Here is a 72,089-nt window from a genome sequence, read left to right as displayed (position 1 = left end):
TTTTGTGTATATTTTGTAAATACATGTTCTGTGTCCCGTTTTATGTATTTATGTTGCCTCCTCTGACAGAGCTGTATGCTCTTTGAAACAGGGATTTTTTTTCTAATTATGACTTTGTATCCTTAGTGCTTAGCTTAATAGAAAGTTATTAAAGACTCATTGATATATTGATTGACTCATCCTTCTTTGGGTAGAATACCAACTTTCCCAACTATTCCTATTTGATATCTTCTACATTAGAAGAAATTAAAAAAAAACTTGTGAAATTAAATAGTCACATATGATCTAATCAAGAAGGACATATATTTGAGAGACAGTAGGTTGCAGTGAGAATAATGCTGTCTTTTGAGTCAGAAGATCTGAATTCAACACATCTCTTCAATGTGTTGTTGGTCAAGTTAGTTGGATTATTTGGGTCTCCATTTACTCATTTGGAAAATGAAGGGATTGGATTAGAGGACCTCTAAGATACATTACGATTCTAAATCTATGGTCCTATTTGAAACAAACTCTCCTTGCTCCTTTGCATCATCAATCCAGATTATCAGTTCCCATAACTTGGAGAACTCAAGTAGGTGTTTATGGAAGATGCAACAAAGGGAAGAGCCTCAAGTATAAAGAATTGAGGTCATGATGTAATGGGCATCTCTATTTATATTGTCACATGCATATAGTAAGTGTTTAATAAATGCATTTTAATTCTAAATACTAAATGCTTAATGATAAAATGACAAGTTATAGGCTAATATATAGTTTTATGTGGATGTGGGAGTAATGATAACTCATCTACCGTATCAGCCAATAAACATTTATTAAATACATATTAAGTTCTAGGTACTGTGTTATGTTCTAGGAATAAAAGGAAGGGCAAAAGATCATATCTGCTTACAAAGAAATGGGAGTAGATAACATACACAAGGAAAATGAAAAACTGGGGAGTATGAAGAGACTCAACACAGAGCTATGTTGGAGAAAACCAGAAGAATGCAACCAGGTGAGAAATGAAGATGATAAGATAATGGTCTGTTTTCCAATGTGATAGAGCTGAGGAAATGTTCCTCTTTATGTCTCCAGGACCTAGAGTTCCATAAAACTGAGGACAGACATAGCAGAATGATATTAGTTGCCTGGGATATGGGCTGATATTTGTTACTATATGGTAAATGGTAAAAACCTTATTTTTAGCCATCAGAAAAAATACACTTAAATCCTGCATTGTTGTTGTGTCCAACTATCTGTGACTGCTTTTGGAATTTTCTTGGCGAGGTTATTGGAGTGGTCTTCTATTTCCTTCTTCAATTCATTTTATAAACGTGGGAAATGAAGCAAGCAGGGTTAAGCAAGTTGCCCAGAATAACATAGCTGGTAAGTGTCTGAGGCTGGATTTGAATTCAGGAAAAAGTCTTCCTGACTTCAGACTCAGGGCTTTATCCATAGTATTCCCTAGCTGCCAATTTCAGTCCTAGTTCTGCCATTTACTACTATGGTGTGAAAACTGTGCAATCATCCTACCTCTGTGAACTTAACTTCCTTTATTTGTACACAAAAATCACGAAATAATACCTGTGCTGCTTACCTCATGTTTGAGACTTATTGTGAGGCTTGAATGTTATATGAATGTAAAATGCAACTACATTACTCTTAACTATATTTGAATGTATTAATGAGATCATAGTGTTAAAGTGAGCTGGGGGCTTAGTGCTTATTTGTTCCAATTGCCTTATTTTACAGATGAGGAAATAGATAGATAAATTAAATGATTTGCACTAACACTCCCAATTACCCAGACTTTTAACTTCATTCATATCATTCATTATTTTTTTAAACCCTTACCTTCTGACTTAGAATCAACACTGTGTATTGGTTCCAAGGCAGAAGAGCATGAAGGGCTAGGCAATGGGGGTTAAGTGACTTGCCCAGGTTCACCCAGCTAAGAAATGTCTGAGGTCAGATTTGAACCTAGGACCTCCCATCTCTGGCCTGACTCTCATTCTACTGAGTCACCTAGCTGTCCCCAGCATCCTTTATTCTTCAACATTTCTGACCCCCTATATGGAATCCATTGAGTGTATGGGGTGTTCAGGGAGGACTAGTGCCTCCTGTGGGAGGGCTTGCCAAACACTTTTCAGAGCTGTTCTCCCACTTTTGGTGTTCACCTGTCACACAGCTCTCACCTGTGGCTCCAAGAAATGGTAGCATGCAGAGCAGCTACACCCCATTTAAGCTGTCTTAGTAGATAGGCTAAAGACAAGGTTGAGAGTAACCGACAAACTTCAGATCTATCAGTGAGTTAGGAGGCTATCTACCCTAGGCACGTCAAGACTCCCCCCAGCAGAATCAGCAGATGAGCAAGATTTATTTCAAGAGCCATTGAAGGTAGCTGAAGCAGATGCTGTGAGTACTGAGAGCTTGGTTAGACACTGAAGAAGTCAAGATCACCACTGCATCCTGAGTCAACACCAGTCATCTATAGACTTTTGTCTTGCCACTGGGTTTCAATGTCTCGAGAAAAGAGAATGAGGACAATGACAGTGCAACTCTGCCTCACTTAAATCCAATTTACACGTAAGACCTAAACTTCTGACATCTATGCTCCTCTTTGAAAAAATCCACAACAAATTTTGTTCTTACCTTCGCCATGTTTCTCCTTTATGTCCTTTATTCTTTACTTAGATGACTATCACTTTTGTGACGTTTGCAGTAGTCTCCCTGTCTCAAGTTTCTCCCCAATCTCATCCATCTTCAAGTTGCCAAAGTGATTTTGTTAAAAATAATGTTTAACTAATCAACCCACTACTTTCTCAGGAAACTCCAGTGGCTTCTTATTATCTCAAGGATCAAATATGTTTAGCATCACACATATGACCTGACTCTTTTCTGTATTCACAATCTTTTCACATCTTTGTATTAACTGACAATCTAGGCACCTTGACCTACTTGCAATCCTTGAACACAACACCATACTCCGTCTCTGTGCCTTTGCACTGGTGGTCCCAGTGTACCCCTCTCTGCTGCCTTACTTCCTTGCTTTCCTTCAAGACTCAGCAAAACTCTCCCTTTTGCTTAAAGGTCTTTCTTTATCTCTTTCAGATGCTCATATTCCAAGTCAACAAGCATTTCTTTGCCCTTTCAGATTACTTTCAGCCTTTTTGGACATATCTTATGTGTATCTAATTACTTACATATTTTCTCTCCATTAGAATGTATGCTTCCTGAAGGCAGGGGATATGAGAATTTTTTGCTTCTTTGTATCCACAGAACTTAGCACAATGCCTGGTATATAATAAACTCTTAATTAATGTTTAAATAATAACTCCCTTAAGGTAAAATTATGCTTCAAATCTAGGTCCTTCAATTTCATTGGACTCAACGCTATTTCCATTGCAACTTTTGTATCTATAAATGTAAATAGGAAGGAAACATTCTGTGAACTTGTTTCCCCCATTAAATGTATATCTCTTGAGGGAAGAGATTGTGATTGTTTAATTTTGCTTTTCTTTGTATCCCTAGAACCTACTATAGTAGGCACTAAGTAATGCTTATTTATTTAAGTTTTTGCTAAACTTGTTATGAATCTTACTTAATCTTCACAACAGCATTATCATTATTAGGTGCTATTTTATCACTATTTTATAGTGAAGAAACTGAGGCAGACAGAAGTTAAGTGACCAGTTCAGATTCACATAGTTAGGAAGTATCTAAGGCCAGATTTGGATTCAGGACTTCCTGATTACAGTGTTCAATCTGTTGTGCCACCTACATGTGGTCATTATATGTTTTTCCCATATGCAAATGCCATTTTTTGAACTTGTGATTTCATAAGAGATAAGAAACTACAATAGAATAATTTTCTCCTACCAATAATGTCTACATATATTTAGAAAACTATATAGTCTTAGGCAATTTCCTAGGGCACTGAGAGGTTAAGAGTCTTGCCCAGAATCATAGAGCTCCTGAGTATTAGAAATGAATTTGAATTCAGGTCTCTTGGATTCTGATGCCCACACTTTATCTACTATGCTACATAGCCTCCATATATATATATATATGCCATACTTATATGAAAGAAAACATTCATATTAGTGTAATTTTGAGCAATAGATTCTACTATATATTGGCCTAAGAGTTTATGGGCAGCTAGGTGGCATGGTGGATAGAGCACTAGGTCTGGAATCAGGAAGGCCTGAGCTCAAATCTGGACTCAGACTAGCTATGTGATCCTGGGCTAATCACTTAACCCTGTTTGCTACAGTTTCTTCATTTGTAAAATGAGTTGGAGAAGAAAATAACAAACCACTTCAGTATCTTTGGCAAGAAAAGTCCAATTGGGATCACACGTTTGACAGCACTGAAATGATTAACAACAATAATGTGATCATAAAATAGATTGTTTGGGATCCCAATGTTAAAAGATCCATTTGAATGAATTACCATTATAACCACCACCACTACCATCACCACATTTAGTACTGTAATTTTTTTGGTGTAGGGAACTCTCATTGTGGAAATCCAACTCACCCCACCAATACAGATGAGCATATGTTCTGTTCCTTAGAGTGTCAAGAAAGTAGCTCTGGGGCACTGAGAAGTTAAGCAAATTGCCCAGGGTCACATAACCAGGGTATGTCAGAGGTAGGACTTGAACCCACATCTTCCTAACTCTGAGACTGACTTTCTATCTACTACATCATATAATTCCTAACCTTAATGTTATTATTACCAGGAAAAACACCAGAATGTTCTCAACAAGTTCTGAAGTTCTCAACAAGGAATGTGTTACACGGAGTTCATTAGATTTCCTTTTGGTTCAACCCTCATTCCTAAAAATGTCGCAAACTTGTTGGCAAAATTGTAGCTCCATTAGGAATATAATTTGTTAACTAGCACTCTTTTTGGTTCCATTCCTAGTTTGTCAGAAAGAACTAAGGAAAATGCTCTATGTGTACGTCCTTTTCCTTTAGGCTCAGAAATTGCCTAAAATATAGAGTTTCTAAACTCTCTCTCTCTCTGTCTCAATCTCTCTCTGTCTCAATCTCTCTCTCTCTCTCTCTCTCTCTCTCTCTCTCTCTCTCTCTCTCTCTCTCTCCCTCTCCCTCTCTCCCTCTCTCCCTCTCTCTCTCTCTCTGTCTCAATCTCTCTCTCTCTCTCTCTCTCTCCCGATCTCTCTCTCTGTTTCATGCACACACACACACACACACACACACACACACACACACACACAAATTCATCAGAAGAGTTCTCAAGATATTGTTCCCCACATGCAGCCCATAGATCAACTTAACTATAGTGCACGGCCCTCTGTTTATCATCCCTCCTGAAACCATGTGGAATCCTCATCTTCTCTAAGCCTTGTCTATAGTATTTCCAAAGTACTTTACAAGCCTAGAGTAATGGCCTTTAATGCTTTGCAGCAGCTGGGCTGGTAGCACACATGATATCTTAAATGTAACAATCAAAGGAACATGCAAGATCTTGGTATTTCCGCTGGCTTGCAGATGTACAGGATACAGGTCCAAAACCTATAATGTCAATTTTAGACAAAAGAAGTTTAAAACAAAATAACGTCTCACTGCCCCATGTCAACACTCATCTAAGGTGAAGGAGTGCTCTCTGATAGGGGAGAGAGTGTGTGTGTGTATTATGTATCAGTTATCTGACCCATGCAGTAATTTCTTTTCTGTGCATATGTCCATGAGTAACCTGGCTCAAGATTTATGTAATGGAGGGTATTGTTTTATTAATCTGCACCATGTGGCATTTTCCAGGTGCTAAGCTTTGATCTTCCTGCCCTTGACCACATTCAGTTTTCTAGTACTCAATGACAGTGATGCTTGTGATTTAAGGTCATGTTTTTCTCACTGTGAAAGAAAAAAAGGAGTCAAGTTAACTCTATAATGAGTCGGAGACTCTTTTCTTCTGTTCCTGTTTTGTCTCAATTTAAACTAAAACTCACTCAAATTGTTTGAGTCTCGTTTTCTTGCTAAGGAGAAAAAAGTATTCCTCATTATTATTACTATTCTGGTTTTGTTTTATGGTAGGAATGCTGTTTATACCTGACATTACTTTGGAAATGTTAGGTACTTCTAACTAGAGAAGCTTGGGTACATATTAAAGCAAGGATGGAGTATGAAACATAGAAGGCAAATTTCCATTTCTTCTGGTTAGGAGCAGAGGAGGATATGGAGAGGAGAGCAGAGGGAAAAGACTGATGATGATACAGAAAGCCAAACACAATTTTCTAAACCACTTACCTCCACCCTGACCCTGCTTCCTCCCTGAAAATGCAATATAGATAGCACTAAAAGCCAAGTGAAATTCCGTTGTCAAAATGCAATTCTTAGGGAATACCTTGCAAATGTAAGGAAATAGCAAAATAGACTTGTAGAATAATAGACCTTATTAGCTATAGCAGCTATCACTTTCCCTTTGATCTCATTATATATATATATATATATATATTCCACTATAAATATATATATTTGTCCCTTTTCCCCCTTAAAATATAGATGTTAGATGTCAATCACCAGTTAAGCTGACTAAACTTTCTTGGTAACTATGTACATTTAAATTAATTGAATATATAAAGTACCATAATATTTTTGGATCATTCTCTCTAGGTTCTTAGCATTCTTTCTTTGTCCATTCATTCTCATTTAGCTTTCCTCTTATTTAGTCCTAGGTAATGTTCTATCTTTTTTATTTGGCTTTTTTCACTTTGCATTATTTCATAAAACTCTTTCTGGAGTTCTTTGATCTTTCATACTTGTCATTCTTCATTGAATTACCATACTATAGTTGATTTAACCATTTTCCTACTACTATTGTTGGATATCTACATTCATTCCAAGTTTTTGCATGTATATATAATGCTTATATAACTAACTTTAACAAGATTTTTCTCTTCCCTGTTTTTTCTACCCCTTCTCTTTTTCTTCACATCCCTCCCTCTCTTTTTCCTTCTCTTTTCCCCACTTCTCTCTTTCTCTGTCTCTGTCTGTCTGTCTGTCAGTCTGTCTATGTCAGTCTTTATCTCTCTCATACGCACATACATACACATTCTCTCACTCTCACTCTTGTGCTGAAGCTTGATAATACTCTGAAGGTATATTTATATTGTCCTATAGAATATTGGGGGCTTTTTCCCCCTAGATTCTTTGGAATTGCTTATATCATTTAATTCATCAGAGTAGCCAAGTCTTTTACAGTTTGTCATCTCAACCTGAAAAAATAAGAGGTGTAGGGATGTGAATTACTTTCCTGCTCAATCAAAAACTCTCTTGCCCTTTGAGCCTGGTTGGGAGTACTCCCATGTGCATTTAAATTATCACTCATGCAACAACACTGAGGATGTATATAGCAATGGCTATATGGAACTGAACAAGACTTAAGAACACAAGTCATGAAGCTTTCACTTCAGCTGGACCTAAATCTTGACCCGCAAAGCACGGCTTACTTCTCATTTGCTACGGTGATCATCTGTCTAATGTGGAGAAAATTGGACCTTTTCCTGTAGTTGATGGGAATCATAGAGTTAGAATTATGAGGGATCTTAGAGGTCATCTAGTTGAATACCCTGATTTTACCCATGAGGTAATTGAAGTTGTTAATTATAAGGTAATCATTCATTACAGATGAGATTAATTAATTAATTAGAGAGGTTAATTGTCTAAGTCAGAAGTGTCAAACACCTGGCTAACAAAGGCAGAACTCCAGAGTGCTGGAGGACCCAGATTAAAATGTAATTGGGAAATATTTCACACAATAAATAAAAATACATTGGAAGATAGATGATATTAATATGTGGTTTTCTAAGTTACTATTCATCCTCCAGGGATGAATAATGACCTGTTTCTTTTTAAGTTTTATGCCACTAGTTCAGATTCACATAGGTACTAAATGGCACAGGTAGAATTTGAACCATAGAACTCTGTAAATCTAGCATTTTATTTATTTTTTTCTTGAAATTTTGTTCTTCCAGATTAACTTTGTTATATTTTTTCTAATTCTATAAAAAAGTTTCTTGGTAGTTTGATGGGTATGGCACTGAATAAGTAGATTAATTTGGGTAGGATTGTCATTTTTATTATGCTAGTTTGTCCTACCCAGGAGCAGTTACTGTTTTTCCAATTGTTTAATTCTAGTTTTAATTGTGTGAAAAGTGGTTTGTAGTTGTGTTCATATAATTCCTGTGTTTGTTTTGGCAGATGGATTCCTAAATATTTTATATTGTCTAGAGTGATTTTGTTTTTATTTTTTTCCCATTTGAATTAGTTTATTTAGTCAATTTATAACATTATTCCTTGGTTACAATAATCACATTATTTCCCTCCCTCCCCTCCACCCACCCTTCCCGCAGCCAACTCACAATTTCATTGGGTATTATGTGTCCTTGATCAGAACCTATTTCCATGTCATTGTTTACACTAGGATGCTCATTTAGAGTCTACATTCTCAAACACATCCCTTCGACCCATGTATTCAAGCAGTTGTTTTTCTTTGGTGTTTTTACTCCCACAGTGTTTCCTCTGGATGTGGATAGTGGTTTTTCTCATAAATTCCTCCAGGTTGTTCAGGGTTATTGCATTGCCACTAATGGAGAAGTCCATTACATTCGATTGTACCACAGTATATCAGTCTCTGTGTACAATGTTTTCCTGGTTCTGCTCCTCTCACTCTGCACCAATTCCTGGAGATTGTTCCAGTCTCCATGGAATTCCTCTACTTTATTATTCCTTTTAGCACAATAGTATTCCATCACCAACATATACCACAATTTGTTCAGCCATTCCCCAATTGAAGGGAGTCCCCTCATTTTCCAATTTTTTAACACCACAAAGAGCTCAGCTATAAATATTTTTGTACATATCTTTTTCCTTATTATCTCTTTGGGGTACAAACCCAGCAGTGCTATGGTTGGATCAAACGGCAGAGTCTTTTATCACCCTTTGGGCATAATTCCAAATTGCTCTCCAGAATGGTTGGATCAATTCACAACTCCACCAGCAATGAATTAATGTCCCAACTTTGCCACATCCCCTCCAGCATTCATTACTTTCCTTTGCTGTCATGTTAGCCAATCTACTAGGTGTGAGGTGATACCTCAGAGTTGTTTTGATTTGCATTTCTCTGATTATAAGAGATTTAGAACACTTTTTCATGTGCTTATTAATAGTTTTGATTTCTTTAACTGAAAATTGCTTATTTATGTCCCTTGCCCATTTATCAATTTGAGAATGGCTTGATTTTTTGTACAATTGGTTTAGCTCTTTATAAATTTGAGTACTTAGACCTTTGTCAGAGGTTTTTGTAATGAAGATTGTTTCCCAATTTGCTGCTTCCCTTCTAATTTTGGATGGATTAGTTTTGTTCGTACAAAACCTTTTTAATTTGATGTAATAAAAATTATTGATTTTACATTTTGTGATTTTTTTCTAGCTCTTGCTTGGTTTTAAAGTCTTTCCTTTCCCAAAGATCTGACAAATATTGTATTCTATATTTGCCTAATTTGTTTATAGTTTCCTAAATCTAGCATTTTAAAGCAAAGCACATTGCCCACATTGTTAGTCAGCCATATTGACTCTTTATGACCTCATTTGGGATTTTCTTGGCAAAGATACTGGAATGGTTTGCCATTTTCTTCTCTATCTCATTTTACAGATGAGAAACTGAAGTAAACAGAGTTAAATGACATGATCAACTTCACACAGCTAGTAGGTGTCTCAAGTCATATTTGAACTCTGGAAGATGAGTCCTCCTGACTCCAGGCTGGGAGCTCTCTATCCACTTCAATACCTAGCTGCCTCTAACATATTTCCAGTTCCCAGGTTGGACTTTGTTCAAAGATAGGATTTGCAAGTGCTGTGATTTCCTCCAACTCCTTGGTCTTGCTAATCTGGAGTGAACACCAAAATAACCTTAATATTAAAAAGGTGTTATGCTGGCAGCCAGATCTAATATAAGGAGGCTTTAAATCTTTAAAGCTTATACTTAACACTAGCCTTTTTCCTGCTTTATTTCTAACTTGTGGAGTGGTCAATAGGGACATTCTAGAATGTCATGGAAAGGAATATTCTCACAGAATATCTGGTCTCAATTGGAAGCAGGAAGTATCATTAACCCCAGCCTTCCACCTCAAATCTCTTGGACTGTGTAGGACCAAGTATGGGGATGTCAGGCTGAGTTCAAGCTTTGAAAATGCGGAGATTCATGTATCACTAGCAGAAGTATGTGAATTTTTTTTTTAAAGATTGTCAGTCTTGCAATCTCAGAGCATATAAGGTCAAATCCGTCAATTAATCGGCCTGCATGTTGTAAGAGTGGCCCAAGAAATTGGGAATAATCTGAAAGTCAGTAGCCAAGGCTGCATTTTCAGGGGTAAGGTTCATGTATGAATTTGTTAACAATCAATTAACAAGCATTTATTTAAAATATGCCTACTACATGCCAAACACTTTAAGCCCTTGGGATAAAAAGAAAAGGCAAAACCAATCAAAGAAAAAAACCATTCCTGCTCTAGAGGAGCTCATATTCTAGATGGGTGGGTAAGGGGTAAGGGGACAACATGTACACATACAGGTATTATATACAAAGCATATATAAGGTAACCTTGGAGGGGGGCACTCAAAGGGTAGTTTTGGAGAAGAAATGAGAGGGACCAGAAAAGCCCCATGCAAAAGATGATGGTTGCACTGAGTCTTTTTAAAAAAATATTTACCTTCTGCTTTAGAATCAATATTAATATTAATTCTAAGGCAGAAGAAGGCATAGAAAGGGCAGGCAATTGGGATTAAGTGAATTTCTTGGGGTTACACAGCTAGGAAGTGTCTGAATTCAAATCTGAACTCAGGATCTTCCATCTCCAGGTTATCTATCCACTGAATCACCTAGTTCGACTTCAATCTTAAAGAAATTGCACAAAGAAGATGTGGAGAAACATATCATCCTTGGTCTAGGGGACAGCCAAGGCAAAACCACAGGAGAGGGGAGATGGTGTATTATATGTGAGAACCGATTAGTTTATCAGTTTAACTGGCTCATAGAGTACAGGGAAGACTGAAAAGGTTGGAAGGATTTGTATTGTGAAGGGTTCTAAATGATAAATTGAGTATTTTATATTTGACCCAGGAAGCAATAGGTAGTCCTATATGAATGTGGGGGTGACAGGCTTCTCAGAGAATAACTGGGAATCAGAAGAAAGCTATGGAAAGTAGCCCAGGTAAGAGATTATCACAATAGTTTAGTGAGAGATGATGGAGCCCTGAGCTACGATGGTGAGTATATGTATATAAGAGATACTCTGGAGAGAGAAACAAGATTTGTAGTGATTTGTGAATACAATTTCACCCCTGGTGTGTACAATAATGAGCCAGATTGAACTTGGAAACTTTTCTTCATTTCCCAGCATTTTTTTTGTCTTACTTGTCCAAGGTAAATGCTAAGCTTCCTTCCTATTCTTCACACTATTGCCCAAGCAATCTTTTTAATATGGGGATCTGACCATATATTTCCTCCTGCCAAAACTCTTCAGTGATTTTTCTTTTGCCTGGAAAATAAAGTATACTTATATTGATACACAAGCTGGTTCCAACCTACTTTAAGATCTTACTGTCACTTTTTTTTTCTTAGCAGATGGGCTAAATCAGGTTGAGGGTAAACAACAGGCCTCAAATTCATCAGGGAGTCAGGAGGAAGTCTATCCCAAGTATTTGAAGACTTATTCTGGAGAAATGGGAGGATGAGAACAATCTGTTCCCATGGCCATGAAGATGACTGAAGCAAGCACTATAGAATGCCAAGGGTTTGGTCAGATATTGAAGATTCCATGATCATCTTTGCATCCTAGGTCTTCACCAGTCAACCCAACTTTTGTCTCTGGATGACTCTGGAAAAGAAAGTCAGGTTGAGGACTTTGTGTAATTCTGTTTCACTTATATCCAATTCAGGAACAAGTCAAGACATCACTCATGATGTCACTGGTTCTCTTCGCAAAAGAAGGATTAATAATGCCAACTAGCTTTTCTTGCACAACTTGTTAAAGCCCAACTGGATCCCTGGGATGGCTCTCCTATTAATCTCCTTCCCCATTTTTGGCAGAGGGAAAGGGATTTGAAAATGGAAATCAAGAAAACCAAGTGCAAGTTCTAGCTCTATAATATATTATCTTTGTAAATTTGGACAGGTATCTTCACTTCTAAGGTCCTCTTTCTCCTCATCTGTAAAGTAAGGAAGCTATGTGACTCTAGGCAAGTAACTTAACCATGTTTTTCTCACTTTCCTCCTCTGTAAAATAAGCTGGAGAAGGAAAGGGCAAACTACTCCAGTATGCTTGCCAAGAAAATCCCAAATGGGTTCACAAAGAGTGACATGATCGGACAACAAAAGTAAGTTATCTGTGTGACAGACATATGGCAAAACTCAAATGAATTTGTCATCCCATTGTTTCAGTTGGTCCCACCAGTGATCTAGATGACAGCCCATCCTTTCCTGACCATCTTGTGAGACTCTTGTCCAAACTTTATCTCAGGTTTGTCACATACAGTGCATCCAATGTGATAAGAATCTTCTTAATTTTTCCTGTCATCACAAGGATATGAATGGAGCCAACTGTCCACCCACCAATTATTTCTCTCTTCCTCTTACCACATGACCACCCCATTTTCTTTTTTTTAGTAATCACATTATCCTGATAACATAGGATTCTAGATTTAGAGCTGGTAGGGCAAGGGAATCTTAGAGTGTATCTAGTCTGGAAGAACCAAGACCCAAAGTGATTTAGGATCATGGGATCATAGATTTAGAGCTGGAAGGGGCCATGGAGGTTATTGAGATCAGCCTCCTCATTTTTACAACTGAGGAAATTGTGGCACAGAGGTAAAATAATTTTCTCCAGGTCACATAGGTAGTATGTTGCAGAGTTGGAATGTGAACTCAGGTCTTCTGATTCTGAAGCCGGAATCCTTCTAGCTGAAACTCCAGTTCTCCCTCATGATATTCCTTATTTATGATGTTTCACTCACAGAGAAATATACAGTACTGGACCATTCTACAAAAAAAAGTTACTCAAAACTAACTTTTAAGAACTACCAAATATTCATATAATTTCTGATCAATACCTCCTCCTCTCCCCAGGCAGTTTGTGTTCCTAACATTGAAAGTTAATAAGGAATTTAGGAAAATATGATGCCATTTCATAGTGGAGTCTGCCCCTTTACTCACCCTGCTACAGGCAATGCCCTCTCTTAGCAGTTGTTCTTAAATGTTTTGTGTGTCAAGACCCCTTAGTCAGCCTGGTGATGCCTATAGACCTTTTCCCAGAACAATGTTTTTTAAATACATGAAACAAAATACATAGAATTACAAAAGAAAGCAATTATATTGAAATAAAGTTGTTTTTTCCCCATCCAAATTCACAGACCCCCTGCAATATATCCAAGCATACCTTTGGAGTCTGCAGATCCTAGGTAATGAACCGAGGTAATAACATCTGTCAAGAGAATCTGAATTAATTTCAAAGTGTTCCAACCCTGTATTCTCTAACGTTACAAGGATTGATGTTTTTATTGTTGTTCAGTCATTTCAGTTGTGTCTGATGCTTCGTGACCCCAATGTGGGTTTTCTTGGCAGAGATACTAGAGTGGTTTGCCTTTTTCTTCTCCAGATGGTTTTACACGTGAGGAAAGTGAGGCAAAGATGTTGAAGTGACTTGCCTAGAAGTCATATAACTAGTAAGTATCTGAGGCCAGATTTGAACTTGGGAAGAGGAATCTTCTTGATGAAAAGCCCAGTGTTCTAGTCATTGTGCCACCTATTCACTATAGACTTTCTTTTCATGCTTCTTTCAATGTTCTTTGATAGTTGTAATTCATTCACTTCTAGGAGTCTATACCCTCCTCAAAACAGAAACAAATGCAGTTAAGCAAAATTGACCAAAATATAAAATTCAGTACAATTGAAAGAATATATAACATTTTGCAACTGTCATCTACCACCTCTGACATGTACAAAAGTAGACATAAAGATAAAAAGAGACTTCTGGGTAAGCATGGCAGCAGTATAAACATGGGGCACTTCCCCTCCTCAGACCCACCAATATAGATGACCTAAAAAGACCCCCAAAAGCATTCTCATAAGAACAAAGGGACTCTACAGTAGGGTGCAGCATTGAAGGTACATGGGGTTTGGGCATTTCCACACTATAAGGGAGTGAAAAAGCTCCCACCCAAACTTGAGCTGATCTACCCTCCCCCACCCCATCTACAGAGCCAGAGTTAGAGCCAGGACTTGCCAGAGTCAACGACTGAGCAAGGGGCACCTCTGGAATGAACACCTCTAGGCACCTCTAGGTCTTGAGAGCTGACTAAGACTACCAAGGACCTACCCCTGAGAGCAATTAAATCCCAAACCCTGGTGGGTGGGGGAGTGCAGACCTTGGATGCCCCCATGAAGGTAGCACAGCTGTGGAGATTTGAGAGCTTGCCTCAGACAAAAGCATTGCTCCTTAGATCCAAACACAGAGAGATGTCCCTCCTCACTCAGATTTCTGACTGGAAAAGGAAGGAAAAAAAAAAACATAGTGATGGCAAACAGTGCCCAGGGACAACTTCCAAACACCAAAAAAACCCCAAGAAGATGGGTTGACCTTGGATAATTTTTATGGAGGAAAAATACAGGCTATAGAGGAAATATCAGAAGAGGAAATCCAAATAAATGCTCCAAAACCTTCCAAAAGAAATGGAAATTGTCCACAAGTTCTGGAAGAATTTAAGTTGCAGCTCATCAAAAATATGGAAGCCTTCTGGCAAGATAAGTGGGAAATGGTTCAAAAAGAAAATAAAAAAAATATAGCACAAAACCAAATATTGATAGCTGAAAATCAAAAGGTTAAAGCAGAAAACCAGGCCTTAAGAACCAGAATTGAGCAACTGGAAACCAATGATCTTGCAAAACAGCAAGAATTAATAAAGAAAAGTCAAAAGACTTGAAAAATAGAAGAAAATATAAAATATTTCAAAGACAAGGTGACAGATCAGGAAAATAGAGGAAGGAGAGACAATTTGAGAATCATAGGTCTACCTGAAAAACCAGAAATAAACAGAAATCTTGACACCATACTACAAGAAATCATCCAAGAAAACTGCCCTGATGTTCTTGTACAATGGGGCAAAATCGATATTGAAAGAGTTCATAGAAAACCCTCTATACTAAATCCCCAAAAGACAACTCCCAGGAATGTAATTGCCAAATTCCAGAGCTTTTAAGCTAAGGAGAAAATTCTACAAGAAGTCAGAAAGAGACAATTCAGATACCAAGCAGCACCAATTAGGATCACACAAGACCTGGCAGCATCCACACTAAAGGACTGCAAGGCCTGGAACACAATATTCAGAAAGGAAAGAGAACTGGGTCTTCCACAAAGAATCACTTATCCATCAAAACTGACTATATACTTCCAGGGGAAAGTATGGGCATCCAACAGAATAGAAGCTTTCTAAGTATTTGTAAAGAAAAGACCAGAACTAAGTGGAAAGTTTGATATCCAAACACAAAGAGCAAGAGAAACATGAAAAGGTAAATAAGAAAAAGAGGGAAAAGGAGAAAAATGGTTTTTCTTTGTATTCAAACTTTCTTCTTTAAGGGCTACAATTAGATCAAATTATATATATATATATATATATATATGGGGAAAATGTTATTTGTAACTCTCAAAAACTGTATTCATTATAATAGAAATTAGAAGAATCACTCATATGAAAAGATTGGGGCATTAAGGGACATAAGATGTTATGCAAAAAAAGAAAAAGGGTGGGGGGGATCAAAGATAGTACCAAGAGAAACTTGAAGAAATAAAATAAATAGAATAATCTTTTTCACACAAAGGTACACATGGGAAGGGGAGGGGAAAAATACTCCTATAAGAAGGAGAGGAAGAGAGTGCTAATAGATAATACTTAAACCTTACGTTCAGTGAAATCAACTCTGAGAGGGAAGAGCATCTAGATCCATTGGCATCTTGAATTCTATCTTATCCTACAGGGTAAGGTAAGAGAAGGTAAAACTAAGGGGGGGAAGGGGAGAGGGAGTACAAAAATGGAAGGAAGGAGAGGGGGGAGGGAACTTAACAGACCCCTCCCCCCAAAAAAACAAGAAGGGAACAAATAGGGAGGGACCAGAAAGAGAAGCATATCAAGGGAGGGGATTAGGGATATTGATTAAAAGTAAACCATTGGTTTAAAAGGATATAGCAAAAGAAGAAAGGACAGAACTAGGAGAGGATATCAAAATGCTAGGGAATTCACAAGTGACAATCATAACTTTGAAAGTGAATGTGATGAACTCATCCATAAAAAGTAGACCAATAGGAGAATGGATTAGAATTCTTAACCCTACCATATGTTGTCTACAAGAAATACACATGAGGCAGGTAGATACCCCCAAGGTCAAAATTAAAGGTTGGAGCAAGACCTATTGGGCCTCAACTGATAGAAAGAAGGCAGGAGTTGCAATCATGATATCTGACAAAGCCAAAATAAAAATAGACCTGACTAAAAGGGATAGGGAATGTAAATACATCCTGATAAAAGGGAGTATAGACAATGAGGAAATATCACTAATCAACAGGTATGCACCAAATGGTATAGCACCCAAATTTTTAATGGAAAAACTAGTAGAATTGAAGGAGGAAATAGATAGTAAAACTACACTAGTGGGAGACATGAAACTACCACTATCAAATTTAGATAAATCAAATAAATAAATAAATAAGAAAGAGGTAAAAGAGGTGAATGAAATCTTAGAAAAATTAGAGTTAATAGATATATGAAGAAATATAAATAGGGACAAAAAGGAATACACCTTCTTTTCAGCAGCACATGGTACATTCACAAAGATTGACCATATACTAGGTCATAAAAACATGGCATACAAATGCAGAAAAGCAGAAATAATAAATGCAACCTTTTCAGATCATAAGGCAATAAAAATAATGATCAGTAAGGGTATATGAAGAGCCAAATAAAAAAATTAATGGGAAATTAAATAATATGATTCTGCAAAATCTGTTAGAGAACAAATCATAGAAACAATTAATAATTTCATTGAAGAAAATGACAATGATGAGATACCCTTTCAAAATCTATGGTATGCAGCCAAAGCAGTACTCAGGGGCAAATTTATATCCTTGAGTTCATATATTAACAAATTAGGGAGGTCAGAGGTCAATGATTTGGACATGCAAATCAAAAAACTTGAAACAGTGAACAAATTAAAAATTCCCCAAAGAAAACCAAATTAGAGATCCTACAATTAAGGGAGAAATTAATAACATTGAAAGTGATAGAACTATTGAACTAATAAATAAAACTTGAAGCTGGTATTTTGAAAAAAGTAGACAAAGTACTGGTCAATCTAATAAAAAAAGGAAAGAAGAAAATCAAATTAACAGTATCATAGATGAAAAGGGAGAACTCACCCCCCAATGAAGAGGAAATTAAATGAATCATTAAAAAATATTTTGCCCAATTATATGGCAATAAACATGCCAATCTAGGTGATATAGATGAATATTTACAAAAAATATAAATTGCCTAGATTAGCAGAAGAAGAAATAGAATTCTTAAATAATCCCATATCAGAAAAAGAAATCCAACATGCCATCAAAGAACTCCATAAGAAAAAATCCCCAGGCCCGGATGGATTCACAAGTGAATTCTATTAAACATTCAAAGAACAACAAATCCCAATACTATACAAATTTTTTGACATAATAAGCAAAGAGGGAGTTCTACCAAATTCCTTTTATGACACAAACATGATACTGATTCCAAAGCCAGCCAGGTCAAAAACAGAGAAAGAGAACTATAGAACAATCTCCTTAATGAACAAAGATGCAAAAATCTTAAATAGGATACTAGCAAAAAGACTCCAGCTAGTGATCAGGAGGGTTATTCACTATAAGTAGGTGGGATTTATACTAGAAATGCAAGGATGGTTCAATATCAGAAAAACCAAACACATAATTGATCATATCAACAAGCAAACCAACAAAAATCACATGATTATCTCAATAGATGCAGGAAAAGACTTTGACAAAATACAACACTCATTCCTATTAAAAACACTAGGAAGTATAGGAATAGAAGGGTCTTTCCTAAAAATAATAAACAGTATCTATCTAAAACCATCAGCCAACATCATCTGCAATGGGAATAAACTAGATGCATTCCCAATAAGATCAGGAGTGATCAACAAGCAAACCAACAAAAATCACATGATTATCTCAATAGATGCAGGAAAAGACTTTGACAAAATACAACACTCATTCCTATTAAAAACACTAGGAAGTATAGGAATAGAAGGGTCTTTCCTAAAAATAATAAACAGTATCTATCTAAAACCATCAGCCAACATCATCTGCAATGGGAATAAACTAGATGCATTCCCAATAAGATCAGGAGTGAAACAAGGAAGAGCATTATCACCTTTATTATTTAACATTTTACTAGAAACACTAGAAGGAGCAATTAGAGAAGAAAACAAATTGAAGGTATTAAAATTGGCAGTGAAGAGACCAAGCTATCACTCTTTGCAGATGATATGATGGTCTACTTAAAGAATCCTAGAGAATCAACTAAAAACCTAGTGGAAATAATCAAAACTTTAGCAAAGTAGCAGGATACAGAATAAACCCGCATAAGTCATCAGCATTTCTATTTATCTCCAACACATCTAAGCAGCAGGAATTAGAAAGAGAAATTTCATTCAAAATCACCCTAGACAATATAAAATACTTAGGAATCTATCTGCCGAGACAAACACAGGAACTTTATGAACACAACTACAAAACACTTTCCACACAACTAAAACTAGATCTGAGCAATTGGAAAAACATTAACTGTTCATGGGTAGGAACGAGCTAACCTAATAAAAAATGACCATCCTACCCGAAATTATCTATCTATTTAGTGCCATACCCATTGAACTTCCAAAACACTTTTTTACTTAATTAGAAAAAAACCATAACAAAGTTCATTTGGAAGAACAAAGGATCAAGGATATCCAGGGAAATAATGAGAAAAAATACAAAGGAAGGTGGCCTTGCAGTCCCAGATCTCAAACTATATTACAAAGCAGTGGTCATCAAAACAATTTGGTACTAGCTAAGAGACAGAAATGAGGATAAGTGGAATACACTTGGGGTAAGTGACCTTAACAAGACAGTCTATGACAAGCCAAAAGATCCCAGCTTTTGGGACAAAAATCCACCATTTGATCAAAACTGCGGGAAAAATTGGAAGACAGTGTGGGAGAGATTAGGCTTGGATCATACCCTATGCCAAGATAAACTCAGAATGGGTGAATGACTTGAACATAAAGTAGGAAACTATAAGTAAATTATGTGAACACTGTATACATGTCAGCCCTTTGGGAAGGGAAAAATTTTAAAACAAAGCAAGACTTAGAGTCACGAAATGTAAAATAAATACTTTTGACTACATCAAATTAAAAAGGTTTTGTACAAACAAAGCCAATGTAACCAAAATCAAAAGGGAAATACAAACTGGGAAACAATCTTCATAACAAAAACTTTTGACAAAGATCTAATTACTCATATTTATAAAGAGCTAAATCAATTATACAAAAAAATCAAGCCATTCACCAATCGATAAATGGGCAAGGGACATGAATAGGCAATTTTCAGTCAAAGAAATCAGAACCATTAATAAGCACATGAACAAGTGCTCTAAATCTCTTATAATCAGAGAGATGCAAATCAAAACAACTCTGAGGTATCACCCCATACCTAGCAGATTGGCTAACAGGACAGCAGAGGAAAGTAATGAATGTTAGAGGGGATGCGGCGAAGTTGGGACATTAATTCATTGCTGGTAGAGTTGTGAATTGATCCAACCATTCTGGAGGGCAATTTGCAACTATCCCCAAAGGGCACTAAAAGACTGTCTGCCCTTTGATCCAGCCATAGCACTGCTGGGTTTGTACCCCAAAGAGATAATAAGGAAAAAGACATGTACAAGAATATTCATAGCTGTGCTCTTTGTGGTGGTAAAAAATTGGAAAATGAGGGGACTCCCTTCAATTGGGGAATGGCTGAACAAATTGTGGTATATGTTGGTGATGAAATACTATTGTGCTCAAAGGAATAATAAAGTGGAGGAATTCCATGGAGACTGGAACGACCTCCAGGAAGTGATGCAGTGCAAAAGGAGCAGAACCAGAAGAACATTATACACAGAGACTGCTACACTGTGGTACAATCTAATGTAATGGACTTCCCCATTAGTGGCAATGAAGTGACCCTGAACAACTCAGAAGGATCTATGAGAAAGAACACTATCTACATTCAGAGGGAAAACTGTGGGAGTAAAAACACCAAAGAAAAAACAATTGCTTGGTTACATGGGGGATACGTTTGGGGATGTAGACTCTGAATGAACATCCTAGTGCAAATACCAACAATATGTAAATGGTTTCTGACAAAAGACACATGTAATACCCAGTGGAATTGTGCATCTGCTATGGGAGGGGAGGGAGGAATAGGAAATGATTTTTGTAACCAGGTAATCATGTTCGAAATTGACCAAATTAAAAAAAATAAATTAAAATAAAAAAATAAAGATAGAAAGAGATAGTTATAAAGCTCTTTTCAATTTCAAAACTTCTATATAAGTTTTAGATATTATTATCACCACCACTTCCTATTACTACTACTATCACTGCTACTACTGAGTTTGAGGACTTCTATAAATTCTTTAAAAAAGTCAGATTCCCAAGCAATTTAATTCATTTCCCACTTGAATTTGAGAATTTGTAGAATTTAGTTATAGGCTGGAGACTGGCAGGTGGAAGGAGAATGAATGAAATGGGAGAAGAATACCAGCCCAGCTATCCCATCAAACCTTAACTGCCTCCTGTCTTGGCTCTTCTCCCATTGGTAAATTCTTCAGAATCTCCATTTTGGACAGGGGCCCCAGTTCAGTCATCCTCCCCAGTGCCCGTCAATTGCCTTTTTATATTATTTTTTTCCATTAGAATATAAGTTTCTTGAGTGGAGACTGTCTTTTTTTTTTAGAAAACTTTAATTGATTTAATTGATTTGGAATATTTTTAATGGCTACATGATTCATGTTCTTTCCTCCCCCCCCACCTTCCCCTTCCATAGCCAACATGCAATTCCACTGGGTTTTACATGTGTCATTGATCAAGACCTATTTCCATATTTTTGATATTTGCACTAGGGTTGATCACTTAGGAGACTGTCTTTTTGCTAGTGTTGAATTCATAGTGGACAGCATAGTGCCTGGCACATAGTGATTATTAAACACTTGATGATGGACCAAATGCTCTGAAATCTTTGGTCCTTAGTTTTAAAAGATTTGTCCCTAGCTCTGGTATTGCTTGCTAGCCAGTGTCTTGTTTTCTTAATGTCATAATATATAGAGAATTAGTGACAGCAACCTTTGAGATCATTACAAATAATCATAAGGAATTTCGTAGGCCTTTGACAGTAGAAAGGCCTAAAAACTTTTTACACCGATTCCTGACAATTCCCAATTGGACTTGAGGTGGGCTTTCTTTTCCTAGAGCTTAATAGATTAAGAAGAGAGAGGAAAAAAAAAACCATATTATTTTACCCATTCTGGCCCCAGGCCAGACCATGGAATTCATTCTCCTGCCTCATAAAGAGTTTCCTCTTTCCCCTGATGTTGAAATAGTCTCCTCCCTGGACAGAGACAGATGAGTTTGCCTGAGATACTGTTGAGAAAGTCAGCACTGACAGGTTCAAACTATTGAGCTACTTCAGTTTCATTAAGAAGCAGCCCAAGAGGGTCAGCTGTAATGTCTAGGGCTTGGATCAGGGTTGAATGGCTTTTTATGACTTGCCTAATGTCTTTTTCACTCTGTCTTTTTCAGAAATATATGCTTCCTTTGTTTCAGATGATTGGCTCTGGCATTCACAGTGGCCAACAGAGGAAGCTTGACAAAGGGTATCAAAAACTCAGAAGAGGATCTTTCGTCTTAAGGTATAGCACCTACTCTCTGTTTATTACATGTAGTTAGACTCTGTCCTGTTAAAATATATTCCTTTGGGTGCTACAGTGCATGAGCAAGAGCACAAGAATGCTGGGTCACCACCCTGGCATTTCGGTAGCTGTCTTTCAGTTTTAATTCATAGAATCTTTGAGTTGCAAACTTGTCCTTCCAAACTTTCCTATTCCTATTGAGGGCACCCCTCTTCCCCCAGCCCCCCAGATTTTCTCAGTCGTGGAGCTTCCTTCAATTCTCTTTCTCCGACTTCTCATATTAAAATGCTTGCCTAGCTAGGTTCATCCAAAGGGGGGCACTTTTCGGATCATTATGAACTGGGTCAGTAGAATCTCTTAGTCACATCCAACTTGATATGACACTTGTTTTAGTCATCCTAGTTTTGACCTGTTTTTTAAAAATCATTTTAAGATTCTTCATATGTCCTTTTTTCTACCCTCCATGACTCCCCTACCTCCAACCTCCTCTGCCAAGATGGGAACTTGGTAGCCATAGGAATTGTTCCAGGAGTTTCTATGGAACAGCTGCAAGTCCTTATCTTCACACAGCTGGCAGTGCAATTTCTTTTGATTGGTGGAGATAATACATTTCGTATTGAGGGAGTGCTTTGCAAAGAGTACCTTGTGTTGAGCACTGGCAGTCCAGAGAACTTGTAAACAAACAGCACCAAGCCTCAAACCTTAGAGCCTGCCTTGCTTAAAGAGCCAGGAGGACACCAAGGGACAAGTGCTAAACCTGGAACTAGCAGAACTGGGTTTAAGTCCCAGGTTTGACCCTTTATTTTTGTAACATAGCTAAATGAAAAAAGGCATTAATTTCACTGAACCTCAGTTTCCTCTCCTGTAAAATGAGAATAGTGTTTTGACTCATACTTTTAGAGAGTCACTTGGGTTACTGTAAGGTTAAATGATTTGTCTATGGTGGCACAGATCATACTGGTAGAGAGTTATTACACTGGAGTGGTCTCCCAAAAGATGAAATCACTAGTATACATATTTTATTTTACTTGTATTTTTTAAACCTTTACCTTCTGTCTTAGAATCAATACTCACTATTGGTTCCAAGGCAGAAGAACAATAAAGGTTGGGCATTTGGGGTTAAGTGACTTACCCAGGGTCACACAGCTGAGGTCACATTTGAACTCAGAATCTCCTATCTCCAGGTCTAGCTCTCTATACACTCAGCCACCTACCTGCATCACTAATGTGTGTGTGTATATTTATATGTATATAAACTTATATTTATATATAATATACATTTATTTATATATAAACATATAATTATATAAATTTATTTATAAATGCTTATCCTACTTACATGTGAACAATAGTAATCATCATTTATGTCATTACCATTATCATCATATTTATTATATTATGTAACATTATATGTCATGTAATATCACATTTAATATTTATATATTATATTGTATGTATTATATTTATTATATAATGCCATATCATACATTATACTGCATTATATTATTATACTACACTATGTTGTTATATTATAATTATATTAGTTATTTAGTTATATTATGTTATAGTATGTTCTGTCCAGTCCTGTTATATTCTATTAAATATTATATCATATTGTAACATATTATATTGATTATATCATATCATATTATATTATATTTATTATTGATTAGTGATCCAAAGAACTGTTTATAAAATGGTGTGGAATTTTTAATGGCTGGGTTGTCAATTCCAGGGACAGGGGTTTGGGATGTTAGGACTAAATTGTGCTTTAAGACTATCAAATGAGACTGGAGGTTTCTTCACTTTCAGTCTCAGAATGTTTTCAGTTGTTTTTTTCCCCCAAGGTAATTTTATCTATTTAGAAAATTCTGAAGGGTTTTGCGGGCCAAATTGATTTGTGTTCCAACCAAGGGTATCTCTGAATTTGGGATGGGGGGGGGTTCTTGAGAGAAATATGAGCTGGACGAGGTAAGGAGGGATAAACAGTGATGAGAATTCAGAGGAAGAAGACAACCTTTCCCTCTAAGGTTATCTTCCATGTATTCTGTATATATCTTTAATGTTTCTATTTATTTATAGAGTCTCCTCAACCAGGGGCTGTATAGAAAGTCATCCTCAAAGCCATGAAGATCTGGGTTCTTCTGAGTTCAAATCCTGACTCTGACACATATTGGCTATAAGACCCTGAGCAAATCACTTAAGTTCCTAGTGTTCTAGACAATTTCCCAAGATTAAAAATTGGAGAGAAAGTGCTAACCTGCATTGGTGGAATAAATGTCCTCATGTGGGAGTTCCCCTTACCAATGAAATTACAAGTTTAGTCCCTATCCTCCATTGGAAGGTGAACTTCTGGAGGATAGGGAGTATTTTTACCTTTCATTGTATATTCAGTGGTTGGCATAGTTCCTGGCACATTTATAGTAACCAGTTAATAAATGATGTATTTATTTAAATATTAAATATACATTTAAATAGTTATATTTATAATTATATTTAAGTATTAAAGAAATCTTTAGCTACATAATATGCTTATTTAAAACCAATGCCAAAGAGCATTGTGATTACTGTTAAATGAGACAATTGGTGTCTTTTAAAAACATAAAACACTAGAATTGTGAGTCATTATTACTATTTTCTCAGACAACTAGATGACAGTGAATTAAGTATTGGACATGGAGTCAGGAAGACCTGAATACAAATCTGGCCTCAGACATTTACTTGCTTTGTGACTTTAGACAAGTCACTCAATGTCCAAATCTGTAAAATGAGAATTATTAACACTTGTCTTTCAGAGTCATTATAAAGATCAAATAAGATAATATTTGTTAATTATTTTTCAAACCCTTAAATGCTACATAAATGCTAGCAAACTAATATTATTCAAAATACTTTTGGAACTCCTGTGATGTTTTTCAGGAATACCTGAGCTTCCAAGCTACACAGTGCAATTAATCTCATTACTTTATGGTCATGCTACATTTTAAACCACATATAGGTCAGACTATTATTATTGTTCATGTATCAAATGTCTCCTCATAATAGTAATGCCCCCAAAGAAGTGGCCAATTCACAAAGAACAGGTTCTTGGTAGAGTTGAAGAGGAATATAGACTCTTTCTGGCACTAGAAAAGGATTTCTCTGTGACCAGCTCTGTAATACACGCTCCACTCTAAGTGGACAAATCAAAACAAATATCCAATGGGAAATTCTGGCCCCAGCAGTATAGACCCCATCCTTGTCCATCCCAGATATTTCATTCATATATGAGGAGGCAAACTGAAGGGGAATGAAACTGAGAGCATCATACAAATGAGCAATTATTTAAACCAGGAAATGTTTCCATAGGCCTTTGTCAATAATTTTATCTCTAGATTGAAAGGTACCTTAATAATGAATCCAAGAGGAAGTCCTGACTGCAGTGTATTCAATTCAATGAACATTTATTAAGTATCTACTGTGTGCCAGGCACTCTGCTAAGCTCAGATAAAAATGAAAACAAAAGCAGTGCCTGAAGAGAGCACACAAAAGGAAATTACAAAGGAAGAGGGTTGAGAGATACCCAAAGGTACCAGCTGTTGGAGGTTCCATGGAGTGGAAACTAAAAAGAACTTTTGATGGAAAATGGAGTTATTTGCAAAGGTCTGAGCCCTCTGAAAAGTAGGAGGTTATGGCTCCCACCCTAAGCCCTCCAATCAGAGGGGCAACTGGAGAGGTTGAGAAGGTGTGGAGCATCAAAAAACTGGGTCAATCTGAATGATGATGAGATTTCAGATGATCAACTTATCCTGGAGGAGGCATGATGTTCCATGGAGTGGAAGCTAAGCAGAACTGCATATAGAAAATGGAGAATTGATAATGATTGATATTTAGCAAAACATTTTGTTTTCTTTCTGAGATATCGCAAGTAGCACAAAATGCCCTTTGAGAAATGACATGAAATTTGTCTCAAAATATGGGACACCTGGAGGCCACTTTATATCATGTAAGAAGTGAGGGAAGAATTCACCTGAGTGGGACTGCTTGGCAAGGAGGCCTTTATAATCTCCTCCTATTTTAATTATTCTTAAAAGCAGTGCTAAGAAGCTTTCATTAAACTCTGTTATTTCAAGAGTTATTAGTAGAACCTCTTGATTTCAGCACCCTGAGACAAATCATTAGTTTTCCCACCTTAGTTGTGACTATGAAATCTATTGGTCCCAAAGTAGTGATCTGGCTGTGTCAAAATTAAGATGGACAAAACAATTCGTGGCAAAAAAAAGTCATATTATTTGACATCACAAATTAAAGCAATGTCTCCTACCTCTTGGTGATTAGTAACATTTTTCAGTTTCTCAAGTTTAGAATTTAGAATTATAAGAGACTTTAGAGATCATTCTAATCCAACCCCCCCCTTTTTTTTAATAAATGGGGACAGTGGAGCTCAGAGCAGTGCCATTACTTGATGAAGGTCATATAGCAATAAGAAACAGTCAGAATTTGAGTCTAGCTTGTTTGCCTTCAAATCCAGGATTCTTTTATCACTATACTACATTTCCTGTTCTTATACAAACATCATGAAAACCTAACCCCTCCATGAAGGAAAGAGAGTTTTATTTTGTTTCTTAAAGTTGCAAATTAGAATCATATTTCACTTAAGAGAGTTGGAAAGGTTTGGAAAACAGATCCATCAGTTGGATTGTCCCCCGCTGAGAATCTTAACTTCCCCTTAGCCTAGTCAGAGCGTGAAAAGAAATTAAAGCAGAAACAAACAAAAAAAATGTAATTTGGACCAGAGATTGCCAACATGTCTGAATTTATAGCCTTTGTTGTTTTGTGGCACATTCTCTCCTCCCAGAAGTGATGCATGGCATATGGTTGAGTTTTTTAAATTAAAGGCAATTAAAATTAATTTTGTCCTGAGAAGGGTTTTAGAGAACTTTTGGAAAAAATCCTACACTAAATGGAGACTCCCTGGGATATCTCAGAATCAGGGCTGGGAATCACTATTGTATTCTACTTGGAAAAGTTGCTTCTACAGCTCTTTGCTAATGATTTGAAGCATGTAATCACTGATCAAGAGGTTAGTTATGTAACCTAGGAGCATTGTTACTGGGTAGATTGCATCTCTACTATGGATAGCTAGGCATTCCCAGGACTACTCTTGGAATTTGATTTGTGTATGTATTTCTATGTCTTATAGGGTGGGGTCTATTCTAATAGAATATTGTAATGCTTTCCTCAAAGAATCCATGTTACCAAAATCTTTCTGGTCCTTTATCTGACCTTTGCAGGGTGGCAAAAATACTCAAATCATCTCTAGGTTTTCAGTGATTAGGATGCTATCTCCAATGATGTAAATCCATGACTGCCTTTCCTGTTTCGCCCTTGTCTATCTTCTTCAAAGAGATGGGGACTGCACCTATGCTTTCATTGATGTAGAGGGCTCCCAAATGATGACACTCTCTACCAATGCATATCAATACCTCCTCTGTCACTTAAGAGTCTTAGAGAGTTAGCTAAAATACTAAAGGGTGACTTGGTCAGTATTACACAGGTAGTACAATCAGAGGCAAGACTTGAACCTAGGTCTTCTTGGCTTCAAGGACAGTTGTCTATGCACAATGTCACATTGGTTCATGAAATCTTCTAGGGGCCTTGCCTGCTTTGTTCTGCCCAGGTGAGGAGACCATCATAGCACTGGGATGTCCATCAGTTATCCTTTACTGTCAAAACCTGAGCAGCCATGTTTTTGATCATGCATTTCTTTCATTATATCCTTTAAACTAGTTCTTCTTTGGAGTCCTTAATGTGCTATTTGTTACAGCTGGACTCATTTACTACATGCACCTCTCTATTTTTTTGAATCATACTGAATTTTAACTCATAGGATTATACCACAGCTCTTGAGCTGGAGGGACCTCTGTGGCCATCTAGCCCAACCCTTTCATCCTAGTGATGAGGAAACAGAGATTTAGGAAGTTTCAGAGATGTAGCAAACCTCAAAGATGGGCTTTGAACCCAGGTATTTCATTTTAATACCAATGCCCTTGTGCAGAAGGCTCTGGGTTATTTTCTGAACCCAACTTCCAGAGGGCAGTTCTTCAACCCTGAGTTTTCTAATGTCTATGGGTTTTTTTTTTTTTTTGAGAGGAATTCTTAACCCTCATTGCACTGGGGAAGCAAACTTACTCTTATATCCTATATGTAACACTCTCAGTTACCTCCTCAGCCTTCTTTGAAGGTGTTTCTTTAATAAAACAGGCAAGTTACTACTATGCTGCCGAAAGAAATGATGAGCGCACTAATTTTTACTCGGGATAATGAACAGCGAAATGAGGAGAGCAGAGAGAATGTCATAGACAGCTACAGGATTTATACTGGAAGAATAAATTTTTAATGTTACCTCCAGAGGGTGAACTGAAAGGTGGAAACAAAAAGACTTAATTTGTATGAATATGTTGGGCTCGGAGGGGGAAGGGGCTGGGACACTTGTGAATTTCTATTAATAAAATAAATAGAACACACAAGATCGGGTGACAAGGAGGGAGAAAGGAAGAGTGAAATACTACCATTTCAACCACAAAAACCTTCTGTACTTGTCTAACACCTGTACGCAATGGGGAGGGTGCATGGCGGGGAGGGATGAACTGGCTCTAGCTCCAATGGGCAGCGCGGCGGGGGCGGGGCCTGGGGAGCTGTCCCACCTATTTGTAAAGGATGTCGTAATGTCCAGGTCTGTACAGTAGATACACCTTGGGCTCGGAGCCCTCTGGGAAGACGTGGGAGTTGGTGGAGCGGCCCTCCGCGCGGTCCATGTACTCCACCTGGATGGAGATGCTGAGGGCCTGCGCTAGCGCGATGATGTGGATGTGGTCACTCTCCTTGGACATGGGCTCCACCTCCTGCTGACAAAACTCCTTGACCGTTCGTCCCCCCTCTATGAAGAACTCGAAGAACTCACTTTCACGTTGAAGGTAACCAGAGGTGAGCAGCCGAAGATATGCCACCAGGTAGTCTGAGATGTTCTGGTCGTTGAAGGCAGTCAAGAGTTCGTCCACTGATGTTTGCTTTTCAACTTGCTCGATCAGGTCCATGAGAGTGTTGTGGAAATCTTCAATGGCGAATTCAATGAAGCCCTGAGACACTAGGTCTTCTTTGCTCTTGGCAGAGATGGCTTTGAACCTCTGCAGCTCCTTGCTGTCTTCCAGAAGGGCCTCCAGGTAGGAGAACCCGAAGGCTCGGTAGAAGCAGTTGCCATCCGGCCTAGTCTTTCGGATGTAGGAATATTTTTTGTGTAGGTCCTTGATCTTCTCCTGGTAGATGTTGTCATCTCCCACATACTCCTTATAAAGCACAGACAACTCCAGGCGTTCAGATACCAGTGGATTCTGGAGAGCGATCTCTTGCTGAATTTGATCCTCCTGGGCCATAATGGCTCCATCATAGGCCAAACCGTTAACTTCTTCAGAGTCATTTCCCAGAGGCTCAGAGTTCTGCTGCTGAGGTTTCTCTGCCGCCATCTTTAAACAGTTCCTAGCGTCAGTGTTCTTTTCACTGAATTGTGCTGCCTCCCATTCAGAGAAGTTAGTGTTCTATGACTCTACAGCCACACAATACTGGTAGACACTATAAATGAGCCCAGAATTAAATACAAATGGAAAAGCAGACTGGATTACATATGGAAAATTAGAGAATTCCTTTAATGATTCCAAATCCAGCTTTTTATACTAGTATTCCAAAAGTAATATAATTTCTTCAAAAGTAATCTCTTAAATACACAGGTCCAATGAGATTACACCCCATTCAGAAATTGTCAGTGGTTCCCTAATGTCTATAGATAAAGGTCATGTACCTATTTGACATTTGTGAGTAAAAAAAAATTAAAGCTATCTTCAATCTACCTTTTTTCAGCCTTATTTTACACCCTTCCTCTTTAGGCATTATTATATCCAGTTAAACTAGACAATTACTTTCCTATCTTGTGTTTCCCTCTCATTTCTCTGATATTCCCATATTCTGTTTCCAATTCCTGGAATAAACTCTATCCCCCTACCCCCCACCCTCCCATTTCTGACAGTTGAAAGCCTCTTTCTTCAAGATTCTGATCAGATGCCTCCTCTATGAAGCCTTCCCTGATGCCCCTAACTGAAAGTGAGCTCTCTCTCTCAAATGTGTTTTCAGTACTTGGTTATGTATTTCCCTTTCCCTCAGCCAAGTTCTACCTGTGATATGAATAATATGTGTGCATGCTATATCTTCTCCTCCATAATTGTAAGTCCCCTAAAGACTGGAACTCAATTGTTTGTATGTTTTACATTTGTATTTCCATCATATGGACCAGTGTCTTGTACTTACCCAATGCTAAATGAAATTTAAGACTATTGCCAAGTCTCCTAGATGACTAGAATTGAGAAACTGCCCCAAAGGCAAATTGAGTCCTATATTAATTACAAGGATAAAATAGAAAGGTTATCTGCAAAAGGATGTGTGTGTGTGTGTGTGTGTGTGTGTGTGTGTGTGTGTATGTGTTGAAGGGGAGGGAAAGATGAGTTACTCTTGGGAAGCTTGATGTTGTACCCAGGAAAATGAAGAATCACTATATCTGTCTCAGAGGGCTGAGGGGGTGGCTGAGTGTGACATTATGGGATATAATAATATTTTGCTTACCTAGTGCCATGAGGATTGAGTGAGAATGCCTTTCATAAAAGCCCATAGACATTAGAAAGTTCAGTATTGGCATGAGCTGCCCTCTAAAAGTTGTGTTCAGAAAATAATCCAGAATATTCCAGTAGAAAATATTCATAAGAGCTATTTATGAAGTGAAAAATTACCATTGGCGGCTGAGCCCATTGGGAACAGCAGGCAGAATGATACTGGGGTAATTGCTTTGGATATGGGTTGAACCAGATTACCTCTTGGTTTATTTTCAACTCTTAAAACACTATAATTTTGTTGACTGGAGGCTTCTACTCACCTCCTCCTGTACACAAACAAGTAAGCTTTGAGGGAGAATTTGATGTCAAAAGAAATGTCTAGGTAAAATGCTATGAGGAATGTAAGAAGGGTTATTGCAGCAGAGTAGTCCTTGAAGGTGGACAGCAATTTTCTTTCAAGAATCAGAGGGAGTTGGAAGCTCAGAATTTTTGGATGAGGATTCAGATCAACAAAACTAAAGTTTACTAATATGCCAAATACTGCTTTGAGTGAAAGAGATACAAAGATGAAAAATAAAGCAGTCCTTTCCTTCAAGGAGCTTACAATCTAGTAAGGATAGGAATATATACAAATAGTATATATTTGATATCCTTGACAAGGATAAGGGATGTAAGGGTGCTTACAGACCTGTCAGAAATATAAGAAAATCTACAGAAATCCTAAAGTGTAGCCATACTGTCATATTCCTAGCTATAAGGTTAGACATGTAGGGAAGAGTATTATAATATATGTTGTTAACATACATAGAGTATATATTGTTAACTTCTGATGCTTACTGCATGTATCATATATGTTATAAATTATCATATAAACATTGTTTTTGCAACAATGATGTAGGTAGTAGAAATGAAGTTTTGTTGTTCAGTCATTTCAGTCATATTCATTCTTTGTAATTGCCATTTGAGGTTTTTTTGGTGAAAATACTGGAGTGATTTGCCATTTCTTTCTCCATCTCATTTTACAGTTGAAGAAACTGATGCAAACATGGTAAAATGATTTGCCCAGGGTCACACAGCTAGTAAGTGTATAAGACTGGAATTGAACTTAGGAAGATGACTCTTCTTGATTCAAGATCTAGCATTCTATCCACTCTGCTGCCTAATTATGCACACATGAGGTAGGTAGTACACATATTATTATCTCCATTGTCTTGTAAGGAATTATTAAATGTTTGACTAAAATATATGAAAATTATAAATAACATGATGGTCACTGATTTAAAATATTATAGCTCAAGTCAAAATGACTGTCAATAGTTTTTATTTACAAAATAGATGGAGAGAGTGAAAGTTGAGAAATACAACAAGAGAGTAGAGAAGATATTTAGTCTATCACACTAAATATTGCTCCAGTGCTCAACTCAGCCCAGCATGACTTGTTAACCCTCAACTAGAATTAATTTCTCTCCAGAAGTCAGGAAAGGAAAGTCAGCTATTCACTAACCCAAGTTAGCTCCAAGAGGTAGTTTGAGCTGAAGACAATGACCTGTTGAGGATGGCTATTGAAGCCAACTTCTAGCCCCAGAAATTCAGGACTTTTATAGTGACTTCTTGTCCCTTTCCCTCTTCACAGGAGCCAATCACAGCTTTCAAATTGTCTAGCACTGCCCAGGCAGGTCAGCGTCTTGCAGCATCCACTTCTCATCCTCTGGAAGTGTAAACTCTTATCAAAATGATTCACAATTTCCTGACTAATTGAGTTGTTACCTACTTTAGCAAATGACTTGTGAGCATTCTTAAAGAAAGTTTGGTGAGGTACTAAGTAGGGGTACTAAAAGAAAGTTGGCTTCCCACTTCACAGTCTGGTGAGGTACTAAGTGGGGGTACTTAAGTTAGTGTTAACCAAGTGTTAACTCAAAATAGACAAAGAGAATAAAGAATTACCTTTCACAGTCTAGAAGAGAAAATTGAGGGTCAGAGAAGTTAAATGCCTTACTTGTGAAATACAGAAAAGTTGGGACTCAAAAAAATCAGCCTTGGCTTTTGATCCTGGGTATTTTGAAGAGCAAGACATTTTCTCTCTCTAAGCTTCAATTTCCTCATCTATAAAGTGAGAATTAGACTTCATGAACTTTAAGATCCTTTCTAGTTTTAAATCTATGATTCTATCATCTTCCCTATGGATTATTGACTTTGTGAGTCTGTACCAGTTTAGTTTCATCTCAAATTCGTATTATGTGCTGCTCTTTGAATGGGTTGGCTCCTCAGGGAAGTAACATTAGATAGGGCCTAGAGCAGGGATTCTCAACTTTTTCTGTTGATTTGGACCCCTTTTGGCCAATTGGCAAAGCCTATGGATCCCATCTCAGAATCACGTTTTTAAATGCATAAATTAGAATACATAGGATTAGAAAGGGAATAATGCTAGTTATATATATATATATATATATATATATATATACATATATATAAATGAACATTTTCATAGACTCTCCAGGTTAAGAATAAAAATCCTTGCAGAGGAACTGAGCATGAACTCTTGGAAAATTGGGTTCTTTCCAAAGTGACAGAGATTTAAGATAGGGGCAAAGTCCTAGGTGAAGAGGTGAAGAGGTACACCTAGGTACACCGAGAACCAAAATATCAGGGTTCTGAAAATAAAAGTATAGGAGTGTGTCTTTGGGTAGCCAGGGAGAAAGAGACTGAGAGTCAGAGTAATGGTGAAGATGCTGTAAATCCACATTATAATATGGTATTGGAGTAAGTCCTGAATAACCAACCCCACAGATCAGTCATTGGGTGGGATCATAACAGCAAGGCGATGTAATGACCATCAAAGAAGGTTTGTATTGAAGTTTCAAGGGAAATTTTCTCATTTCTCAGTTCTCTGCCCTTTCTCGTGTCTCATTTTTTTTTTAATTTTCTGGCTTACTTCCCTTTAATACCTATTATAGTCCTGGCCTACTTTTTGCTTCTGCTTGGTGCAGTGGAGAGAATATTGGACTTGGAGTTAAGGAGCTGTAGGTGACCTTGAATAAGTCCCTTCTCTTAGACCTCAGATACTTGAGTCAGATCTGGAAAGCTTTGACAGGTCCAATAAATCTGGAAAGGGCTGAATATGGAACACTTTATTAATGCCCTTTATTTTTGCATCACAGTCATTTTTAGGTCTACCTCTCCCCATCCCCAGTCTTCTCTATCTTGAACCCTCTGTAGTGATAAAAAATTATTCATTTTGGGCATGCAGGGAAACTAAGTCCTCTGTGTAACTTGTTGATATCAAGAGACACAGCTGGGCTTTGTCTAGCATATCTGATAAACCCATTCTTGCTAAAGGGCCAGAGAGAGAAGGTTTAAAGAACTATTTTCAAGTAATATAAGTACATTTTAACAACAGCCCTCTTGAGATATTGTTCTCCACTTTTGTTGTCTACTCCATCAGTGATTCTAATCATGGGAATTTCTGGCCAGTGGATATAATGGTTAGGTAGTCTGTTCCAGGGAGGTCTTATTCACTGTTCTTCACATCCTACTGCATAGACGTGCCATTTATGAGTCTAGATATCCCCAAGTCATTATTAGGGGTCAAATGAATTTCATTCTTTATAAATATACCCCCAATGGAAAACTGGTCACAGAATATATCTCAAGCCTTAACGAGGACTCGTTTCATTTTTATAGTTGGGGAGTACAGTGGAAGTTCCATCTGGTAACTTCTGGAATAATTCAATGATTCCCTACTGTTCTCCTCTCCCCATGAGCCCTGGGTCTCCTGTCCCCTTAGGCTCAGTCTCACCAGTCCTGAGAACAGGAGGGAAGTGGGTGTATAACACCTGGTGAATACATTTTCACTCACAGATAATTGTTTCCATGTTGGTTTTTCATAATTAGCTAAACAGGCTGGAGTTAAGTTTCATGTGTGATAACGTGAGTGGGAATCCTGCCAAAAGATGAAGGGTGGATGAGGAAGTCATCAAGTTTGTAAAAAAAACCCTAAAAAAACCAAACCCCAACAATTTCTCTCCCTGGCTTTTGTTGACTATTTAGTTACTAGAAACTATAACTGTGCCAGCATTTATTTACTTACTTAGTTAAAGGATGGAGGAAAAGTGAATTTATTTTCACAAATCCTGCACAATCTTAGTTGAGGTTCTCACACATCCCTACATGTTTCACTACCGAGTATACATGTAAAAATAGAAATAGCAATGCCAACAGATTGCATTGGTGTTTCCATAATTTGAAAATTACATCTGCAGATGTGTCTGATCTTCAAGAAAAAAATAGAGGCTCAAATAAAAGAATTTGGAAAAATAAATAAATGGGAAGGATGGTGATTGCAGCCCAAAACTTGAACTATAATGGTCAATATTATATTTTTTGGGAGGAGAGAGTGAGGGTGAGAGTGAGTGAGAGAGAGAGAGAGAGAGAGAGAGAGAGAGAGAGAGAGAGAGAGAGAGCGCAAGCACTCATTCTTTTCATTATACCAAAGCAGCTTCTCTAGGATAGAAGGTGGATGTACACGGTTTTTATTTTTATTGTCCTAATTTTTGCAACAAGTTATATGAGTTCAAGTGAAACTTCACAGATTTATGGGTTATATAGTCATATTGCCCACACTTTTGTCTAGGAAAATGCTACTTCTCATGAGTACACCATTGGTGTTCTCATCTATTGAAATACAATTCAATCCACCTAACTATATGCAAAGCCCTATTGTAAGTGCTTGACTTTTTTTCTTTCCCATTTGAATTAGGTGCTTGACTTTTAAAAAGAGAAAAGGAAAATAGTCCCTGCCCTCAAAAAACATTCTTCTGTGATGGGAGGTGCTTTAGCATGTAAATAACAATTTTGACATTTAATTATTGACCTCTTCCATTTTTGTGGATTTCTAAAAAAAAATCTTTTGGAAAATTGGAATGAACAAATTCTTTTGTGTAGAACAAATAATGCTCATGATGTTGTTAGTACTTTTGTTATGGAACATTGGGCACGTGATGATTGATAATATCATCTCACCACAATTTACAAATCACATCAAATCTTAATAAGGTAAATACCGCCTGTGTATGTTAACATTACAATTTCCTAGGATTCCTTGGCATTCTGCGGAGCAAGACAAATTCTAAATCCTTTATTTTTAAGGCCTTTGATGAAATGGGCCCCTGAGACTAAAGGAATTGACTAATAACCTTTGAATAACACATGTTCTCTCTACCTGCTGGTTTTCTTTATGTCTTATCTAGGAGAAGTGGAAGGAATGGTGTATTTCTGTTTGTTAAGAGAGGCACCATGATGCAGTGCAGTGGTGTCAAACTTAAGGAAAAATGAGATCACTAAACTGTACCTAAGGATTCCTGTGGGGGCATATTGCCTTAGAAAAACACATATTTTTTAATTTTTATTTATTTTGTTCAGTATTTCCTATTTACATTTTAATCTGGTTCTGGTGTACTTGGGTATGTTGTGGCAGAGTGTATAGAAAGGGAACTCATTTCAGAATTGGGAAGACATGGGTTCAAATCCAATGTTTGATACCAAGATCACTTGAGCTTTCAGTATCCCAAGGAGGTCTTAAAGACTAAATGGTAATCTAGTTAGTCCACAAAGCATTTAGGAGCTTGCAGTGTGTGTACACAGTAAGAGCAATATTGTAGAATGATCAAATGTGATACTTAGTTACTCTCAGCAATACAATGATCCAGGACAACTCTGAGAGACTTGTGACAAAGAATGCCATCCATTTCCAGAGAAAGAACTGTTGGGAGTCAGAATGTGGGTGAAACCATTTTCTTTTTCACTTGTTTATTTAGGTTTATGTTTGGGGGGTTTGGTTTTATAAGATTATTCACAAAAATGAACAATATAGAAATTAAAAAAATACTTAAAAAAACCTTATAATGTGTTAAGTGCTGGGATACGAGGAAAGCCCCAACTACAAAGAGTTTCTGTTCTGATAGGCAGATAGCATGCATATAACTTCATACTTTTATCCTTTATCTATTCTCTCTTTCATAGATAAATGGCTTGAAAAAGTCATGTATTCATTTTTCTCCACTTCTTTACTTCTTTATATTTTATTTCTCAATTCTTGCTGTCTGTCCTCCATCCCTCCTTCTCAACTAAAACTGTTCTCTTTAAGGTTATCAATGCCAATGTTTTTGGGTTGTGTTTTTGTGACCACATTTGGGGATTTCTTGCCAAAGATACTCGGGTGGTTTGCTATTTTCTCCTCTAATTCTACATCTATAGATGGAGAAACTCAGCCAAATAAGTTTAAGGGTCTTTCTCAGGATCATACAGAGGCCAAGTGTCTGAGGCAAGATTTGAACTCAGGAAGAAGAGTCTTCCCAACTCCTCCTGGATATTTTCTCTTCAGAAGCAGCAATGTGGAGAAGTGGATAAAGTACTGAATATGGAGTCATGAAGGCTTGAATTCAAATCTTGCCTCACACACTTACTGCCTGGGCAAGTCATAACATGGGTATAACAATGGGTATGATGACGGGATTGTTGGGAGGATTAAATGAGATAACAATTTTAAAGCTCTTTGTCAACTTTAAGGCATCATATAAATGCTAGCTACTTTTATTCCATGAAACTGGCTTCTATCATTTTTCTATCTCTTTGATCATACCTTCTCAGTCTCTTTTTATGGATCCATGAGTATTCCTCTAAGCTTTTGCTTTGGGACTTTTCTATCCTTTCTCTATATTTTTTCTTTTGGTGATTTCACTAACTCATGTTTTCAATTTTCATTTCTATACAGATGACTTCCAAATCTACATATCTAACTCTCATGTCTTCTCTGGATTCCAGTCTTGAAGCACCAAGTGACTTCTAGATGTCTTAATTTGGATGACCCATAAGCCTCTCAAAATCAACATGTAGAAAATGAAGTGCATTATATTTTCACCTAAACCCATCTTATGTATTTAGTGCCTATATGTACAAGGTAGTATTCTAGTATCTCTTACTAGTATCCCAGTACATATGGGGAAGAAAAGGTAAGATAAGTTGATCCCTCAAGGAGTTCACATTCTTCTGAGGTAGTAAAGTAACTGTGTATAAAAATAAATTTAATAAAAGGAGTCAGAAGGTACTAAACACATTTGGGGACCAGGCAAAATTCTATGGAGAATAGAGCAGCTGAAATATGTCTTGAAGAAAGACAACGATTCTGAGAAGTAGGGGTGGGTATGCTTGAAGCAGGACATAAAGTAGGGAGCTATGTTAGGGAGCGAGGCGGTTTGTTGGAATGTAGATTTTTTGAAGGAGAGGAGTATAAAATAAGACTAGAGAGGTAGCTGGATTGTGGAATATATCTAAGTGCACTTCTTCCTGTTGAGGGCAATGCCATTCTTCCAGTCAACCATGTTTGTTATTTTGGAGTAATCCACAAATCTTCCTTATCCTTCTTTCCTCAACCCAGCCTCTACCTCCCTAATCTAATCAGTTGCTAAGTTTTGTCAATTTTTCATTCACAACATCTTTTGTATCCATTTATTCCACTTACATGGCCACTAAGTTGGTTCAGAATCTTGTTGACACTCTTCTGGATTATTAATACAGCCTCAGGTTCATCTCCTTGCTTCTAGCACTTCCCTATCTGTTCTATCCTCCATGTAGAAGATAAAAAATGAGGAGAGGAAAGGGTTTTCCAGAACAATCAGCAAAAATACCTGGAGTCAGGAAACGTAATGATTTGTGAGAAGAACAATATGGAGGTCAGTGTCGCTGGATCATAGAGTATGTGGAGGGGAGTAAGATGCTGAAAGTGTACTACTAAAAGGCCAAATGATAGACTTTAAAAACCAAATCGACTAATTTATGTTGGATTCTTGTGATTGTATGGAGTCATACCAGGGTGTTAGCAATGTGAGAATAGAGAAGAGGGCTCTTATGAAAGATGTCATGAAGTAAAAAAACAGGAGTTGGCAACTGATTGAATATGAGGGGAGTAAGAAATAGTGACTTTACAAAACAGTTCATTAATAGGATTCTCTAAACAGCTGCTATCTTGTCCATTTCAACTCTAATTTGATTAAAAACAATCAGGTGGGGTCACAACTTTTTAGAATAATAAATAAATAAATAAAGTTACAGTTTAAGAAATTGTAGTAGCAATAATCTAAAGATGGACAACATTGAGTAGTGATATTTTATTGCCTGACAATTTGCATATCATCACCTATAAAGCTTTATGCTGTGACTTTATTCTCTCCTTTTGGCTCTTGGCTTGCATCCAATGACATTTTCCTCATAGACTTCACCTCTTTTATTGAGTTGAAAGCATTTGTTCCTTCCACTTTGTTATAGTATTTTCCTTGGCATAATTTCAAACCTCTTACAGGAGGGACACAGCTTGGGCAGAGCCATATGCAAAATATTAATCCTTGTATTTAATCACTAAAGCAGATTCCTTCCATTAATAACATGAGCCATAAATATTTTCCAAAAGACTAAGACCTAGTTAAATAGATAGATAGCACACACATATATAATACCTTAAGGTTTACAAAGCACTTAACTTTGCAAGGTCAGAAATGCAAATATTACTTAAAATGAGTGGAACCAAAGCTTAGAAAGTGTAGTTGATTTATCTAAGATCACACAAGTAAGTGCCAGAGCTCAGTGTTGAATTTATATCCTTTAAGTCATAAGCTAGTGCTCTTTTCACTAGATCAGTAGATAAATGATTCTCTCTTTCTGTCTCTCACTCCTGTCTCTGTCGCTCCATCCTCCCACCTTACCCTTCTGCAATTGTCCCCTCCCTCTCTATATATCTTTCTATCTCTGCCACAATGACTGCCATTCTGTAATTAACTTGCTTTTCCCAGTAAGATGCTGGTATCAAGAAATCTTGTGAATTTGCTAGCACTTTTAGAATCCCCTTCACCTTCATCATAATCCATTGAGTAGTATCTTAGCTTTTACATACGGAACTGTAGTGAAGGGGAACTCTACCTCTGGAGGATTCCCATGAGACTTTTGGTTAGCTTTAGGTAAATAGTTTTGACAGCATTTCCTGATCTTTCTTTTGAGTAGCTCCATCACTCCAGTTATTCTAATTGGACTTGTTCTTGATGAAGCCATCATGTTTGTATGTGTGTATGTGTGTGTGCGCGCGCGTGCGCGCGCGCGCACACACACATGCGCACGCACCCGTGTGGTTGTTTCCTTTTCTAGATTTTCATTATCTTTTTAGTAATAATACATTTTTAAATTTCATTAGGAATTGATACCAGGCTCATTGACTAGTAATTTGTACACAACAATCCCTTCCCTTTGGTGAAAATTAGGGCAATATTTACCCCTTTCCTGTTTTGTGGTACTTCTTATTGTTGGAAGTAAGTAGAGGGACTCTGTCTTCATCAGATTCAGATGACTGGGGAGGAGGGTAGAATAATTTTGTATTAGAGTTGGAAGGGAATTTAGAGGCTATCAGGTCTTCCTCTTTCTTTTGTAAATGAGGAAAATAAGGCTTAGAGAGGTTAAATTATTTACCTAAAGTGACTCAGCAATTTATCTAGATTTTTTCAGAGTTTTTTTGTCTTGTCTTTCTCATAGTATGTTCACAATCTTTCCCAGTTTTGTATCATCTGCATATTTAATAAACATGACATAGATAACTTTATCTGCAATATTAATAAAAACTGGAAATGGTTCAGGGCCAAACTCAGATTCCAAATGCTCTCCCTTATGTTTTCCTGTATGGTTCCTGATTTCTTCAAAAGTGCCTATTCAATGTACCAAGCTGTTCTGCCTCCCTTTAATCTATTGTTCATCCACAAAATAAGGGTACTTATAGTACCTACCCCAGAGTTGTTGTGAGGGTAAAAATTGACAATATTTTTAAAGTTCTTCTCAAATCTTAAAAATGATTATTTTTATTCTTATTCTAGAATCACATTCCAGTCATGGACATTATTCCACAGAATCTCAGAAATATATGTGAAATCAGATTTGCCTTTAATTAATATGTCTACTTGATCTTGCTTATTGTTAGCATTTGTCACAATGCCTGGCACATAGTAGGAAATTAATAAATAATTGTTGATTGATTGTGACCATTCTTTGTCTCTATCTATGCAGACACCTGAAGTTTCTATTACTGGTCTTTTTTTTTGGATTTTGGTGTCTCATGAACTTCAGAGTGATTTTAATGATATTCAATTCAAGGAACATTTATTATGTACCTTTTTTTGTACATATGTAGTGAGCTAGCTGCTAGGGATACATTGGGGCTTCACTTTTTGATGATAACTAATTAATTGTAGAGATTTTCCCATTTCATTTGCTTTTCAGATCGAAGAATCTGAAGACTTCTCCTGGTGGAATGGCATGATGAGAACAATTTGTACTGATGGGCAGGAAGGTGGCTGAAACAGATGCTTGGAGCTTTTAGAATTTGGTCAGACATCAAAGATATCTAAGTCTTCCATTGTGTTCTAGGCCATTGCCAGTCATTCTGGCTTTCGTTTTGCACTGGACTTTGATGATTCTGGAAGAAAGAGTGAGTTTGAAGACTTCTTGCAACTCTAAAATCCAATTTACATATAAATCAAGGTATCACCATGTGATGGAATTTATCCTTTTTGAAAGGAATGATAAATGATTTCCAAGACTCCAGGCAGACATGTTTTTAATGGCTCTTGTTAGGAATACTCCTTCCTTTATCAGAGCCATTCTTGAGAATTCTAAACCTCATTCCTATATACTGCCTTTCTGATCAGATGACTTGTCACATCCCTTTATCCATAAGATGAGGCTAAGAATGCCTATCATTTCTAACTTATATGATTTCTTTGGGGATCAAATAATATTACATGTATATATATATAGATATACAAATGTACACATATATGTAATGCTTTGTCAATTTAATAATGACATCTATATGTCAGTTATTATTTATTTGTTTGACATTTCTTGAACACTCTCTAGCATTTAATGCTGTTGAATCCATTCTCCTGGATACTTTCTTTTAATTGAGTTGTCATGAGGCACTGCTATAATGGCTCTTCTCCTACTTCTTTGGCTACTCCTTCTCAGACTCCTTTGAATGACCATTTCATCCATTTCTCATATCCTAAGAAGAGGTATTTCCCTTGAAACTGTGAATTTGGTCTGTCATTTTTCTTCTCTCTCTACACTCTAACTTTTGGTGATTTCTTTAGCTATTTCTTCCTTCCCCTCCTCCCAGAAATATACAAATTAGTTTCTGAGATTTTGGAAGATACATGAATTTTTCAGTACACATAATCTGTCTGTCTAGTGCATCAAGAATCTCCAAAAGGTAAACTTATCAGTAGTCTCATAAAAGGACATATACCTTATCAGAGCTTCATTTAAGAACTTTAAATTCAAATAAAATTCTTGAGTTTCTTAGTTCAGTTAGGTGATATGGGAGATACAAAAATTGGGAAGTTAAAACTAACTGAACAGAATGGAATACTAAATTTCATGTCACCCACAATAGTCTTTGGAGGAAGTTCAGAGGAAAGGGAGATTAATGAGTACTGGAGTTATCAGGAACAAATTGATGGAGGAATACAGTCTTAATCTGAGCCTCAAAAGGTAGAATGGGTGTTAATTGTTCCCTGTTGGGAGCATGAAGATCAAGGTATTCTGTTATTCCATTATTTTGTTCAGTCCTTCATTTAATAAGTCTTTCTTAATTGGCTTCTAGGTACTGTTTTAGGAATTGAATCCTAGGTGGTAGGAGTACAAAGACTCAAAAACATTCCTATTCTCTGCATGTAATTGAAACCATGGAAGCTGAACATATCAATAAAAGATAGAGTGTAGAGGGAGAAATTAAGTGAGTCTAGGAGAAAGCTTTGGGAATTGCCACATTTAGGGGGTAGGTTATAGATGATAATTGTGCAAAGGAAACAGAAGAGTGACCATAGAGGAAGGAGGAGAAACAGGTATATCATCAAAAGGTATATAGAATTTCCAACATTGACCGATACTGGAGAAAAGTCACTAGGTTTTTATTTGCTCTCTGTGTGCACTTGAGTAATTTGCTTGTTCTCTCTGGTATGCAGCTTCCTTGTGTGTAAAATAAAGCAGTTGTACTAGATAGCCTTTAAGATCCCTCTAATCTCTCTAGACCTGTGATCCCATGACAATAAAACTTTGGAAAAAGTCATTTCATTTAAGTGATTGGGTCAGAAAGTAACTTGAAGTGAATTAAGAAGTGAGTGAGAGGAGACCAAGTGTAGGCAATAACTATAGCTTTGTTTGTTTGTTTGTTTGTTTGTTTTTGTTTTGGTAGAAACTTGCCTAAGAAGAGGAAAGGTGGAAAATGAAAGTTTGAGGAGATGGGAGATGCAAGTGATTTTTATTTTTTTACTGATGAGGAAGACTTGGGCATATGTGGAGGTAGTAGGGGAAAAGCCAAGAATTTAATAGGGATTCAAGATTAGAAGGCTAAAGGAAAGGTATTTGAGGTTGTGCTCAGGAGATTTAGGGGGCACAGTTATATACAATTTGAGAATTTAGCCTCAGGGAGTCGCCCTCTTTGTCAGAGAATGACTCAAAGAAGAAGAGAATTGCCTGTTGAGGAATAAAAGGATGGTGAAGAGGGAGTTACATTTATCTCTTTTACCCAATAAAGTAGGAGGCAAGATCCTCCACTGAGAGTGAGAAGCAGGAGACAGAGGACAAAGCTTGGTGAAAGAAAAGCATGTTTGGAACACTCACTACTTAGAGTGTGATAATCAATTAGGGAAAAATAAAAGAATTGCCATGCAGCAGTGTAGGCCCATATAGAAAAAAATTTGTAGTGGACCCAGAAAGCCTAGTTGTGTGATTTCCTCCATTTAACTCCTAGTCTGTTTTCACCTTTGGATTGTGTTATGCTGTATCTTGTAATGATTCTCACTCAAGTAAATGTTCCTCCAAGCAGCCCCGCTACATTTTCTGCCCTCGATAATAGAACGTCTAGACAGAGAGAGTGAGTATTGATTAAGGCTCAATAAAAGTAGTGGAGCATGACACAAAGCTTTTCCTTAAGTGAAAAGAAGTAGATTGTTTTTACAACCATATCTAGTCTTGTTATCAACAGGGAAGCACTGTGTGAGGCTTGGAAAGGAAAGACTCTATCAAAGCAATCTGACTTCTATTATATGTACATAGTGAGGGAAGGATTTGAGAGGAGAGGGATAGACATATAGAAAAATAGTGTTTGAAACATGTAATTAACAAAATGGTTTATAATAACTTATTTAAAAAATCACAAGATCATTTTAGACTTAGATTTAGAGCTGGAAGGTACCATAGCAGTCATCTGGTCCAATCTCGTCATTTTACAGATGGGGAAACTGAGTCCCAGAGGTTGTGACTTGTCCAATATCACATAGGTATCACATAGGTAGTAATAGAGGCAGGACCTGAACCCAGGTCCTCTGATTTCAAAGTTAGTCTCTTTTTTACTGTATCACTGCAGAAATCAGTCAGATGCCAAGTTAAACATTTTCAATTTCAGGAAGTTCTTTAAAATTTTATTCAAAAGCTTTCTCCCTCTTTGCTTTACCACCTTCTATTCCTTTTCTCAGCTATTGACTATAATGTGCCAATAAGAAAGGAAATACAAATTACATTGCTTTTCTCTTAAAATTCTCAAAGAAAACAGGCAGATTAAGTCAAAGCAATATCCTATAATAAAATATTCTCTGCCCTTTTTCCTTTTTCCTGGGCAAATATTTTTATCTTTGTCTATCTAGAGGGAGAGAAAGACACAGAGACAAAGAGATAGGCAGACAGACAGAGACAGACAGACAGACAAAGACAGACAAATAGACAGGGGAGAGAGGAGAGAGAGAGAGAGAGAGATGTCATAGTCCTATAAGGTTCTTGCTAATATCCTTGCTTCTCATGGCCTTGCATGACAATTCTTTTGCTAGCAACAGCAAAACTGCCTCCTTCCTTCCTTCCTTCCTTCCTTCCTTCCTTCTTCCTTCCTTCCTTCCTTCCTTCCTTCCTTCCTTCCTTCCTTCCTTCCTTCCTTCCTTCCTTCCTCCCTCCCTTCCTCCCTTCCCTCTCTTCCTCTCTTCCTCCTTCCCTCCCTCCCTCCCTCCATTCCTTCCTTCCTAACTTCCTTCCTTCCTTCCTTCCTTCCTTCCTTCCTTCCTTCCTTCCTTCCTTCCTTCCTTCCTTCCTTCCTTCCTTCCTTCCTCCTTCCTTCCTTCCTTCCTTCCTTCCTTCCTTCCTTCCTTCCTCCCTTCCTTCTTTCCCTCCCTTCCTCTCTATCTCTCTGTCTCTCTCTTCGTATGTCTCTGTTTCTTTCTATATCTGTGTTTCTATGTCTGTCTGTCTGTCTCTCTCTCTCTCCCTCCCTTCACTTTCTAGGAAGGTTTAAATTAAAAAGATAGCCTAAATGCTCTAACAAGATGTCCCAGAGAGGAAGACTACTAAATAATAGACAATGGATCTCTGTTCAGAGGCCGCAGTTACATGGTAAGACCACATATGACCCTGGATAGTTAAATAATTTAAACACATTAACTGACTCTTGCTTGCATTGAAAATCTAAATGATTCTCCATTGAAATTCAACCTTCATTCATTCATTCATTCATTCATTCATTCATTCATTCATTCATTCAACAATCATTTAACATTCTTCAACTTACATTTAGAGCCTTGTATAATCTGGCCCTTTCCTACTCATTAATGATACTTTCCACTCTTTTTCTAAACAGTATGTCTGATCTACCTAGACAAGTATCTGTTGATTCCTCATCAGGCTGGATTTTCTTCTTCCTACTCATGTTTTATACTTGTAAACCTGGAAAAACACAGAACCACCAAAGCAGTTATAAAGAAAAAGTCTTTAATCAGGACAGGAAAGACAATGCTCTTATGGCCACCACCCAGAGGCACATACACACACTAGACTTAGCTCTGAGGTTCTGTGAACAAGGAGTCCAAGAAAATGAACAATGAATGAGAATTATCTGTGGAACTAAAGAACTTATTGCTCTATTTATACTCGAAGGAATGCAACCACAACTGCTTGGTTACATAGGGGTTTGGGAAAGAGACTTTAACCCAATACTAGAGTAACTGGGAGCAGTCTAAACTAAGAAGACAAAAAGGGTATACTTAAAATTTGATGCCCCTCCTATCCAGGAGGCTTGTGTGCTTATTGTTCAGTCTGGCACAAGGGTCAGTCTGAGAGTTGCTTGAAAGCAAAATCCTGTGGAACAAAGGAAAATTTGGAGTCCCCAAAAGTGAGGCTGTCACTCTCTATCCTTTGTCTTCCTTTTTCTGCTCTGATTTTTATCCACCCATTTTTAAAAGTCTAGGTCCAAATCCGTATTCTTCATGAAACCTTCATGAAGACAGCACTACCCATGACATATATTTGTCGTATAAACACCAGTTATTATTATAATACTTATTGGCAACACCCCACATTTTGACACTTAAGTAATAATGTAAAGCAATTTATGAATAACAGTCCATGTGAGTATGTCCTTTGCCCTCAATTAGATTTGTTACTTTTAGAGTCATTATTATAATGATTTTCTTTCTTTTCTTGACCAGACCCATGATTTCATGAGTGTTGGGAACTTTCCATCTACCCACCAAGTTTTACCAGCCTGAAAAACCTTCACTAGAATCTCTTCCAGACATTGTCTAATGCACCTTTCTTGATCTCTTTCAAGGACCTAGAAAAAATGTCCATGTTTATTACCTCAACTTTCTCTCCTCTTATTTACTCCTCAGCTCATTGTAGTCTGGCTGTTGATCTCACTGCTCAACTAAAACTACTTTCTACAAAGTTAACAATGATCTCTTAGTCATTAGTCAGACAGTCTACATGAATTTATTAAACACTTGCTGTCTTCTAGGACCTGGGTTAAGTGCTGGCCATATAAAGAAAGGCAAAAGATAATCCCTCCCCTTGAGGAGAAGGTAGCTAGGTGGCTCAGGGGATAGAGTGCTGGGTCTGGAGTCAGATAGACTTGAGTTCAAATTTGAACTCAGATACTAGCTGTGTGACCCAAATGTCAAGTTATTCCAGTATCGTTACCAAGAAAACTGCAAATAGAGTCACAAAGAGTAGGATGTGGCTGAAATATCTGGACAACAACAAGATTTGGAGGAAGAGGACTTAGCTCAAATCCTGGCTTGGTCACTAACTCTGTGTATATAAATAACTATTTGCAGATGAGCTAGATGCAAAATAGACAGGAAATAATCAATAGAGGGAAGGTATTTCTGAATCCTTATATCAAAAATCCATTCTTATAGGATTCTCTCCTCATTAATATAAATCATTTCTGTACTTTTGTTAAGGATGGAGTAGGGTTGGTGAGCATTAGAGAGAGAGGAAATCTGCTCTATTTTTGTTTAGAAGTCTTTTTCAGCAATTTGGGACCAGTAGGTGCTTTGGGTATTTCTGGCTTCCAGTTCTGAGAGAGGAGAGGGAAGATGGCAAAACCACTTCAGGTTGCTGAAGGAAAAGATTGGCATATATTATCCCCAGTATACTGCCTCTAATGTCTTGTTTTCTTATTGATTTGAAAAAAAAATGAGTTTTTTTTTTCTTCTCACCATGTGTGTGGATTATGGAACTGGTATTTGATGGGAAATTATTACAAGCCTTGGATATAAAGCTTGGAGTCCTCCTCTACATTTATAAACAGCTATCAGAAGTTAAATTGAAACTGAAAATCTCAACCTCCCCCCCCCCCATTATATTTAAGGGATTTGACAGGTATAATTCTAGTCCTATATATCCCTTCTCTCTGAGGAGAACAGAATGTTAGTCTCTGTCCCTAAACTCTTACTTCCCCTTTTGTCAGGAATTAAAGTCTCCCTTGGAGAAGTATTGGGGGAGAACACATTAGAGATGTTTATTTCACCTCTTTTCTAGCCACACACCAATATCCCTATGCTTCCTGCTATGCTAGAATTAAGAGCTTTTGGAAGCCATTCTGCAAGATAAAAATATGTGTGGTCAAAGGATATAAACAAGCAGTTCCCAAAAGAACTATAAAGAATTCTCCAAATCATTAATAATAAGAAAAATGAAAACCAACAACTCTGAGGTTCAATATCACCTCCTACAAATTGGCAAAAATGACAACAGTCAATGTTGGAAGGGTGGTAGAAGGATAGGAACGCTAACATTATTTTAGAGCTATGAAATGGTACTACCATTTTGGAAAGTAATTTGGAATTATGCAAATAAAGTGACTAAAATGTCAAGTTCCTTTGAACCAGAGAATCCATTACTAACCTATACTCCAAGGATAAAGTCCCTGTATACTCAAAAAAATATTTATAGTAGGACTTTTTGTGATAGCTAAGAATTAGAAACAAAAGAGATATTCATTAATTGGGAAAGAGCTAAACAAATTGGTGTACATGAAGGTAATGTAATATTATACTGTAAGAAAGGATACACAGAAGAAGAATCATGGAAAGATTACTACAAACTGATATAGAATAAAGTAAGTAGAGCCAATAAAACAACCACAATTTCTATAATTTAAATGGAAAGAATAACTACACAACAAAAATCATGACTAAACAAAAATTAAAAAGCTCAAGTAGGATTCAAATAAAGCAATATGAAAAGATACCCCCAACCCACCCCTTCATGGAGATGGGAAAGCCTGAGATGTTGTTATATAATGTACATGTTTTGAACTTTTTTTCATGTAGAAATCAGTTGTGCTGATTGTTTTTCTTTTCTAAAAATTGCCATTTCTCATATGGAATGGCTCTTTAGGAAGAAGGAGAAGAGGGATACTTGGGATACTTATGGTGATATGAGAAAAAGGAACAATTTACTTTAAAAAGATCAAGAAATGTTTCCTCTCTAAAGTAGGATTTTAACTGGGACTTGAAGAAAGCCAAAGAAGTCAGGAGGTAAAGATGAGAAGAGAGAGCATTCTGGGCATGGAGGACAACCCATCTTTGATATCCCATAGCCAGGATATAATGTCTTTTCTTAGTCTTCATCCTTCTTAAGAGGTTATATTTGACTTGTTGACTATTCTTTCCTCTTGATTACTCTCTTCTCTCTGAGTCTGCTCTTGCCTTATTTGTGAAGTTACAGGTATGACTATTTCCAAACTTTGTCCTGGGCCTCTTCTCCTCTCATTCAATACTTTCTCTCTTGGCAATCTCATCAGCCCCAGGCTTTATTACTAGACACTTTAATTGCTACCAAGAAGTAAGATGGCAGAGAGGATAATGAGGGATTCTATCCCACTGTCTAGGAAGTCAGAGAGAATTGAATTAGAATCCTACCTCAGACACCTATTAATTGTGGCACTCTCAGCAAGCCACTTAATCTCCATTTATCTTGGAGATAATAGTAGCACTTACCTCCTAGGGTTGTAGTAAGGATTTGTTGAGATAATATTTGGAAAAGTCTTTACAAATTTAAAAAAATGCTATAAATAATGTATGATGTTCTTATCTATAAAATGTAAGAGATAAAAAAGACCTCCACAACCACCTAATGCAACTTTCTTTTTTTTAATTTAACATTTTCAGTAACATTTTATTTTTTGCTAATGTAAAACTAATTTTTGGCATTTGTTTTAGTCCAACCTTTAAACTTTATAAATGAAACTGATGACCAATAATATTAAATAATCATCTCCAAGGCACATACATAATGAACTTCAGAGATTCAATCTAGGCTTTTATGATTCTATCTCCATAGTACCAGTAGCTCCTGAGATATTAAATGGATAAAATGAAGATCCCTACTAAAGTGGATCATTTTTGGATGCTTTATATTAAATATGGACCAAGAATCACACAAGATGTGAAGGCATGGGAAAGATACAGCCTGTATTGGTAGAGGGAGGACATACCCATGAAATCAAAGATCCATTTAAGTGCATCTAAGTTCCCCCTATAGGCTTACATAAGTGTTACTTACTCTTTGTTTGCTGTTCTTTATGGTATCTCTTAGAGTGCAACCTTTTCAGAGAGTGGGAACAACATAGCACATTTGTACAGCGGGAGCTGAGCAAGGTGCCATGAACTACATCCAGTAAATACTTCTGTTTTCCTGTCTATCTGAAGAAGACAATGAGGATGACATGATGATGACAACATATGCCTGTTGGCAACTAGTATATCTTGCCAGTGTATCAGATACAGATGGTGAGGAAAGGAATGGAAATTATTTGGAATGATTCAGTTCTTTGACATGTAACAACATAGAAGGAGCACCTGGATCTTTATGGAAAAGTGAAAGGGAAATGGTTTCCAGGAAGATATGGCCCTAACTTGCTCCACCTGTACCATCTGAGGTTGATTCTGAGGCACCATCTGCTTAGTCTGCCCATGTGGGGCTTGGTGAATATCAGTGATGAGAGTCAAAATGGCAGCTCAGATTTCAGTATAATTCAGAGGCCAGTAATGAACAACAAAGCTCTTGGCTGCTTGAGATCAAGGTATGGGATTTCTTTTCCTTTTATGGACCACCTTTCCTTTGCAGACCAATATCACCAATTGTGAAACGTAAAAAAGTAAGAACATTATTTAAAATTTTTGTTAATAAAAATAGTTTTTGTCTGCAATTCTCTACTCTTTTGATCTAATAGGACAATTAACAAACCTCTTGGATGGTGCCTAGAAATGTCCTCTAATTGTTTTTTAATTAGACTTCCTTTCAATTTATATTTTTATATAAATGTTAAATGAACTTAGTTCATAGGGTTGCTCGTTCAGAATATTACAACAGCTGGAGACTTATTATAGTGGCTCCATTCAAAGTAGCTAATTTTACTAGGAGAGTGGATGGGTAGCTGCCCGTCTTTGTACCTTGTTCATATGCGACTTCAATTTGATATTTCTTGTCTTTGGGAACTTCTTCTATAGTATGGTGAATAGTATTTGAATTTGGAGTCAGGAATATCTCCCCTCAGACATTTACTAATTGTGTGCCTCTGGGCAAGTTTCAAAAAGTCTTTCAACCTCAGTTCCTCATATAAAATGAAACAGTTGGACTAAATAATGTCTAAGGTCTCTCCAGGAAGAAATCAATGAATCTATGGTTTCTGTCTTGCTAAAATGGACTTAAAAAAAAAAAACAAAAACAAAAAAACCAACCTTGCCTTCCTCCTTTGAATTGATATCAAGTAAAAGTTTCAAAATACAAGAGTGGAAAGAGCTAGGCATTTGGAGTTAGGTAACTTGCTCTGGGTCATACAGGTAGGAAGTATTTGAGGCCACATTTGAACCCAGATTTCTGGGCATGACTCTATCCACTGAGCTACTGAGCTGTTCCTAACATAAAGCTTTTAAAGTTACAGTACCTGGAAGTTAATTTTAAAAAAAATGCAGATTATCTTGCTCCTTTCTATTGAGTATATACTGCCCTGAGTCCCTAGAAGAAAGGTGCACACTACTGTCTACCCCCTCCATTTCCCTAGCATAGACTAGCAATTTTATTTTTCTAATAAATTTTAATATCTTTTTTATATTGCCAAAAATTTCCCCAGTATCCTTTTTCTCTTTCTCTTCCAGAGAGCCATCCCATATAACAAATAATATTTCAAAAGAAAGCCTGAGAAAAAATAGAAAAACTAATCAATGAACCAAAATATCTGAAAATACATGCAATGTATCACATTCATGAGTGTTCTACCTCTACAAAGGGGGTGGGGTAGACGTATTTCCTCATATTTTTTCTTTTTAATTTTTTGCAACATTCAGTTTTGTTTTGTGGTTGTTTTCTCTTTTTGGCTGCCCTCCATGACTAGAACACTCTTCCTCCTCCTCTGCAACTATTTACTGACTTCACTGGCTTCCCTTAAGTCCCAACTCAAATCTTTCCTTAACCCCTCCTTATTCTAGGACTTTCCCTCTTTTAATTCTTTCCTATTTATCCTGTATATATATACATACATATATAACTTATTTGCACATGTTTCTTGGTATGTTCTCTACATTAGTTTATGAACTCCTTGAGGGCTGGACTTTTTTTTTGTCTCTTTTTGTATCCTCAGAACTTAGCATAGTTCCTGGTACAAAGTAGGCTTGATTTATTGCATTATTATAGGGGTGTATACTTTTTTTATAGGCTCTTTATTCTGTCAGTTCATGTAAATCTTCCCATGATCCTCTGCATTCATTATATGTATTTTTTCTTGCAGCACAGTAATATTTTATGTTCATGTTCCATAATTTCGTTAACTATTCTCCAGTTATCAAACACTATTAATTGACCTAAGGATTTCCCTACTCATTGATCCTTTAAAAGAAAGAAACCATAACATTTTTCCTAAAGATTCTTCTCAAATACTGAATATAAATAATTAATGACTCTAATCCATTGGTCTTCAAGAAAATAGAAATATATATATATATATTTCCATCCTTTCTTGGTTTCAAAACTAGCTAATTTCTCATCTCTATCAATAGAAGAGATAATTATACATCCTAGACTGAGGAAAAGGGAAGCAGAGATAATTTTCCTTGCTCTGAATCTGTGTTGCTTTTTAATTTGTCTCAGGAAGACTAGAGTTTCATAAATAATTAACTCTCCCAAAGCTGAGTAACTGATCAAATTTAGTGGCTTCCTCCTGAAAGTTTAGATGATTTAGTTAAAGTAGGTTTTATTTGTAAGTGCAGTGTTCTGTGGAGCATTGGAGTTCTCTGATAATGGTCTTCATGTTTACTTTTTAAAAAAGGATTATCAGAATTTGGGACTATGAGGGCCCCTAGATGGCATAGAAAAAGGAGCTCTGATCTGGAGTTAAGGAGACCTAGGTTCAAATTTGGTCTCAGATAAGACTAGTTCTGTGACCTTGGGCAAGTTATTAATTTTTACATGACTCAATCTCCTTATCTGGGAAATGGAGAGAATAATAGTACCTATCTCTCAGGGTTGTTGTGAGAATCAAATGAATTAATACTTGTAAAGCATTTTGCAAATTTAAAGTATTATATAAATGTTGGTTATTTTATTATTAGAAAATTTCAATTCAAATCTTGATATTGTGTTCTGAATTATAGTCTCTTGGGATCCCATCAAACTCTGACCCCTCTTACAGGAGCTGATCAGTTAATAGCTATGTATATACGTTGAAATTTATATAGCCATTGAAAGAGATAATCACAAGACTATTTTTTCTTTTGTTTTTTGATCAAACAAACTTAAGAATGGTCTCTCCTTTTAAGTTCTCTTTAGCAGATTTGCAGACAGCAAATGGGTTGAGGTACTTATAAGTAAATTGAGTGTGGGAACAGCTGGGTAGCTCAGTGGATTGAGAGCCAGGTCTAGAGATGGGGAGTCCTGGGTTCAAATCTGGCCTCAGACACTTCCCAGCTGTGTGACCCTCGACAAGTCACTTAACCCTCATTTCCTAGCCCTTACTGCTCTTCTGCCTTGGAATCAATACACAATACTGATTCCAAGATGGAAGGTCAGAGTTAAAAAAAAAATAAAACAAGAGTGGCCTCATCAGTGAGATAATGAATGCATCAGAATTGATGAAGTAAGTTATGTGACAAGTTCAAGAGTCAGTTTCTGGACTAATAAATCTTGTCATTAAATGTCAAACCATATTTGAACCATCCCATTATGTGAAACATATTCTTCAGGGTCGATGGAATGGAATTAGGAGAGATGGGTTTGAACTCCAGTTATTGTGTGAACATAGGGGAGCCATATAATTTCACCTCAATTTCCTTATATATAAAATAGGAATAATTCTATACATCACAGAGTTGTTGGTCTGGCAGCCATCAGACAATAAACATTCATTAAGTGCTGTTGGGGATACAGGGAAAAGGAAAAGATAGTTCCTTTCCGCAAAGAGTTCACAAATAAAATTGGGGAGACAGCATGCAAATAACTGTACAAACAAGTCTTATACAGGAAAAATTAGAGGTAATAAGCAGAGGAGACAATAAACTATAATATGGAAAATGGGGAAACAATTCCAATAAAGGTGGGATTTTATCTGGTTCTTGAGGGAAGAAAAGGAAACCAGGAGGTGGACATGAATAAGGAGAACATTCCAGTCATGGAAGTTGGGGTTGTTCTATCAAGCGAGACAATGTATATAAAATGTTTTTGAACCTTAAACTATTACATAAATGTCAACTATTATTATTATTTATTAAATAGAGATAGGAACAAGTAGGTGCTTTCATCAACATAAGGAATTCCTAGATGAAGGATTTCCTTCAACAAATGAAAGTCAACACCTTAGAGAGTTACCAAGATCACTGAGAGTTAAGTGATTTGATTGCCCAATATATGTCAGAGCAGAGGCTCAAACTCATGGCTTGTTGGCTCTAAGGCCAGACTTCTATCTTTTATATCTTTCTATTATGATTTGTAAAATGAACTATTTTTAGAATCAGATATTTTAGATGTAGATATCTGAAATGAACACTTTTAGATAAAAATATGAATGAAATATGAAGAATTTATTTTAACTTCCCACCCTGTAAGTTGGAAAGAATTTTCTCTCTTTGAGAAGTCTGATGGGGATCATGCAAAGAGATTTTATAATAAATTGTTCAGTTTGCTATGAGGTGAGTAAAAATCAACTGGGAGTCTCTCAGCTATTAGAGCACAAAGTTCCCTTTTGAAATAAAGGGTCTTTGGTAGGTTTGACCAGAATATGTGTTAGAGCTGCTGCCTGTAACAAACAACTCAATAATACCTTTATCCCCTGAAACATTTACAAAAATCTAACTCATACACAGATCAGAGTTGTAGAGTTGAATGCTGGAGTGTATTCATTCCTACTATTTAGAACTAGATGATATCAAAGGAGTTTTGAGGGCAACAGGCAAATTTCTTTCTTTTGCTTGTGGTCAGATACCCATGTTATTCTCTACTTATTCTTCCATTTAGCATTTTCTTTGGCATTTCTATGAATGCTAAGCTGACACATTTCATATTATTATCTAAATCTTAAAATTGTCTTGCAAAAATCCAAGAAGGTATCTTAGATTTTCCAATTTTGACCAGAAACTGGATTTTGCTCTAAATGTCTAAATATTCTTAGTTTGTTAACTCTAAGGAATGATAACTGTTCACAGCAGGTACAGAATTAGCCCAAATAAATAGTCTTAGCTTTTCTGTTGTCCATCTCCTCCCCTGCCTTTTCCATTCCATTAAGAATCAAGTCTCTAAATTATTAATTAAATGAAAATTTCAAGTAAAAAAAAAGAATCAAGCTTCTACTTTCTATTTTAATTGGAGTGCATGGTAGTGAGGAGGATCACAGCCTTACTGATAAAGGGAACCAAGAAACAAGGGGAAAATATCCCACTTGTTTTCAGATTGCTGAATAGATTTCCCGAGTCGTCTTTTTTTCTAGTTAGATATATATGGGTTCAGCTGGAAGTGGAAACATCAGTGATCAGTTTTTGGCTTGTTCCTAGACAGGCAGAATGAGAGTCAAGCCCCAGACATATGTATGCTATTAGAGATATAAGGAGATCTCTCAAGAGTCACATGGAGCTTTAGAGGCAAGAGTTGTGGTTCTGGACTCAAAGTGCTCTCAGGAAAACCCTAGAGGGTGGGGAAATGTAAAATGCCACAGGTTTGTCATTTTATTAAAACAAACTACTGGTCAATCTGCCAACAGATCATGGTGCATTGGGGAAAAATCAATGTGAAAAATTTTTTCTAAAGAGCTGTTTATTGGACATAAAGTCTTTATAGTAAAGAGCCATGAGGACACTGGAAGCCAGGTACATCACTGAATATTTCAAATAAAAGTGGGATTTCCTAAATGTTGGCAATGACTTTCTTTGTAAATAGATTTAACCTTTGGCTTTCTGTCATCTTGAATTTTTATACAGGAAATTAATTTTCTTCATCTACTTGGTGTTTGAGAGAAGAGAAAAAGTTGAAAAACTCTCAGGGATTTCAAAAAGCCTCCACGTAAACTTTAAAATTAAACAGATGTTAGATGATCATCCTTAAATCAGAGCTCTGGGATCTCAGGATCATAAACTATACATAATGTTCTGAAGCAAGAGATGAAATGGATTTCCCCCACCCCAATTATTAGAAGTCTCATAGATAAAAAATCAGGATTAAGATGAGTTCTTGGACCCCTGAAGGAATTTGAAGATGGCTAAAGGAGAAATACCTCCCAAAAGTGGGTGAACTGCTACAAGGAGGATTGGAGATACCACCTTGGAGCCAATGTCATTATGGTGAGTTATAGCCCTAATTGGTCTACTTTACTGCAGCATTCTTCCTCCTTGATCAAGAACAACCAATTGATAGAAAAATACTTATTAAGACTTGCTAGATGCCAGATACTCTGCTAGGAGTTAAAGATGATATCAAGGGAAAAATAAGAAATCCCACTCAAAAGGAATTTACCTTGGTAAAGGCAGGTTGTCTTAATTTTCTCTAAACTGATTATGTCAAAGGGACTATGCCCCAGACACTTGTGAAACATCTGCCATATAGAAAATCACATTCCCATTTTGTTTTATGGTATTATTATAGACACACAGATTTGTAGCTGGAAAGAACCTTAGAGGCTCAAAAAACTTGGCCATAGAGCAAGGGAAAAAAAGAGAACTGTCTGCTGGTGGGCAATTCTTCGCCACTAGTGTCCACCAATACTAACTCCACCATCACTACCACCACCAAACCACAAATTAACAACAAAACACAATCAACAAACTACAAACAGAAAGCCACAAACAACTCACATTTATATATACCCCTTTCAAAGTGTTCTCTCTATATATGCATATATTTGTGTAGTATATATATATGCATACATAAATGCATGTGTATGTACATGTATACTATATACATACATACTCATATACATATACACAGCACACATATACACACTTAAGGTAGTTAGGTAGAGTACCAGGAATTCAAATTTAACCCCAGACACTTACTAGCTATGTGACCTTGTGTGAATCACTTAACCCTATTTGCCTCAGTTTCCTTTTCTGTCAAATGAAGTGGGGAAGGAGATTGACTGTAAGCCACTCTAGTGTCTTTACCACGAAAATCCCAAATGGTACCATGAAGAATTGATCATGACTGAACTGGACAAGAAATATACATTTACATAGTCTCATTTGATCGAAGGGGCCACCACAAAACTTGGCCTCAAAGAAGAGTATCTAAAGTTCTTTGACCCTGATATTGCAAGAGAGGTAGGTGGGCAGGATAATCCAAGAGGAAAGTAAGCAGGATAGAAGAGGAAGTTATCAAATGCAGAGAGACACTCATAATTGGGACCAGTTGCTAAAAGAGAATCTTTGAGAGTCCATTGGAGGTGAGGCTAATCCCATGCTGCTCCTGAAAGTTTAAATAATTTAGTGATGAGTTTTATTTGTGAATGTGGAATTTCCTAGAGCATTTAGTTTCTCCGTAAATATTCTTTATTGAATACCAGCTAGAGAAGCAGTGCCAGGAATCCACAGTCCCAGGATGGTGTGAATGAGCCAGAGTTGGGATTTATTCCTATGATCTCTTTTATCTCCTAGCCAAAGAATTTATTCTCCTTTTCTTGTTATTTGTCAAAATAGCCAGGTGCACAAACTTATTTTTTCTTATATTTTACTTTCAATGTAGGTTTTATTTGTTGTTGTTGTTAAGTTGTTTTTTTCAGTCATGTTTGACTCTTTGTAATCCCATCTAGGATTTTCTTGGCAAAGATATTGCAGTGGTTCTCCATTTGTTTCTTCAGCTTGTTTTATATGTGAAAAAAAAATTGAGTTAAATGGGAGAAAGTAACTTACCCAGGGTCCCACAGCTAATAAGTGGTTGAGGTCAGATTTGAACTCAGGAAGATGAGCTTCTTGATTCTGAGTCCAGTGAACTATCCACTTTACTACCCACCTGTTGTAAGATTAAAATCAATATCCAATAACTCCAAGTATTATATTTTATAAGATTTATTAATAATTGCTTGAAGTAAAAGAAATGAAAGGACAAAAGTAAAAGCCTGAGTAAAAGCAGATTTTCCCAGCTGCAGTCAGGGGAAAAGAGAATGTGAGGGCAGAGTTACATAAAACTTATATCCTCCCTACCTTAGCATGTAACATGAGAAGGAATATGGAATGCAGGGAGAGAGAGTCCTGGAGTTCAAAATCCTAATTATATACTGTCCTAGGTTTTATTTGTTTATCAAAGGAATTCTAAGGACTGTAGCCTATTTGGTTTAGAGTTTGTATATTTAAGATGACAGGAAGAGACACAATTCCATTTTGGATAGATGAGATATTTGGTCTATCAGTAGAGGCAACTGGACATGGGGGAATAGCTAGTACAGCAAAGTAGGAACAGGACTAGGACTCCTTAATGCTAGTGCCTTCCTTCAGTTGATGATCCCTAATTTATCTGTCTTATTTGTATAGTTGTTTACAGGCTGTTTCCCTCATTAGATTGTGACGTTTTTGAGAAAAGGGACTGTGCTTTGTCTTACTTTGTATCTTCAGTGCTTGGCACAGTGCCTCATATGGTGATTAATAAATGATTACTGTTGATTGAACACTTTTAGATTGCTATGAGACTGGAAAAAGAAATTAAATTCAATTAGCCAGAAGGATAATACTCCCAAGGCTACCCAAAAGAACGAAAAAGTTCTGGTCCCATTTTGTTTTACTAGCTGTAACCCTATGTCCAATTGCTATTGCTTCTACACCAACTAGCTCATTGATCTGAATTTTTTAAATCTATCTATCTATACATTCTTCCATCCATCCATCCATCCATCTATCTGTCTGTCTATCTATCCATCCATCTATTCTTCCATCCATCCATCTATCTATTTATCTATCTATCCATCCATTCTTCCATCCATCCATCTATCTATTTATCTATCTATCTATCCATCTATCTATCTATCCATCTATCTATCCATCCATCCATCTATCTATCTTTCTATCTCTCTTCAAGAAGGTAGTTGTGTGGTCCCTTAACTCAGGGGGAGATGGAGCTAGGCATCTGAAGGGGAATTAACTTCTAGGGAAGTCTTAATCATGCAAAGGAAGGAGGACTAAATTGTCCAATCATGCCCAAGCAGATTCTCTGACTCAGTGGATGATAGTTCATTCTTGCCTCACTAGTGCCACCTGATAGTTAGAGAGATAGAACATGTATTGAGCATTTACTGGGTGCCAGACAATGTGCTTAGTATTGGGGATAAAAACAACCCCCCCCAAGAAAATAAGGTGATACCTAGTCTCATGGAATTCATATTTTAATAAAAGAAGACAAAACATAAAAAAGTGATAGAGTGGTATGGGGAAGAGAAGAAGGTATCTGAGTAGAGGCAAGGCAAGTTGGGGCAAAAGTAGATGAAGTAAAGTGGTTTTATTAGTCAATCTTTTTCTCCTTCCCATTCCCCATCTTCAAGTAGAGGAACCAAAATGTAGTCTTGCTGAAGGTCATACAGCAAGTAGGTATTTGAGTTGGGAATTGAACTCAGTTCCTCTAATTTCTGACCTGACATTCTTTTCATTATAATATACTGCTTAACTGTGACATCTAGAGATAAAATAAAGGAGATGAAGACAGGGTTTTAGAATTCCGAGTAGTATACTCTATCTTCAAATAGATAGCTTAGAATTTCAGAAAGCTTCGAGAATAAGCTTAACTGATCAACCCAAGTGAGAAACATCAGTTCTTGGCTAAAAGGAAACTAAGGATAGGCACCAGTTGATTGTTCATCTAAACCACAGTGGGGTGTGTGGAGTGTGCCAGGAGGATGAGCGCCTCTAGTGTGAGTACTTGCCGACCCCCCTTCAGAGCTGCTCATATACCTTTGGTGTCTACTTTTCACCCAGCTCTCACCGGGGGCTCTGAGAAGCTTTAGGATGTGAAGCAGTCCCCATTAAGAGGACGTTTACTCCAAGTATGTAAAGACTTCCCAAGGCTGAATGGGTCCATGAGAACAATTTGTTCCCATAGCCATAACAGCTGCTGAAGCAGGCACTGTGGAATACTTAGGAGTTTGGTCAGACACTGAAGATAACCCAAATCATCCACTGAGTCCTGGGCCACCACCAAATTGTCCTGACTTTTGTGTTGCTGTGGAACTCTGGAAGAGTGAGTGAGTCTGAGGGTTTTGTGCAACCCCGACTCTCTCAAGTCCAATTCATGAAAGTTCAGTTCATGAACAAATCAAGGCATCATCTCTGATGTCTTTGCCCCTCTTCAAAAATGAAAGAAGAGCAATAGCAACCACCACCACAATCACCAGAATTTAGAGTGAATCTGTAAAAATCACTTTTGTTTTGATTTTACTACCTAGTTTTTGACTGTTTCTCTTCACATTTCCTCTCATCTGATCTAGCCTATTTTGGTGCTTGTTCATAATGGATTCCTCAGAGGTGGCTCGATTCTTTTCTCTGTTCGTGAATTTCTCTTGAGTAGTATAGACGGCACCCCTAATCTCTAATCTTATGCATCATCCTGGCCTTCAGTTATAGTTTCTGGTCACCAATCTCAGATTTTCAGCCTGTGTCAGACAAATAGCTATTAGTAAAAGGTGCAACAAACCACGAGTCTGAAATTAGAAGATGACTTTCTGTTGATGGTTAGGATTAGAGTTTCTTGTTTCAAAATTAAAATTAACTTCTCTCCTAAAGGGAGCAGAAATATGTGGGGTGTGTGTGTGAGTGTGTGTGAGAGAGAGAGAGACAGACAGACAGACAGAGAGACAGATAGACAGACAGACAGAGACAGGCAATCAGACAGACAGACAGACACACATACAGACAGAGACAGAGAGAGAGAATGAGAATGAGAATGAGAATGAGAGGAGAATCTTCCCTCCATCTTTCTCTGACCAGCTTAGATTGTGGATCTGGAAGAGGGTTCATTTAATGTAATAACCTCGAGGAAGGTTCTGGGTAACAAGGTATAGACTTTAGCGAGAAAGGAGCAACCTGACTAAACTATAAGAAGCAGGAAGGTCCTAAAGATCTAGTTCCCTCCTTCTTGTCCTCTTTCTTCCTTTAACTCTTTTTGGACTAAAGGTTCAAATTGTTTGGCGCTTAGAGAGCTTAGATGCTACCCTTTGTGTGGGGTTCTTGTCAAAATACCTCCAACTGGACTGAGGAGAAGTAATCTATTTCCATCCTATGTACAGGAATATGCATCTGTGCCTTTAGAGGGTAGTTATGAATTATGTGCTCAATTTATAGGATAAATGTTTATGGATTTGCATGCTTTTATGGAGCTAGAAAATTCCACAAAAGCTAATATAATTTAAAATCCCTAATAAAATTCTCTCTTGGTTTATTGAACAGAACTGTAGTTTTAATCAGCAGAATTCAAATAGCCAAACATTATATTGGTAACTTCTTGCATGTTCCAAACGTTACTACCTGGAAAGGAGCTGCTCTGCAGTCTTTTCAAAGTTGGTCTTTCAGGAGGTTCTCTTTGGAAAGGCCCAGCATATTGCCTAGAATATAGTAGGTACTTAATAAATGCTTATTGCTTGAAGAGGAAGATGAGGATTTGCTGAGTGTAATGAATATTTGATAATAACAGAAAATAAAATTGATTATGCCAACAGGTAGACAACAACAGTGGTCATTTCAGAATCAGGTTTTATTTGCAACCAAATTATCCAATGGTTAAAACACAGGTCAAAGTTAGTCATAAGGTAGAAGAAATAATATAAAGATGGGCAAATAAGTAGCATATATTATAAAAATTAACAATTGTTCTAGGAAGTGCCTGAGACCAGATTGGAACCTAGAACCTCCCATCTCTAGACTTGGTTCTTTCCACTGAGCCACCCAGCTACCCTCTGTCAGTAGATTTTTGATATTTTAACTTGTAGGAGATGTCTGGCAGCTGGAAATAATTCCTATTTAGTTTGGAGCAGCTGGGTAGCTTAGTGGATTGAGACCCAGGCCTAGAGATGGGAGGTCCTAGATTCAAATTTTACCTCAGACACTTCCCAGATGTGTGACCCTGAGCAAGTCACTTAACCCCCTTTGCCTAGCCCTTACCACTCTTCTGACTTGGAACCAATGAGCAGTATTGATTCTAAGATGGAAGGTGAGGGTTTATTTTTATAAAAAAAATGAAGTATCAGGTTATTTATAAGACATTATGGACAAGCAAGATGAAAGATTCTCAACACTATTGTGTCATAAAACAATGAAAAGTAGTTGAGGATGAAAAGAGTTTTCAGGGAGATAAAGCTACTTGATATAGATCTCTCTGGGACAACTGATGGGAACATAAGCAGGACCACAAGCATGGTGGCATATAGCCATCAGTTCTGACCAGTAATGGTAGTGGGGCCGCCATGGCTGTCATCTACCACTTCAAGATTTGATATTCTCATGACGTGTCAAAGAAACTTTGGGAGATTAAATTGGGAAGAGTAGTGGAGCCTGACATCCCGAGAAGTCTGATTTGCATATAATGTGATTTAATATAATCAGATATATAATTGTATATTGTAGTGGACAAATGTTGAATTTAGAATCAAGAGAGGCTGGAATTCATCTTTGAACCCTTAACAAGTATGGTACCACGGGCTAGTCATTTCATCATATTTATCCTCATTTTCATCATTTGAAAAAAGGGGATAACAAATACCTGCAATACCTACTTCATACGGTTATTGTAATGGTCAAATGAGTAAGTCTTATAGTGGGAAGTGATATGGTGCAGTCTAGCATCAGGAAAACTGAATTAAAACTAGACCACAAACACTCTGGTTGTTTGCCCTCGGGAAAGTCTATCTAAAAAAACCCTATTTGCCTCAGTATCCTCATTTGTAAAATGAGCTGAAAACCCAAAAATGGTCTCATGGAGAGTCAGACATAACTGAAAAGATTGAACAACAATGCCTTATAGAACCAGATAAATGTAATTTGCTAAACCTCGATGTTTCATATAAATGTAATGAAAAATAGAAAGACACAGATGGGAGATTATTTATTTCAGTAACTATGCTGATAGTATTCTTAATATTGAACCAACTCTTCATTCATGACATAAATACAACTTGGTTGTGGTATATAATTTTTGTGATGTATTTCTGTAGTCTCTTTGCTGATACTCGTATTAAATCATTTTTTTGTCCATAATCATTCTGCCTATTGGTCTAAAGGTTTGCCCCCTCCCTGCATTTTTAATCTCCTTGGTTTAGGTCTCAAGACCACATTTGTACCTAAAAGGAGTTTGTAGAATACCATATTTTGTTATGTTTGAAAATGATTTACTTAATATTTCAATTAAATGTTCCTTGAATATTTAAAAAATTTCCTTGTAAATCTATTTGGTTATGATTGTTTGTGTCTATGTGGGGTCTGATAGCTTATTTAATATTTCTGAGGTTAAAAAATCTTTAAAATTTTTTCTATTTCATATCTGTTCATGTAGGGATTTTATAATTTTGCAAGTGCCTTTTACATTTTATTTTAAAATTTTTTATTGACAAATAGTTGGGCAAGAGAGCTTCTAATAATATTCTACCTTTCTTTAGTTATTTAAAATTTTCCCTATACATTTTTTTGAGTCTACAAATTTGGTTTGCTCTTTAAAAAATGAAATTAGCTAATAGTTTTATTGTTTCTTAAAAAAAAATTCTTAGTTTTTTAATTCAATGAATGTTTTGCTTTATTTATTAATCTCTTCTTTGATTTTCATAATTTCTCCTTTGGGTTTTAAAAGCTTTATTGGTTTCCTAGATTGTTTTAGTTTTGTCCATCTATTCATCTCTCTTTTGTTGATGGTTAGAGATACAAAATTTCTCAAAAGGACTTCTTTGACTACATTTCAAAGTTTTTCATATTCTATCTCATTGTTGTCATATTTAATTAAATTATCTACAGTCCCTAAGATTTGATGTTTGACTATTATTTATAAATTATTTACAAATTATTGACTAGTTAATTTTTAGTAGTTTCTTTTATTATCATGCTTAGATTGTGATTTTTATTGCCTTGTGGTCAATCTATGTATTCATTCATTTATCTATCTATATTTGTTTGTTTATTTGTAATGCAAGAGATAGTGGGAAAAACAACTAATTTGGGGTCAGAGGATATGGATATGTTTCCTATCTCTACCACTTAGTATCTGAGTTAATTTGGCCAAGTTACTTAATCTCCCCCAGCTTAATTTCCATTATTTGTAACTGAAAAGAATCAAACAAGATGACCTCTCAGATTTAAATATATTACCTATTTTAAATTTAGGTCACCAATAGGAACAAAGCAAAAGATAAACTAACAAAAACCCACATTACACCAAAATTTCAAATATACAAAGAATAAAAATGATTGTACATTAAATACTCAACTATTACTTACAGTTTGTTAAAATTACAATATGCTAATTGTAGTAAAATATTAAGACAAGAATCCTGCTTTAATCTTTGTTCCCTTTTGAACTCTTTTATTCTATATGTTTTTATAGATTCTTGTTGCTATTGTCATTAATGTTGTTATAATTAACATGTTTTTATGATTCTTATTTCTTTATTCTTTACCACTTCATATCAATCTTTCAAAACTTATACTCTATATTTTTCTTTTTAAAAATCTCAAAAATGTTTGTATGCCATAATTTTTAGTGATTGCTTAATCATTGAACACCTAGATTATTTCCAGTGTTTGCTATTACAAATAATGTTATGAATATTTGTGCACAGATACATATTTTCTTTTACTTTTATTAAGGCATAATCCTAGTAGATTATTATTGCTGTGTTATTAAAGCTCATCTCTTTACTGCCTATATTCTCTCAGTGATGCCATATGTTGAGAATCATGGAATACCACAGTTTCAGAGGAAATATAATTGCAGGTGACAGAAAGGGCAGTGGAAAATGCAAAATGTGTATAAAGAGGTTGTGGCATATTACTAAGTATAACTTGCATTCAAGATGTGATATAAATTATATCATCAAGGACATGTAAGACAGGCACCAAGTGGGCCAATCACAGAGCAAGAATAAATATATTGGTGGGTAGACAACTTGACTCCTTTATTGGTATCCTGGAGATATTTCACCAACCAGAGGAAGACCTCTGATGTGTTGGATAGATTATTTATAGAGACTATGGAAGAAAATGGCTAAGCATTGCAAAGGATAAGAAACTATAAAGGGAATATTCTAACTGATAATATATAAACCCATTAAAGTATAAATATCATAAAAGAAAGATATATTTATTGAGTATTTTAAAGTGCCAGTCACTGTGTTAAATGCCGGGCAAATATCTCATTTGATCCTCAGAACAACCTTGATGGGTAGGTGCTATTTTTCCACCATTTTATAGTTAAGGAAACTAAGGCACAGTTTAAATTATTTGCTCAGTCACACAGCTAGTCTGTGGCCATATTTGAAACCAGATCTTTCTGACTGTAGGTTCAGTGCTCTATTCATTTTACCACCTAGATATCTCTAATATATGATATCCAAACAATTAAAAAGTGATAACAAATGATTATTTGCATGGTTATAACTAGTTTGTATATATTTTTTCTGATTGTATTTTACTCTTTAATCTCTACACAAATGAATCTAAGCAATCTTTCTATCTATTTGTTGATGCAAAGTTGTGGATTTGCATGCTTATGATATTCAATGGGGTTATTCAATGTGAATAAGTTCAAAAGGGTTTAAGAATAGAGTACTTTTTGTATTTTAATCCCATTTCTAAAAATGATGTAAAATTAACATTAAATAGTTCAAGTCCTTTTTTTATCTTACCTCAGACCCTCTGTATTCACACAAAAAAACATATAAAATAGATATATTTATGGATATAGAGTATGATGTATTATATAATAAGATGCACTGGAGTAAATAGCTAAAAAGATATTCCTTGACAATAAACTAATCAATCAAAAAGTCAAAAAATCAGTCAACTGGCAAATTGCTTTGGCTGTGAGGATTTTGAACAGGTGGTTTTATTGAAGTAACTGCATGTGGCTTGCTTTTCATAAGAATATTTGGGTTTTTTAAGTATCTATTTCCATATCAGAGACCTAGAGTCAATAAAAGCTCAAGTTTACTGTTACAATTCATGGAGGAAATATTCCTTAAGAAAAATGATCAAGGTCACATGGTGGAAGAAAGTGGAATAAACTAAAGCTTCAACAAAACTACAAGAACTTACCACCCCAAATAAACAAGTAATATATCAGACATATAATTATTAAATTCATGGGAAGAAGAGGAAGTGATAAGAATATTTTCTAAAATATTTGCAGGGCTTAGAGCATGGCTGAGTTAAGAATTCATGTTACCACTCAACTCCATTTGGAGATTTAGTTTGATGAGTTCTTTTGCTCTATCCTGTTTTGGCAGTAACATCATTTGAATCCCCCCCCTCAACACCCACTGTTTAATGGAAGAGAGGAGAAGATTCCATTCACTGATTTCTTTTTTAAGTGTGGCAGGAGGAAGAGAAATTAGAACTTGAGAGGGAAGGTGGAGGAACCCCAAATCAGCTCCAGGCATTCCTGATAAAGTTCATACATGGTAGGTACCAGTGAGACACTAAGTTACCTCCATAACCAAACTTCCCAAAACTCTGAAATCACCCATCTCCGATGGTAAAGATGGGAGAAAGCATAGGGACTTGGGTTTGTTAGGGAGAAGGTTAAACAGCATGTACATATAATACAATGCTAGCTCATTCGAAGTCAAGAGGTGGCAAGAAGGACAAAGGAGTAAAGCCTAGTTGGAGATATTAAGTTCCCAAGTAGAATAACCAACAGAGAGATTATTAAAGAAGGAAGCAAACATGAAGAGAAAAAGCAGGAAAGATCCCATAGGGTGAAGAAGTACCATGTTGTGACAAATTACTTGAAAACCCCAATGAAAAAGAAAGCAAGACAGGTTCCTTCATAAATAATGTATGAACAGTAAGGAATTCCAGAATTGTTCAGAAGAGAAATAGGAAATGAAGATGGAAAATATTAAGGGTATCAGAATTCTCAAATAAGAAATTAGTAAGACTAATAAGATATTAATGGATTTGGAATAAATGACAGAGGATCTTTCCAAGACAATAGATGCTCTGAAAAAGATGGCAGACGTGAAACTAAAAAACAATGATTTATAGGCAAATTTGGCAAAAGAGTCAAAGAACATCAGCATTTGAAGAATGGATGAGGTCTTTACAAATAACAATTAACTTTGAGAATGCTGAGATGCTTTCATAAACTGATCTTTTGCTGGCTTTGGGTCCTCAAAAAAGTACAATTATGTCAATAACTTATGGCTATCATGTTCTTGTGACACAACATCACAATATCCAGTGAAATTGCCTCCAAGACTTGAACTTAATTGTTAAGTTCACTCAAACCTTGGAGGTCTCTGGCCACTTTAGCTGCATTCATTAGGCTAGAGAAAATGCCACTGTGCTATCAGGGTATGGCTCTGCTCAAGGGATGATTATCCTCTGGCATGAAGCATAAGGGAATATTTTGTTAGGTGTATCACATCAATGGCAAGGCTTGCCTCCAAAGCCCAAATTTCTTGATCATTTTAAAGGTATACATGCCAATAAAAGAGTAAAATAACACAGAGCCTGTTGGCACATTGGATAAAGTATACTTCCCTCATAAAAATGTTTTAGTCCAAAGCCATGAAATCACTGAATATTTCTTACCTTGTCTTGGATTGTTGACCAACATTAATTATAAAATTGAGCCAGTTCCTGGAGGGGTTGGGAGGAGGGGAGAGAAAGAACATGAATCATGGAACCATGGAAAAAATATTCTAAGTTAATGAGTTAAATACATTAACTTTATTTAGAAAAAAAAATTGAGCCAGTGTACAATCACAGTCTACAGTGATAAAATCTTGTTGGTTACCTTTCGGTACTTTAGTGGCCAGTGAATGAGAGGCTACATGGAGTCATGTCCAAACAATATATAAAATTTTACTCTCATTTGCAAACTTTCCTTTCCTAGAGCCATTTATAAATTGAGTAAGCTTTTCTACCTGCTAGTCTTCTTTTGATAAAAACATTTTAAATTATTTTATTTAATCTTCACAACAATCCTGGGATTTAGATATTAATGTTACAAAAGATTTTACAAATGAAGATACTGAAGCAAACAGAACTTAAGTGATTTATTCAGGGTCACTCAACCAGTATCTGATGCCAGGTTTTTCTGATTCCAGATCCAACACTGTATTCTCTGGGCCATCTAGCTGCCAGTTTTTTTAAAATCTTGATTTATAATCACTTAATTATCCATCTGGGAAAGATTCATGCTCTTAGATACTTGTATTAATTTATCCCTTAGTTATTTTTTTAAATTTTAAACATTATTTTATTTGGTCATTACCAAACATTATTCACTGGAAACAAAGATCATTTTCTTTTCCTCCCCTCCACACCTCCCACCACCTTTCCCTCTCCCATAGCCGACACACGATTCCACTGGTTATCACATGTGTTCTTGACTCGAACCCATTTCCCTGTTGTTGGTATTTGCATTAGAGTGTTCATTTAGAGTCTCTCCTCAGTCATATCCCCTCAACCACTATAGTCAAGCAGTTGCTTTTCATCGGTGTTTTTACTCCCACAGTTTATCCTCTGCTTGTGGATAGTGTTTTTTAGATCCCTGCAGATTGTTCAGGGACATTGCATTGCCACTAATGGAGAAGTCCATCACCTTCAATTGTACCACAATGTATCAGTCTCTGTGTACAATGTTTTCCTGGTTCTGCTCCTCTCGCTCTGCATCACTTCGTGGAGGTTGTTCCAGTCTCCATGGAATTCCTCTACTTTATTATTCCTTTTAGCACAATAGTATTACATCACCAACATATACCACAATTTGTTCAGCCATTCCCCAATTGATGGGCATCCCCTCTTTTTCCAATTTTTGGCCACCACAAAGAGCGCAGCTATGAATATTCTTGTACAAGTCTTTTTACTTATTATCTCTTTGAGGTACAAGCCCAGCAGTGCTCTGGCTGGATCAAAGGGCAGACAGTCTTTTATCACCCTTTGGGCATAGTTCCAAATTGCCCTCCAGAATGGCTGGATCAATTCACAACTCTACCAGCAATGAATTAGTGTCCCCACTTTGCCACATCCGCTCCAGCATTCATTACTTTCCATAGCTGTCATGTTAGCCAATCTGCTAGGTGTGAGGTGATACCTCAGAGTTGTTTTGATTTGCAGCTCTCTGATTATAAGAGATGTAGAACGCTTTTTCATGTGCTTATTAATAGTTTTGATTTCTTTGGCTGAGAACTGCCTGTTCATGTCCCTTACCCTATTTGTCAATTGGAGAATGGCTTTATTTTTTGTACAATTGATTTAGTTCTTTGTAAATTTGAGTAATTAAACCTTTGTCATAGGTTTTTATGAAGATTGTTTCCCAATTGGTTGCTTCCCTTCTGATTTTGGTTACATTGGTTTTGTTTGTACAAAAACTTTTTAATTTGATGTATTCCAGATTATTTATTTTGCATTTTGTAACTCTTTCTAATTCTTGTTTGGTTTTGAAGTCTTTCCCTTCCCAAAGGTCTGACATGTATACTATTCTGTGTTCACCTAATTTTCTTATAGTTTCCTTCTTTATGTTCAAGTCATTCACCCATTTTGAATTTATCTTGGTGTAGGGTGTGAGGTGTTGATCTAAACCTAATCTTTCCCACACTGTCCTCCAATTTTCCCAGCAGTTTTTATGAAATAGTGGATTTTTGTCCCCAAAGCTGCGATCTTTGGGTTTGTCATATACTGTCTTGCTGAGGTTGCTTGCCCCCAGTCTATTTCACTGATCCTCCTTTCTGTCTCTTAGCCAGTACCAAATTGTTTTGATGACCACTGCTTTATAATATAGTCTGAGATCTGGGACTGCAAGACCCCCTTCCTTTGTATTTTTTTCATTATTTCACTGGATATCCTTGATCTTTTGTTCTTCCAAATAAACTTTGTTATGGTTTTTTCTAAATCAGTAAAAAAACTTTTTGGAAGTTCCATGGGTATGGCACTAAATAGATAGATGAGTTTGGGTAGGACGGTCAGTTTTATTATATTGGCTCGTCCTACCCATGAACAGTTAATGTTCTTCCAATTGTTCAAGTCTGGTTTTAGTTGTGTGGAAAGTGTTTTGTAGTTGTGTTCATTGTAAACCTCAAAATTCCTTAGACTTATAAATGTTGGAAATTTCACCATTGGGATATTTCATACTTGGAAAATTTCTTACTGATAGTCTATTGGAATGGGAACTCCATTGGCATGGGAGGTTCCTTCTCTTCCCTTCTTAAGATTACTTTAGGACAGAAACCCTTTGCTGAACAATGGAAAGGACTTTGACCTATGCTTAAGCATAGAACAGGAATTTCTTTGAGTCTTGATTGATTTAGAATTGATACAATGGAGATACTTGGAATAAATCTCCACCCTATTCAGTCCTAATAGGATTGAGTAAGGGCTGCAGCCTAGATCAAAATTTAATTATTCCAATCTCTACCATACTCAAGTTAACAGGATTTAGAAAGGGCTGTAGCAAAGGAGTATAGATTTAATCATTGGAAAATATGACCTTCAACAGACATGTGCAAAAAGCCAGAAACCTCTGGGCGGTCCTGGGTTAAGCGAGAGCCTCCATTGACAGGGAAATTGATGAAGAGTGATTGGTAGATGTGAGGACTGAGGGGAGGCAACTTGGATGGTGTCCTTAAAGATAGGAGGGTCTGGAGACGGAGAGGGGGGTTGAGTTTTTTTTGAGCGGTGTGGTTCCTGGGCTCTGAGGAAGCTTGCTCTGAAGGAAGCTGAAGGTGGGGGCCTCTGAGACTGTTTCTCCATTTTTGACACGTGAGTAATAGGGACTGATCTCTTTTCTTTGCCCCAGCTATCTAAGGGCTTGGGCCTTTTGGCCCAGCCTAAACAGAAGGGGTATTTAAGCCCTATTCCCTTCTCTGCCCTTTCTCTCTCTATATATATCTCTAATTCCTTTCTTGCTCCTATTGTAATTAAACTCCAAAAAAGGCTGACGGCTGACTTGAGTTTTTCATTTAGGAATTACATAGCTGATTCCTTGGCGACCTTAAATTAATATATATCAGTCTTTTAAAGTGATTCCCTTGTAACATTGTGGCTGACCACACGGGAGTCTAAAGAATCCTCTCAATAAAACTTTTTCCTTGCCTTTTTACTATACTGTTTCACCACTTAGTCCTTTTTTAAAGAAAAAAAAAAACTTGGCTTAAAGACACAGCTGCTAGAACACGTGAGTATAAAAAACTTTTTCTCTTTTCTCCTTAAGTTAAATTGGAATCAGCAGTTTTTTCTTTTTCTTCCCTTTAATCTTAAGGGACAGCTGGGTAGCTCAGCGGATTGAGAGCCAGCCCTAGAGGCAGAAGGTCCTGGGTTCAAATCGGACCTCAGATACTTCCCAGCTGTGTGACTCTGATAGACAGAAAACAGCTGTTTTTAAATCTCAGCAACAGGACTCTAAAGTCCTGGCTGGAAGAACTGTTTCTAAATATCCTTTCCCTTAAGGAACAACCTCCTGGATTAAAAAAAAAAAAAAAACCCTGTGGAAAGTTTGTTGCTTTGCCCTGCTCCCCACGTGTTTTGTGAAATTACAAAATATACATATAAAAATGAGTACTACATTCTTTGACAATTATATGGCAGCTGAAGAAGTAGGGGCATTGAGGAATGAAGGATACCTCCAAATTTTTATATTAATAGGTACTGTCATTTTTGTACTCCTCAATACTATATTTAGAGATGAAAAAATAAAAAATATTGAGGATAAAATAAAACAAAATGAGGATAAAATAAAACAAAATGAGGATAAAATAAAACAAAATGAGGATAAAATAAAACAAAATGAGGATAAAATAAAACAAAATGAGGATAAAATAGAAACTGTTGAGGATAAAATAGAAAAAAATGAGGATAAAATAGAAAATATTGAGGATAAAATAGAAAAAATTGAGGATACAATAGAAAAAATTGAGGATACAATAGAAAAAATTGAGGATACAATAGAAAAAATTGAGGATAAAATAGGAAATATTGAGAATAAAATAGAAAAACTTGAGGATAAAATAGGAAATATTGAGAATAAAATAGGAAATATTGAGGATAAAATGGGAGATATGGAAGATAAAATAGGAAAAATTGAGGAAAAAATGCAAGCCCAATTAGAAGATCTAAAATGTTTCTTACAGGATCAATGGGCAAACACCCACTCTACCAGAAACAGACCTGTTTCTGAACCTTTGAATGAGGAAATTTCCTTCCCTGAAATAGAGATGGACAACACCTTCCCTATAGCCCAGTTAACAGATTGCTTCTCTCGTGCAGTGCAAATCTTGTCTGAATTTAATCCCCAAAACCCTTCCCCTGCAATCCCAGCTTCTCATGTTCCTTCTCCTACAGAAAACCAAATTCCAATGCAAGGGAGATCTTGTCCTCCTAGAGAAACCTGTCCTTGTCAAACTGAC

At 36.6% G+C, this 72,089-nt stretch overlaps 1 protein-coding gene and 1 long non-coding RNA gene across 2 annotated transcripts; one reads left to right on the top strand and one right to left on the bottom strand.

Moving 5' to 3' along the window:
* Positions 1-25,455: 25,455 nt before the first annotated feature.
* On the bottom strand, positions 25,456-30,088 carry LOC100016172 (ubiquitin thioesterase OTUB1). The gene is made up of 2 exons (XM_001365707.5): positions 28,724-30,088; positions 25,456-25,868 (listed from the first exon to the last, which is right to left on the bottom strand). Exon 1 carries the CDS (start codon positions 29,537-29,539, stop codon positions 28,724-28,726), a length of 816 nt encoding a protein of 271 aa, XP_001365744.1. The 5' UTR covers positions 29,540-30,088; the 3' UTR covers positions 25,456-25,868.
* On the top strand, positions 29,726-68,559 carry LOC107649573 (uncharacterized). The gene is made up of 6 exons (XR_008913648.1): positions 29,726-30,290; positions 31,699-31,851; positions 40,982-41,189; positions 49,628-55,380; positions 55,492-55,851; positions 66,051-68,559. It is a non-coding gene; the product is annotated as an uncharacterized LOC107649573 (long non-coding RNA).
* The last annotated feature ends 3,530 nt before the right edge of the window (positions 68,560-72,089 follow it).

This window comes from Monodelphis domestica, chromosome 7, assembly GCF_027887165.1.
Source record: "Monodelphis domestica isolate mMonDom1 chromosome 7, mMonDom1.pri, whole genome shotgun sequence".
NCBI classification, from domain to species: Eukaryota; Metazoa; Chordata; class Mammalia; order Didelphimorphia; family Didelphidae; genus Monodelphis; species Monodelphis domestica.
This window is presented reverse-complemented; position numbering and strand designations above follow the sequence as displayed.

What these genes read in the sequence shown, in the direction of transcription:
- LOC100016172 (XM_001365707.5), bottom strand. Translation starts at nt 29,539, where the DNA reads ATGGCGGCAGAGAAACCTCAGCAGCAGAACTCTGAGCCTCTGGGAAAT.